Below are 72,089 nucleotides of genomic sequence, written 5' to 3' on the forward strand. Positions count from 1 at the left end.
TGAGTCTGTCTGTATTATTTTCTCCAGTTTGTGCTAACATGATTTCATGTGATGTTTTTTTAATCAACATATTCATCCATTTTCCAATACCTGAGGACCAGTCTTAATTAACACTGACACAATATTAAAGCATAATATTTTAAATTCTGTTTTGTTACGTCACATTCACATGCTATTCAGAACTAGGAAACTGACATTTTCGACTTGTTAACTGCTTATAAACGTGCTGCATACAACCAGTTAACAAGTCAGACATTTTCAAGTTTCCTAGTTCCGACTAGCATGTGAACACGGCATAAATCCCTCTCTTTTCCAACCTGTCACTTACCACAGGGTTTCCCAAACTCAGTACCCCCCCTTCTAGGGTCGCCACCCGGCGTCTCACCTGGGCGAGGCTGACGGGCCGGCCGAGGCATAGGAGCCTGACAATCCAGCTGAGGCATGAAGGCCTGTCGATCCTGCTGAGGCGTGGGAGCCCGGTGATCTGGTGGAGGCGTAGCAGGAGTGCGTAATGCTAAGAGCGGGAGCAGGCGTGACAATTTGTACATATCCACTGTATACGTCTGAATCGTGGAAAAGTTGCTTCCCAGATAGAACCAGTGGTGACCCGTTATTCAGGGCAGGTGGGGCAGAGCCTGTTTTGAGCCCCACCTGTTTTGCATGTTATTTAGGCATTAATACGTGTCACATATCAGTTTGCAAACAATGTAATAAAATGTATATCATTGAGTTAATAAAGCCGCATACAAACATGGTCTCTTTTTTTCTTTCTTGAGTAAGGCAGCTCCAACATGCAGGTGTTTCAGCCTAGGTCAGTGCTTTCTGTGGTGGTGGGGCAGCCAGCGGAAAATACAGAGCGTAGGAGTTGGTAATGTTCTCAAGTTGTGCCGTGATTGGCTCAGTGTTCTGTCACTCATGGGGACACTACGTCACCGCAAAATCTAAGGAGAGAGCTCGAAAATTCAAGCCCCTTGGGTGCTGCCATAGAGCTACATTAGAAGTGCCCATCCAAAAAGGCTCAAGGTCATTGGCCACAGAAAAAATGACGTCAAATCATGTTATATCTACCATAGCTTGATTGGACTGATCATGTCAACATCATACTTTCACAATCTTAGTTAGCAAGCAAGACAAGCAGTCATCACCATGACTCATGTTGACAATCTACTGGCAAATCCTTTTCAATCCTTGTCATATGAAGATAAATTATAGATAAAACGTATCGGTGCTCATCGGCCACTGGACATAAACATTACACAACAAGTTAGGAAACACAAATTCAACAATGAGTGGTTTGGAAGGAATCAGTAGCTAACTGCAAGCGTTGCAATGCAATCACTGGCCTGCAATTCCGTGGAGGGTGTATGGTCCAAGTCTGGGTTTAACGGTCTCTTTTCCAAGCTTAAAAGTATAAACATTCAAAGCCATATGCCAGAAAAGTTTGAATACATTGGCCATGCTGTCAATCCATCATGACTTCTGCTGAGTTCAAAACAACTGGAAACTCGGAACTGCTCCGACTGGGAAAATACGTTTTGAACGGTCATCCAACTCAGAATTCCAACTTTAGCCTCTTTCTAGAGCTCCGACCTGAAGATCACTGATGTCGTGATTCAACCTTTTTTTCCCGAGTTCCCAGTTGTCTCGAAAGCACTATAAATCCAGAGAATGCCAGACTTTGATGACAAAGTTTGATGACAAGATTTTCCCAAAAGGACTGCCCCGCCACCTTCCTGTTCAAGTGAGCACAGCACAACAAGGTGAGTCCAAAAATGTCTTGTATGCTGCTGCATAAATTATGTAATATTCCAGGGAGATGTGTATACTGTAGCTTAAAAATGTATACTAAGTGTATGTTGTGTAGTAAGCTGTTAGTAGTCCATGTGCCTCACCTTAATAATGTGGTCCCTTTCCCCCTCATAATTTAGCCTACTGATCTGACTTGGTCATGCACATGTAGCCTATAGCCTGTTTTAGAGAAATGTAATCATTGAATATTGTAAGAGCTTTCATTGTCTGCTTATATGCCCCCTTTATTAATCCTACGGTTCTGACTTGGTGTACAGGGAGAATACTGTAAGAACGGCCCATTTTCTGAATTCTGTCGCTGTACATTTCAAAAGCGCTGAACCAATTGACTACGTCCGTCCCAGCTCGCTCATTAATGTCTTAACCTGTTGGGGGTAGGGGGCAGTATTGACACAGCCGGATAAAAAACGTACCCGATTTAAACTGGTTACTACTCCTGCCCAGTAACTAGAATATGCATATAATTATTGGCTTTGGATAGAAAACACCCTAAAGTTTCTAAAACTGTTTGAATGGTGTCTGTGAGTATAACAGAACTCATATGGCAGGCAAAAACCTGAGAGGATTCTGAACAGGAAGTGGCCTGCCTGACAAGTTGTTGTTCATCTTGGCTCTTTTTATTGAAGACTGAGGATCTTTGCTGTAACGTGACACTTCCTACGGCTCCCATAGGCTCTCAGAGCCCGGGAAAAAGCTGAACGATGTCGAGGCAGCCCCAGGCTGAAACACATTTGGGCGTTTGGCAAGTGGCCGATCAGAGGACAATGGGCTTAGGCGCGTGCCTGAGTCGACTCCATGCTTTATTTTCTTTTGTCTATTTACCTAAATGCAGATTCCCGGTCGGAATATTATCGCTTTTTTACGAGAAAAATGGCATAAAAATGGATTTTAAACAGCGGTTGACATGCTTCGAAGTACGGTAATGGAATATTTAGAATTTTTTTGTCACGAAATGCGCCATGCTCGTCACCCTTATTTACCCTTTCGGATAGTGTCTTGAACGCACGAACAAAACGCCGCTATTTGGATATAACAATGGATTATTTGGGACCAAACCAACATTTGTTATTGAAGTAGAAGTCCTGGGAGTGCATTCTGACGAAGAACACCAAAGGTAATAACATTTTTCTTATAGTAAATCTGACTTTGGTGAGTGCTAAACTTGCTGGGTGTCTAAATAGCTAGCCCTGTGATGCCGGGCTATCTACTTAGAATATTGCAAAATGTGCTTTCACCGAAAAGCTATTTTAAAATCGGACATAGCGAGTGCATGGAGGAGTTCTGTATCTATAATTCTTAAAATAATTGTTATGTTTTTTGTGAACGTTTATCGTGAGTAATTTAGTAAATTCACCGGAAGTTTGCGGGGGATATGCTAGTTCTGAACGTCACATGCTAATGTAAAAAGCTGGTTTTTGATATAAATATGAACTTGATTGAACAAAACATGCATGTATTGTATAACATAATGTCTTAAGATTGTCATCTGATGAAGATCATCAAAGGTTAGTGCTGCATTTAGCTGTGGTTTGGGTTTATCAAATCAAATCAAATCATAATCAAATCAAATCAAATGTATTTATATAGCCCTTCGTACATCAGCTGATATCTCAAAGTGCTGTACAGAAACCCAGCCTAAAACCCCAAACAGCAAGCAATGCATGTGAAAGAAGCACGGTGGCTAGGAAAAACTCCCTAGGAAAAACTCCCTAGAAAGGCCAAAAACCTAGGAAGAAACCTAGAGAGGAACCAGGCTATGAGGGGTGGCCAGTCCTCTTCTAGCTGTGCCGGGTGGATATTATAACAGAACATGGTCAAGATGTTAAAATGTTCATAAATGACCAGCATGGTCAAATAATAATAATCATAGTAGTTGTCGAGGGTGCAACAAGCATGTCCGGTGAACAGGTCAGGGTTCCATAGCCGCAGGCAGAACAGTTGAAACTGGAGCAGCAGCACGGCCAGGTGGACTGGGGAAAGCAAGGAGTCATCATGCCAGGTAGTCCTGAGGCATGGTCCTAGGGCTCAGGTCCTCCGAGAGAAAGAAAGAAAGAGAGAAAGAGAGAATTAGAGAGAGCATATTTAAATTCACACAGGACACCGGATAAGACAAGAGAAATACTCCAGATGTAACAGACTGACCCTAGCCCCCCGACACATAAACTACTGCAGCATAAATACTGGAGGCTGAGACAGGAGGGATCAGGAGACACTGTGGCCCCATCCGATGAAACCCCCGGACAGGGCCAAACAGGCAGGATATAACCCCACCCACTTTGCCAAAGCACAGCCCCCACACCACTAGAGGGATGTCTCCAACCACCAACTTACCGTCCTAAGACAAGGCCGAGTATAGCCCACAAAGATCTCCGCCACGGCACAACCCAAGAGGGGGGCGCCAACCCAGACAGGAAGACCACGTCAGTGACTCAGCCCACTCAAGTGACGCACCCCTCCCATGGACGGCATGGAAGAACACCAGTACGCCAGTGACTCAGCCCCTGTAATAGGGAACCGGCAAGGCAGAGACAGCAAGGGCGGTTCGTTGCTCCAGCCTTTCCGTTCACCTTCACACTCCTGGGCCAGACTATACTTAATCATAGGACCTACTGAAGAGATAAGTCTTCAGTAAAGACTTAAAGGTTGAGACTGAGTCTGCGTCTCTCACATGGGTAGGCAGACTATTCCATAAAAATGGAGCTCTATAGGAGAAAGCCCTACCTCCAGCCGTTTGCTTAGAAATTCTAGGGACAATTAGGAGGCCTGCGTCTTGTGACCGTAGTGTACGTGTATGTGACATTATATGCTAGCTTGAAAAATGGGTGTCTGATTATTTCTGGCTGGGTACTCTGCTGACATAATCTAATGTTTTGCTTTCGTTGTAAAGCCTTTTTGAAATCGGACAGTGTGGTTAGATTAACGAGAGTCTTGTCTTTAAAATGGTGTAAAATAGTCATATGTTTGAGAAATTGAAGTAATAGCATTTCTAAGGTATTTGAATAACGCGCCACGGGATTCCACTGGCTGTTACGTAGGTGGGACGAAATCGTCCCACTGGCCCTAGAGAAGTTAATGGAAGCCTATCCAACATAATCCAGGTAGAATCAGGAATTCCCCAGGGAAGCTGTCTAGGCCCGTTACTTTTTTCAATCTTTACTAACGACGTGCCACTGGCTTTGAGTAAAGCTGCAATATTTTAACAAAGAGCTGCAATATTAAAAAAATTAAAAGCATTGTTTTTGGGACAAATCATTCACTAATCCCTAAACCTCTACTAAATATTGTAATCAATAATGTGGCAATTGAGCAAGTTGAGGAGACTAAACTTCTTGGAGTAACACTGGATTGTGAACTGTCAAGGTCAAAACATCTTGATACAACAGTAGCTAAGATAGGGAGAAGTCTGTCCATAATAAAGTGCTGTTTTGCCTTCTTAACAGCACTATAAACAAAGCAGGTCCTACAGGCCCTAGTTTTGTCGCACCTGGACTAATGTTCAGTTGTGTGGTCAGGTGCAACAAAGAGGAACTTAGGAAAATTGCAATTGGCCGAGAACAGGGCAGCACAGCTGGTCCTTAGATGTACACAGAGAGCTAACATTAATAATATGCATGTCAATCTCTCCTGTCTCAAGGAGGAGAGATTGACTTCATCACAACTTGGTTTTGTGAGAGGTATTGACATGGTGAATGTACTGAGCTGTCTGTTTGAACTACTGGCACACAGCTCAGACACCCATGCATATCCCACAAGACATGCCACCAGAGGTCTCTTCACAATTGTACAACTGCCTTAATTTTTCTGGACCCCAGGAAGAGTAGCTGCTGCCTTGGAGGTCAGAGGCGAGGGTTTTTTCTTTTTCAAGCACTCACTACCTCTATCCATCTCTCTCCAGGTGCTACAGAGACAGAATGGTCCACGGACCTCCAGAGCCTTCTGACCAACTACCTGCCATCTCTCCAGAGCACAGAGAAGTTTACTACTCTCACAATAGTATACTTGATGCATTATGCAAACCTCCTTCACTGTGGCAGTCTGCGTGTGTGATGAACATAGCATATTATCCAGAGCAACTGGTTGGATTGGATTTACTGTACTCACGCCATAAATCATGCTCTCTCCTCCCTGTAAATGTCTCCCAGGCTTTTTAAAACTAACATATGTCCATTCCCAGGTGAGTCTGCTGGGCTATGGAACTCTAGAGCAGCACATAAAAAACCTGCCACCCTGTTGTCAGCTATATGCAGACAGTTCCCCGAGGAAGGAAGCACAGTTCCCGCTCAGCCCAGTCAAAACTGTTCACTGCTCTGGCACCCAATGGTGGAACAAGCTCCCTCCCGACGCCAGGACAGCGGAGTCAATCACCACCTTCCGGAGACACCTGGAACCCCACCTCTTTAAGGAATACCTGGGATGGGATTAAGTAATCCTTCTACCCCCCCCCCCAAAAAAATATATATAGATGTACTATTGTAAAGTGGTTGTTCCACTGGATATCATAAGGTGAATGCACCAATTTGTAAGTCGCTCTGGATAAGACGTAAATGTAAATGTAAATGTGAAGGATGGAACTATTAAGGCGTTCAAATGCCAAATTTTGGGTATGACCAAATGCAATAAAGTTTTGTATAAACTCATTTTAATGTTATTGTTAGATTACAAAACATCTTTTTCATAGCATGTTTGTTACACTAACTCTGACTAACTTCTGTGTTAACTTAAACAAATACAATACTTGGAGCTTATGATTCAAAAGGTCTAAAATTAATGCAAGTCTCATGTCCAGGGTGAATACATTTTTATTCATCTATATCAGACATCACACATGCATATCAGACAAGATTGAAAAATGGGACAAGTAGACAAAGTGAATGTAAGTCGGTGCTCGCGTCCGTAGCTGTTGGTATGGATTTGAGTGGTTACATACAATACATGTTGACAGAATGGCTGTGAGACAGAGAGCGAGACTGTTGCTGTACTCCCAGGTAAGGCCCATGCTTCCGGTGCCACTGAAGGCCACAGTCTTCAGTCAGGCAGCTTGAAGATGTGCCAACATCCAGACCCATGGAGACCCAGGGAGATGACAATAAATGCATTGTGTACCTTTTATCATCAAAGCCATGTTAGCATTTACTGCACATGTTTCTGAACAATTCAACCCTTTTGTTAGTGTCATTGATACAAAGAAATTCACATACAATATTCAGTTCATAAGCATTGACTAATGCCTCTAGGGCAGGGGTAAGCAACCCTGGTCCTGGAGTGCCACAGGCACTTCATATTTTTGATTTAACCAACCTGGAAGATCAGGTGTGTTGGATTTAGGCAATCGCTGGACTGATCAATTAGCTCAGTAGGTCAGAGCTGCGTTGAGTACATAAACATTTAATAGAATGTTCAATTGAAGGAAAACAGTGCTCTACTGAATGACTAGTTGAAAAACTGGGAGGGGTTGTGGGTTAAAAATGCACCACTGCTCTTTAAATACTTCACTCACTGCATCAAGTCACACCCCGTCACACCCTACGAATGGAACAAACGTATCTCAAAGTCAAGAACGTACAAGAATGTTTTGGGAAAACGGTAGCATTCAGTACAAACCGTTCCGCAATGTAGCGAACGTTAAAGCAAACTGAATGCACCCTTGGTGTGGTGCCTAGTTGAAACAAAACAGGGTTGCCTACCCATGCTCTAGGGTCCTGTGGTGAAAGGACAGCTGTGCAAGGTCAATACCTTGCACAATACCTTGGGCAGTAGCTTTCTTCCAGGGCTCATATTCACAAAGCGTCTCAAAGTAGGGATAGTGATCTAGGATAACCTCCCCCTTGTCAATGTAATTGTTCTCTGTGTGAAGGCAAAATTGATTATCCTAAAATCAGTAATACTCTGAAATTCTTTGTAAATATGGGCCCTGGCCTGTCAGCAATGTCACTCCACCTGAAATGCAACAACAACAAAAGCATGAATAGGAATGAGCTTAGTCAGTCAGTAACTTAGCTAACTAGCTAATGAAACACTAATGTCAATGTCCACAAGCCCCCTTATCAGCCAAATTATATGGAAACAAAGCTTATTTGCAGTAAAATAAGGAGGGGCATTTTTCTTGCCAACTTGCAGGCCCAAAAGCATCAATAAACAGGCAGGGGAACAAAGTAGTTTGACAAAAACTGTTAAAATAGTCAGTAACAAGCTACTCTTTAAAATATATCTACCAATTATATAGCTGAGAGAATGCCAAGATTGTGCAAAGCTGTCATCAAGGCAAAGGGTGGCTACCTTGAAGAATCTAAAATGATATATACTACTCAAAAAAATAAAGGGAACACTTAAACAACACAATGTAACTCCAAGTCAATCACACTTCTGTGAAATCAAACTGCCCACTTAGGAAGCAACACTGATTGACAATAAATTTCACATGCTGTTGTGTAAATGGAATAGACAACAGGTGGAAATTATAGGCAATTAGCAAGACACCCCCAATAAAGGAGTGGTTCTGCAGGTGGTAACCACAGACCACTTCTCAGTTCCTATGCTTCCTGGCTGATGTTTTGGTCACTTTTGAATGCTGGCGGTGCTTTCACTCTAGTGGTAGCATGAGACGGAGTCTACAATCCACACAAGTGGCTCAGGTAGTGCATCTCATCCAGGATGGCACATCAATGCGAGCTGTCGCAAGAAGGTTTGCTGTGTTTGTCAGTTTAGTGTCCAGAGCATGGAGGCACTCCCAGGAGACAGGTCAGTACATCAGGAGATGTGGAGGAGGCCGTAGGAGGGCAACAACCCAGCAGCAGGACCGCTACCTCCGCCTTTGTGCAAGGAGGAGCAGGAGGAGCACTGCCAGAGCCCTGCAAAATGACCTCCAGCAGGCCACAAATGTGCATGTGTCTGCTCAAACAGTCAGAAACAGACTCCATGAGGGTGGTATGAGGGCCCGACGTACACAGGTGGGGATTGTGCCTACAGCCCAACACCGTGCAGGACATTTGGCATTTGCCAGAGAACACCAAGATTGGCAAATTCGCCACTGGCGCCCTGTGCTCTTCACAGATAAGCAGGTTCACACTGAGCACATGTGACAGACGTGACAGAGTCTGGAGATGCCGTGGAGAACGTTCTGCTGCCTGCAACATCCTCCAGCATGACCGGTTTGGCGATAGGTCAGTCATGGTGTGGGGTGGCATTTCTTTGGGGGGCCGCACAGCCCTCCATGTGCTCGCCAGAGGTAGCCTGAATGCCATTGGGTACCGAGATGAGATCCTCAGACCCCTTGTGAGACCATATGCTGGTGCGGTTGGCCCTGGGTTCCTCCTAATGCAAGACAATGCTAGAATTCATGTGGCTGGAGTGTGTCAGCAGTTCATGCAAGAGGAAGGCATTGATGCTATGGACTGGCCCGCCCGTTCCCCAGACCTGAATCCAATTGAGCACATCTGGGACATCATGTCTCGCTCCATCCACCAACGCCACGTTGCACCACAGACTGTCCAGGAGTTGGCGGATGCTTTAGTCCAGGTCTGGGAGGAGATCCCTCAGGAGACCATCCGCCACCTCATCAGGAGCCTGCCCAGGCGTTGTAGGGAGATCATACAGGCACGTGGAGGCCACACACACTACTGAGCCTCATTTTGACTTGTTTTAAGGACATTACATCAAAGTTGGATCAGCCTGTAGTATGGTTTTCCACTTTAATTTTGAGTGTGACTCCAAATCCAGACCTCCATGGGTTGATAAATTGGATTTCCATTGATTATTTTTGTGTGATTTTGTTGTCAGCACATTCAACTATGTAAAGAAAAAAGTATTTAGTAAGATTATTTCATTCATTCAGATCTAGGATGTGTTATTTTAGTGTTCCCTTTATTTTTTTGAGCAGTGTATATATTTTGATTTGTTTAACACTTTTTTTGTTACTACATGATCCCATATGTGTTATTTCATAGTTTTGATGTCTTCACTATTATTCTACAATGTAAAAAATAAAGAAAAACCCTTGAATGAGTAGGTGTGGCCAAACCTTTGACTGGTACTATATATATTTGTTTAATATATTTTCCTTTATTATGCTCCCCTATCCCTACTACCCATCCCCTAATTGGAGTAAACTAATGGACAGCAACACTTAGGCTTCTACTTCCAGCTTACACATACTATATACACTACTGTTCAAAAGTTTGGGGTCACTTAGAAATGTCCTTGTTTTTGAAAGAAAAGCACATTTTTTGTCTAATAAAATAACATAAAATTGACCAGGAATACAGTGTAGACATTGTTAATATTGTAAATGACTACTGTAGTTGGAAACGGCAGATTTTTTATGGAATATCTACATAGGCGTACAGAGGCCCATTATCCATAACCATCACTTCTGTGTTCCAATGGCACGTTGTGTTAGCTAATCCAAGTTTATCATTTTAAAAGACCATTTTGCAATTATGTTAGCACAGCTTTCAGATTAAAGAAGCAATAAAACTGTCCTTTAGACTAGTTGAGTATCTGGAGCATCAGCATTTGTGGGTTCGATTAAAGACTCAAAATGGCCAGAAACAAACAACTTTCTTCTGAAACTCGTCAGTCTATTCTTATTCTGAGAAATGAAGGCTATTCCAATGCGAGAAATTGCCAAGAAACTGAAGATCTGGTACAACGCCATGTACTTGCGCAAACTGTCTCTAACCAGAATAGAAAGAGGAGTGGGGGGCCCTGGTGCACAACTGAGCAATAGGACAAGTACATTAGAGTGTCTAGTTTGAGAAACAGACGCCTCACAAGTCCTCAACTGGCAGCTTCATTAAATAGTACCCGCAAAACACCAGTCTCAACGTCAACAGTGAAGAGGTGACTCCAGGATGCTGGCCTTCTAGGCAGAGTTGCAAAGAAAAAAAATAATCTCAGACTGGCCAATAAAAATAAAAGATTAAGATGGGCAAAAGAACACAGACACTGGACAGAGGAACTCTGCTTAGGCCAGCATCCCAGAGTTGCCTCTTCACTGTTGACGTTGAGACTGGTGTTTTGCGGGAAGTCTTGTGGAAGAGGATCTTCAGATCCACAGCCTCCAGTGGTTAAAAGGGGTCCTCACAAGGAGCATCCAAAACCAAAGCTAATACCCAAGTGGGCGCAATAGGTTAAGAAACAGGTCTGAGACAGTGCACACCTTTTAGGGACCGCCCTACCAGGGCATGAGCTTGAAAAGTTCCTGCTTGAAAGCTCCTGTATAGGAACATTAAAATGTCCCCCAGAGAACTCTGAAAAGGCACAATTTATTTTGGCACCATAGCCAGGGTCAAAGCTCTGGCCGAGGGTGCCAAACCCACCCATGCGCCTGGGACAACAGATCCCTGCGCAGTGGGAGTTGCCATGGGTCGCCGCCCAACAGGCAAATGATCCTCGCAAACCAAGGTTGCTTGGGCCAAAGGGGAGCCACAAGAATCGACAACAAGCCCTCCAGGCGCCCCCTTTCCAATGTGGGCTGAATCAGCTCCACAGGGAAAAATCTGTAGAGGAGGCTTCGAGGCCACTGGGGTGCCAGAGCATCCGTCGGGTCCCTTATAGAGAAAAAAAAAGACATTGAGAGTTTTTTCTTGAAAAGCATCAAATGCTTACGTCTGCCCTGCCGAGCATTTCCCATATCTGGTAGACCACCCAGGGGTGTAGCTTCCACTCCTGAGAAAGAGGGTCCCACCTTGATAAAAGAGTTGAGGCAAGCAGGGACATGCGTCGCCCGTAGCGATACCATGTGCACACTGCTGCTCAGCAATAGGGAGCAAGGCAAGGTTAGGAGGGACAGAGACAGAGGGCTTGTTTGTCATTGCAGCCGACAGTGCAGGCAACAGCCGACTGACTGATCGACAAAGAACATTGCATCATAAATAATTACTCATTATTATTTGTCGCCAGTCAGTCACAATTTACCCATAATATATTATGGTTTTGATCCTCTTGAACACAACCAGTCTCTCCCCGTCTGTTGATGCACGCCACTGACATATTGTCGCTCCAGGGGAATGCTTCTGTCGCTTGCGGGATACAACTGACAATAGCGGAGGGTCCCACCACTGGGCCAGGGCATGACGGGGACACCCGAAGCGACTGGCTTAGCTGCAAGATGCGTCCAGGTGAGGGGCTAGTACAGGGGAATGACTTCCATCACAGAAGCCATCAACCACAGTAGGTGTAGGCACTGGCGAAAACACACTGTGTGACCCAGCCAAAATATAGGCTAAGCGGAGCCGGAACCCGGACACCCTCCGCGGGTATACAAAAGCGCGATATGCGTGTGAGTCTAGCTCAAGACCCAGAAACGGAATGTGCTGAGATGGAGTCAGACAGCTCTTTTTCTGGTTTCTTATGAAGCCTAGGGACTAAACATGGGACAGTACCATGGATGTGTGTAACACTGTTTCCTCCCTCAACTCTGCTGCCACCAGCCAATAGGCTGTCATTCTGAATTAGCAGACTCTGAGGCGCTTGTTGTTGTTGTTCTTCTTCTATGATATAATGGCGGTCTGCAAACCAACGTTAAAGGTGCATGCCGCCACCTACTGTGCTAGAGTGTGTGGTCAATCACGGTTAACAACATTTCTATATCCTCCTACCTAACTCAGTACTTTTGAGAAAATAAAAAAGAGCCCTTCTAACTTCTAATAGAACCTCCCCCATCCCCAAATACCCTAACAACCCCCCCCCCCCCCAACCTTTTCATCAACCATACACTCCATGAGATGCTTGTTGAGGGCATGTAGGTCTAAAATGGGACGCAAAGCCCCATTCCTTTTTGAAACCAGGAAATACTGGCTGTACCAGCCATCCTGGATCTTCTACAAAGGAACCACTCGGATTGCCTGCTTTTGGAGACCGGAGGATATTTCCTTCCTCAAAACAGGCGCTGAGGGGACTTACAACAAATTGTAGCCTGTAACCTGACAACGGTGTGTCTGACCGTGGAGAAGGGACACTTTTCATTGAACTTAAATGCAGGAAGCACAACACTTTGGACACCCGTGAACACGGTGGAACTTGCAATTGAAAAAAACAGTGCCCGTCCCACTCTGGGTTCCCAACCCACTCTGGGTACAAGGGCTCCGGCATTCAGCGACATCCCCTGATTGGCAATGCCACCTGGGGGTACTGTTGTCACAACAAGCCTCACTCGGTTTAGGCGGTAAGATGCGTTCCGGTAACGATCTGGAACCCAGCAGTGGACCGCACACATAAAAAATAAACCCAGGGAAAATACTTTATCATGGAGGTTATCCTACTGACCAGTCACAGGTGCTGGCGACAAAGTGCCTTGTGACCTAACTGAGAATGGGACAGAATTTAATTCCTAGGAATGAAAAGCTTTGAGCTGTCGAAAAGACAGCTCATTTCGGGGTTCATATGAACCACAAGGACTGTGTGGGATAATAGCATGGTCGTGTTCAACCCTTCTTGTTCCCTCGACTCCGCTACCAACAAACAATTGCCACAGAGCCCATAACCTGTATCGCTAGACAGTTCATAGGGACTAGTGAGCTACAGGCAAGAATAAGCAATCAATCCCAGTAATGCTCCACCTATGGGGAGGGGGGCCTCCTTGTGGACAGAGAGTGATTCGTCCAATTTATTAATCTCACCCTAGGGAGATCGATATACCCCTTGAACCCCGTGAACACCATGGTACATAATGTTGCTGCTACCGTCTCTTATGACCGAAAATAACTTCTGGACATCAGAACAGCGATTACTCACCTCGAACTGGACAAAGATTTATTCTTTAAAGAGTCTGACGCGAAGGATATACTGCTTTCTCAGGAACGGGCCCAAATCCACGTCATTTGTAGGCGAGTGAGTAAACTTCCACTACAGTTCGTTCTATTGGCCAATGTGCAATCATTGGAAAACAAAAGGGATGATACACAATCAAGACTATCCTACCAATGGGACATTAAACACTGTAATATCCTATGTTTCACAGAGTTGTGGCTGAACGACGACACGGATAATATAGAGCTGGTGGGATTTTCTATGCATCGGCAGGACAGAGAAGCTACGTTTGGTAAGACAAGATTTGTGCGCGATGTCTAATAGTCTTGGGTGTATCATAAGGTAGAGTACCTTTTGATAAGCTGTAGACCACACTATCTACCAAGAGAGTTCTCATCTATATTATTCATAGCCATCTATTTTCGGGATCAGTGTCTCATCCATGGGACGGTTGAGCTAACGTAGGCTAATACGATTAGCATGGGGTTGTAAGTAACAAGAAAATTTCCCAGGACATAGACATATCTGATATTGGCAGAAAGCTTAAATTCTTGTTAATCTAACTGCACTGTCCAATTTACAGTAGCTATTACAGTGAAAGACTACCATGCTATTGTTTGAGGAGAGTGCACAGTTTTGAACTTGAAAAGTTATTAACCTGTTGGGGCTAGGGGGCAGTATTTGCACGGCCGGATAAAAAACGTACCCGATTACGTTTTACGTTTACAGGTATTTGAATATTGCGCCACGGGATTACACTGGCTGTTGAGTAGGTGGGACGCAAGCGTCCCACCTAGCCCATAGAGGTTAACCCCTTACATCTAGACGTTCCGCTAGCGGAACACCTGCTCCAATATCCAATGATAGGCGTGGCGCGAATTACAAATTCCTCAAAAATACAAAAACTTCAATTTTTCAAACATATGACTATTTCACAGCATTTTAAAGACAAGACTCTCCTTTATCTAACCACACTGTCCGATTTCAAAAAGGCTTTACAGCGAAAGCAAAACATTCGATTATGTCAGCAGAGTACCCAGCCAGAAATAATCAGACACCCATTTTTCAAGCTAGCATATAATGTCACAAAAAACAAATCCACAGCTAAATGCAGCACTAACCTTTGATGATCTTCATCAGATGACACACCTAGGACATTATGTTATACAATACATGCATGTTTTGTTCAATCAAGTTCATATTTATATCAAAAAACAGCTTTTTACATTAGCATGTGACGTTCAGAACTAGCATACCCCCCGCAAACCTCCGGTAAACGTTCACAAAAAACATAACAATTATTTTAAGAATTATAGATACAGAACTCCTTTGTGCAATCGAGGTGTCCGATTTTAAAATAGCTTTTCGGTGAAAGCACATTTTGCAATATTCTGAGTAGATAGCCCAGCCATCACGGCTAGCTATTTAGACACCCACCAAGTTTAGCCCTGACCAAACTCCGATTTACTATTACAAAAGTTTGATTTCCTTTGGTGTTCTTCGTCAGAATGCACTCCCAGGACTGCTACTTCAATAACAAATGTTGGTTTGGTTCAAAATAATCCATTGTTATATCCAAATAGCGGCGTTTTGTTCGTGCGTTCAAGACACTATCCGAAGTGTAAATAAGGGTCACGAGCATGGCGCATTTCGTGACAAAAGATTTCTAAATATTCCATTACCGTACTTCGAAGCATGTCAACCGCTGTTTAAAATCAGTTTTTATGCCATTTTTCTCATAAAAAAGTGATAATATTCCGACCGGGAATCTGCGTTTAGGTAAACAGATGAAAGAAAACAAAGCATGGGGTCGACTCGGGCACGAGTCTGAGTCTCACAATACTGTTACCGGCCACTACCCAAACGCGCTACTTTTTTTCAGCCAGAGCCTGCAAAGCCACAATTCAGCTTTTTGCCGCCTTCTGAGAGCCCATGGGAGCCGTAGGAAGTGTCACGTAACAGCAGAGATCCCCTGTAATGGATAGAGATAATCAAGAAGGGCAAGAAATTGTCAGACAGGGCACTTCCTGCATGGAATCTTCTCAGGTTTTGGCCTGCCAAATGAGTTCTGTTATACTCACAGACACCATTCAAACAGTTTTAGAAACTTTGGAGTGTTTTCTATCCAAAGCTAATAATTATATGCATATTCTAGTTTCTGGGCAGGAGTAATAATCAGATTAAATCGGGTACGTTTTTTATCCGGCCGTGAAAATACTGCCCCCTAGCCATAACAGGTTAATAAACAAATTAGGCAAATTTGGGCAGTCTTGATACAACAATTTGAACAGAAATGTAATGGTTCATTGGATCAGGCTAAAACTTTGCACATACACTGCTGCCATCTAGTGGCCAAAATCTGAATTGCACCTGGGCTGGAATAGTACATTATGGCCTTTCTCTTGCATTTCAAAGATGATGGTACAAAAACAAATACAAATAAATGTTTTTTCTTTGTATTATCTTTTACCAGATCTAATGTGTTATATTCTCCTACATTCCTTTCACATTTCCACAAACTTCAAAGTGTTTCCTTTCAAATGGTATCAAGAAAATGCATATCCTTGCTTCAGGGCCTGAGCTACAGGCAGTTAGATTTGGGTATGTCATTTCAGGCAAAAATTGAAAAAAAGGGCAGATCCTTAAGAGGATCTTAAATCTGTTTTACCTCATTTCTACCAGCATGTCACATGTGCAACCACAGAGAAAAAAAAACTCTACACCACCTTTACTCCACACACAGAGATGCATACAAAGCTCTTCCTCAACCTCCATTTGGAAAATCTGACCATAATTCTATCCTCCTGATTCCTGCTTACAAGTAAATACTAAAGCAGGAAGTACCAGTGACTCGCTCAATACGGAAGTGGCAAGTGTCTTCACTGACATTTTCAACCTCTCCCTGACAGAGTCTGTAATACCTACATGTTTCAAGCAGACCACCATTGTCCCTGTGCCCAAGAAAGCGATGGTAACCTGCCTAAGTGATTACCGCCCCATAGCACTCACGTTGATAGCCATGAAGTGCTTTGAAAGGCTGGTCATGGTTCACATCAACAGCATCATCCTGGATACCCTAGACCCACTCCAATTCGCATAGCGCCCCAACAGATCCACAGATGATGCAATCGCACTCCACATTGCCCTTTCCCACCTGGACAAAAGGAACACCTATGTGAGAATACTATTCATTGACTAGAGCTCAGCCGTCAACACCATAGTGCCCACAAAGCTCATCACTAAGCTAAGGACCCTAGGACTAAACACCACCCTCTGCAACTGGATCCTGGACTTCCTGACGGGCCACCCCCAGGTGGTAAGGGTAGGCAACAACACATCTGCCACGCTGATCCTCAACACTGGGGTCCCTCAGGGGTACGTGGTTAGTCCCCTCCTGTACTCCCTGTTCACCCACGACTGAGTGGCCAAACACGAATCTAACACATCATTAAGTTTGCTGACGACACAACAGTGGTAGGCCTGAATACCAACAACGATGAGACAGCCTATAGGTAGGAGGTCAGAGACCTGGCAGTGTGGAGCCAGGACAACAAGCTCTGCCTCATTGTGAGCAAGACAAAGGAGCTGATCGTGGACTATAGGAAAAGGCTGGCCGAACAGGCCTCCATTAACATCGACGGGGCTGTAGTGGAGCGGGTCGAGAGTTTCAAGTTCCTTGGTGTGTACATCACCAACAAACTACCATGGTCCAAACACACCAAGACAGTCCAGAAGAGGGCACGACAACAAAAGTTCTACAGCTGCACCATCGAGAATATCCTGACCGGTTGCATCACTGCCTGGTATGGCAACTGCTTGGCATCTGACCATAAGGCGCTAATAGAGGGTAATGCATACGGCCCAGTACATCACTGGGACCAAGCTTCCTGCCATCCAGGACCTGTAAACTAGGCAGTTTCAGAGGAAAGCCCCAAAAATGGTCAAATACTCCAGCCACTCAAGTCATAGACTATTCTCTCTGCTACTGCTCGGCAAGCAGTACGCCAAGTCAAGGGGGGAAAAAGGCTACTTAACAGCTTCTACCCCCAAGCCACAAGACTGTTGAACAATGAATTAAATGGCCAATCGGACTATTTACATTGACACCCCCCCCCCCCCCCCCCATTTATTTTTACACTGCTGCTACTCGCTGTTTATTATCTGTGCATAGTCACGTTACCCATATCTACTTGAACAAATTACCTCGACTAACCTGTAACCCCGCACATTGACTCGATACCGGTACCGCCTGTATGTAGCCTCGTTATGGTTATTTCATTGTGTTACTTTTTATGATTTTTTACTTTAGTTTATTTGGTAAACTCTTTCTGGTAAACTTTGATTTGATTTGGTAAACACAGGCTAGGGTGATCTCATAAGTTTTGTTCTATGAGATAATCTTCATCAGCTAACGCTACATTTTGTGAATTTTGAAGGATAAATGTAATCACAAAAAGCACATAAAGCACATAAAGGCTTAATCATTCATTAAGGTCATGTTAACTGACTGATATTATCTCATAGAACAAAACGGATGAGATCTCCTATGCATGTGTTAACCTCAGACCTTATTTTCGGCGTTTATCCCGAAACTGTTTTCTTTCCCCATTAATTTTCCCCATAGGAATGGCTGAACAAACCAGAGGTAAATCATTTCCAGTTTTAGGACTACAAGCTGGTGAGATCTTTAGAAATGACTAGAATCGACTAATCTCTCATGGGCAGATTCTGATAAGGAAGCTGACCAAATTTAGCAAGAAGGTACTTCTGGGTAAACAAATCTAGTCTAGAAGAGAATAAAATAGAAGTATTATCAATTTTGTGTGGTCTGCCTTTCTGCCTATTTCACATAGAATATATTAATTTTCCGCTATGGAATAACTTGTCTCAAAGGTTTTCAAATTAGCCTATAGCGTAACTGTAATCTGCCGTTGTCAACATACACCTTTTGAATTTGCAGACAAGACAATTTTCTAAGTTAATCGTTTACGCTTAAGATAGTGTCATTGAGTTCAGTTCAAGTTCAAGTTTTTTTGTCACATGCACAATTATAGTGAAATGCCAGTACCAATACCAGTACCAGTCAAAAACTTTTACACACCAACTCATTCCACGGTTTTTCTTAATTTTTACTATTTTCTACATTGTAGAATAATAGTGAAGACATCAGAACTATGAAATAACACATATGGAATCATGTAGTAACCAAAAAAGTTTTAAACAAATCTAAATATATTTTAGATTTTATGTTCTTCAAAGTAGCCACCCTTTGCCTTGATGACAGCTTTGCACACTCACAATCTCAAATATAAAATATATTTTGATTTGTTTAACACTTTTTTTGGTTTACTACATGATTCCATATGTGTTATTTCATAGTTTGATGTCTTCACTTCCTACTCATTCAAGGGTTTTTATTTATTTGTACTATTTTCTACAATGTATAATAATAGTGAAGACATCCAAACTATTTTATTGGTCGCATGCACATATTTAGCAGATGTTGTTGCGGGTGTAGCAAAATGCAACTTGAAGAGGTTGAGAATGCAATTATCCACAAACCATGAGTTTTTAGCCATGTGCAGCATAACAATATCAAGGTGCATCAGAGGGGTATACTACAAAACAAGATCAATAACTTAGCCAATTAACTTGCCTAAATATTTAGAAATAACTTACATTTGTTTTGAAAAGATAAGCTTGAAATAGGCATTGACCCAATAACCAAAAACACATATCTTAGTTAAGCTTTCTTTGTGAACCAGAAAATCTGTAGTTATTTCTGTTTGTTTATCAAAGTTTGCTGACTAACCCATTGATCCTACTTTGTAGTAGGCCTATTTCCTATTTGTTTTTGTTTTGGATCTCCAAAATACTCAAGATACTCTTCCTGGGATCCAGCAAAAATAAGGCAGTAATATACACTGCTCAAAAAATAAAGGGAACACATAAACAACACAATGAATCTCCAAGTCAATCACACTTCTGTGAAATCAAACTGTCCACTTAGGAAGCAACACTGATTGACAATAAATTTCACATGCTGTTCTGCAAATCGAATAGACAACAGGTAGAAATGATAGGCAATTAGCAAGACACCCCCAATAAAGGAGTGGTTCTGCAGGTGGTGACCACAGACCACTTCTCAGTTTCTATGCTTCCTGGCTGATGTTTTGGTCACTTTTGAATGCTGGCGGTGCTTTCACTCTAGTGGTAGCATGAGACGGAGTCTACAACCCACACAAGTGGCTGTGGTAGTGCAGCTCATCCAGGATGGCACATCAATGCGAGCTGTGGCAAGAAGGTTTGCTGTGTCTGTCAGCGTAGTGTCCAGAGCATGGAGGTGCTACCAGGAGACAGGCCAGTACATCAGGAGACGTGGAGGAGGCCATAGGAGGGCAACAACCCAGCAGCAGGACCGCTACCTCCGCCTTTGTGCAAGGAGGAGCAGGAGGAGCACTGCCAGAGCCCTGCAAAATGACCTCCAGCAGGCCACAAATGTGCATGTGTCTGCTCAAACGGTCAGAAACAGACTCCATGAGGGTGGTATGAGGGCCCGACGTCCACAGGTGGGGGTTGTGCTTACAGCCCAACACCGTGCAGGACGTTTGGCATTTGCCAGAGAACACCAAGATTGGCAAATTCGCCACTGGCGCCCTGTGCTCTTCACAGATGAAAGCAGGTTCACACTGAGCACGTGACAGACGTGACAGAGTCTGGAGATGCCGTGGAGAACGTTCTGCTGCCTGCAACATCCTCCAGCATGACCGGTTTGGCGGTGGATCAGTCATGGTGTGGGGTGGCATTTCTTTGGGGGGCCGCACAGCCCTCCATGTGCTCGCCAGAGGTAGCCTGACTGCCATTGGGTACCGAGATGAGATCCTCAGACCCCTTGTGAGACCATATGCTGGTGCGGTTGGCCCTGGGTTCCTCCTAATGCAAGACAAAGCTAGACCTCATGTGGCTGGAGTGTGTCAGCAGTTCCTGCAAGAGGAAGGCATTGATGCTATGGACTGGCCCGCCCGTTCCCCAGACCTGAATCCAATTGAGCACATCTGGGACATCATGTCTCACTCCATCCACCAACGCCACGTTGCACCACATACTGTCCAGGAGTTGGCGGATGCTTTCGTCCAGGTCTGGGAGGAGATCCCTCAGGAGACCATCCGCCAGCTCATCAGGAGCATGCCCAGGCGTTGTACGGAGGTCATACAGGCACGTGGAGACCACACACACTACTGAGCCTCATTTTGACTTGTTTTAAGGACATTACATCAAAGTTGGATCAGCCTGTAGTGTGGTTTTCCACTTTAATTTTGAGTGTGACTCCAAATCCAGACCTCCATGGGTTGATAAATTGGATTTCCATTGATTATTTTTGTGTGATTTTGTTGTCAGCACATTCAACTATGTAAAGAAAAAAGTATTTAATAAGATTATTTCTTTCATTCAGATCTAGGATTTGTTATTTTAGTGTTCCCTTTATTTTTTTGAGCCGTGTATATTATAATAACACTTTTAAACATTAAAATACATTTTACAACATATTTCACAATACATTAAGTGTACCCCTCCGTTTTAAATGAAATCTTGACAAATACCATTCAAATCACATTTTAATTGTCACATGCTTCGTAAGAGAACAAGTGTAAACTAATAGTGAAAATTACTGACTGAGCTTTTGTTGGGTTAAGGTTAAAAGACAAAATGCTCTTACGTTGATGAGGTTTTGCAAATCCAATTGGTTTCCCGCATTGATTTAACTTCATCACATAGATTTTTGGGGTCGAAATGACGTGGAAAAATATTGATTCAACAATTTTTTGCCCAGTGGGCTGTTCTACAGATCTGTGTGTGGACCAATTAAAATAAATACCATCATTGTGTCATCTAAATGGGCCAAAGATTGTTTTTTTTATACAATCTTGATTGTCTTTCAACTTATACCCAATTACACCTGTACTGTAATCTTACCTGTGGATAAACCTTGTGCTATGGTATCTACTGCCATAGTAGGTAGAAGAGTTCAACCAAGTCTTATGTCATTGACTAACTGCTAATGGCTTATCTCTGGTGTTCCATTTCAAGGGCACAGAGACATAAAAGTCAATGTTCCAAAGACATGTTTTGCTGTGGTACAATCTTCTAGCTAGCTGACTTCTGCCCCCTTAGTGATCACTGTTTCATAAGCTGGCCTAGATCCATACTGAATGAGAACAACTTTGCTGCTTAAGGACTTAAGCTCTGTGTTTCCCAAGAGTTCATTGCATCCTTGTATTTTTTTATGATGTCTTTGGAACATTGACTTTTATGTCTCTGTGCCCTTGAAATGGAACACCAGAGATAAGCCATTAGCAGTTAAAACCTCTTTGTAGAAGATTGGAATTTTCATATCATGTTGCAAGACAGTACATGGAACAACTTTGGGATTTGTTTGTGCATTTTTCTGTGCAACTCTACAACGCACTATAGCCTTCATGGGTTGCAAGTCCATACATGCAAGCGCTCTCTCCTTTTTGTTAGATTTATCTGTTTTGTGTCCAATTGTTCAGTTAGGCGATCAGGTGATATACTGTATTTGTGCTGACTTGCATAACATGCTGGACATTGGCCAACCCCCACTTCCTCTCCCTCCCCTCACCCCGTTTCTTCACTACTCCTTTTTCACTTCTCCCCTTCAGAGAAAAACAGGCTGTCAAAATGTTCTGTTCTTTAAACATTCTGTGGCAGGCTTCACTTTTTCAGGCAAAGGAATGAGACAGAGGTAGTCATATGATCTGCATGCAAATCAAGTGAGATATAGGGACATTTTGATTTACAAGCCTAGTGCACACAGACATGACAAACAATTGCAAAGCAATAATGATGGTTAAAAGTTCACTGTTACTTTCCATGTTATTCTTAAGATCTGTGTACTCCCCTTCTCTCTCTCTCTCTCGCTCTCTCTCTCTATCTCTCTCTCTATCACGCACACATGCAAGATGTGCAGAAGTGCATCTGCACAGACCCCTATCATGAACTTTGTCTTCCTTTCGGGTATACAGGAAAATAACAGTTTGAGTATAAAAGGGGGGAGCAGAGGGAGTTGTTGTTGTTCCAAAAGCTACTGCTAGACAGAGCTGAGCTGACTAAGGAGGGAGATTTTAACAGAGGGTAAGTGACTGCAGAATTATTTTGTAACTTGTTGTGCATTCTGATAATACAGAGAACAGCCTACATCTCTCTCTTTTTTCAGTATATAATCTGTGATGCATGATATGAACAAATTGAGATAGTGTTTTGCTATTTAAAAAAAAAAACTTTGTTTTTTGATGCTCCGTGCGGCATATATTTAATAATTTCCAGTTGGTTCATAATTAAGTGTTTCTATAGCATTAATATGCAGAGAAAGAGAGAGAACTTTCTGCATTTACCCACCCGTCTCCGAATCTTTATTTTTCTGTTGTTCATCAGTTTTCCTTTGGTTGTGCAATAGAATAAAAATTAAATAAATAATACAACAAAATTATATCCCTATAATAAAAGGCTAGAAGTGTAAAACATCAGAAAGAATTACCTTAAATTCTAATCACTAATTTATTTCATATCAGCAGATAAATACATATTTTTTCAAAGTCTTCCGTTCTTTGTCTCCGTTAAAGGGGCAATCCACTGTTGAAATAATAACAGAGCGCCTCTGCGCCACTTTGTCTGTAATAAGCTGAGGGATGGGACTGGAGAAATGTAACCACTCTCAAATTCATAGACAGAGCAATGGATGCAAGAACTGACCATCCATAATATGAAAATAATTGTTTTAACCATGTTTTGTGGCTATACAGTGTTTGTTAACATTTACTTTATTTACAAACATTGGTGTAAAACAAGATTATATTTTGGGTTCTGATGGGCTACGACAGTTGAACTAAGCTCACAAGGCATTTGTAAGGACCAGTACCAAAATATTGTGCACTCACTAATGTAAGTTGCTCTGGGTAAGAGCATCTGCTAAATTACATAAAAATATATATCTTATATTCTTCAAGAATCAATGGGTACATATATAGTTAATTTATGAGTCCCAAAATGGATGCAGCAACTGCAGATTGCTCCTTTACCTGCCATTGAAAAGACAAAATAAATCAGTTCCTTTCAGAGAAAGAGAAGTAATTTAGGAAGATTTGGACACACCCAACATTTGTACGTAGGGAACATCCCCCTCATTCTCTGAGATTGTCAGCTTGAGCTTTCTCTCTAGTGTTCACACAGGAAAGAAACACTGTTCAAATCTTCATTACCTGAGTTGACTCTAACCCGAGTCTTGCTTCTCTCTGTCTCTCGCTCGCTCTCTTTCTCTCTCTCTCTCTCTCTCTCTCTCTCTCTCTCTCTCTCTCTCTCTCTCTCTCTCTCTCTCTCTCTCTCTCACTGTCTCTCTCTTCTACTCACACACCCTCAGCAGATCGAGCCTGCTGCACGGCACCGTGATGAAGGCGGGGCTCAGCCTGCTCCTGGCTCTCTGCCTGCTCCCTGGGGGCGGAGCAGAGAGTGAGGGGGAGGGGACCCGCTGTAAGCCACCAGCTGGTTGGAGCATTGGGGAGGTGGAGCCAATGAAGGGGGTTATGGGCCAGGTCACGGTGGTGGCCCTCCTCCAGGCCAGCTGATTGTTCTGCTTGGTGCAGGCATCCTTGTAAGTGGACCAGATAGGGCTCTGTTCCATTCCCTTAGCCACTTTCCTACCCCTAGTGGAGTGTGTGTTTTTTTTTAAGAATCTTTAAAATTGACACTTTTCCGGTTGTCAGCAGCACATCTCTTTATAGAATGCCCGTTCTTTATTTTGTTATAGCATGATTTATTTCGGCCATCTCTCCATATCCTCACTTTTCACTTCCTTGTTGTGTTCCTTTGAGCAGATTGGATGAGCTGCGCCTGAAGCTGGAGGGCCAGGGTCTGGACAATGTGACCTATATGGTGGTGAACCACCAGGGGGACCAGGCCCAGCACCTTCACACCTTGCTGAGCCAGAAACTGTCTGAGAACATCATATTGTACAAACAGGAGCCCAAACAGGCTGACGTGTGGCAGGCCCTGGCTGGAAAGAAGGATGACTTCCTCATCTATGACAGGTCAGCTCCTTACTGTGGTCTGTCTGTCTGTCTGTCTGTCTGTCTGTCTGTCTGTCTGTCTGTCTGTCTGTCTGTCTGTCTGTCTGTCTGTCTGTCTGTCTGTCTGTCTGTCTGTCTGTCTGTCTGTCTGTCTGTCTGTCTGTCTGTCTGTCTGTCTGTCTGTCTCTTGTCTGTCTGTCTCTTTCTCTGTTTGTCTGTCTGTCCGTCTGTCTGTCTCTTGTCTGTTTGTCTTTCTGTCTGTCTCTTGTCTGTCTGTCTTCCTGCCTGCCTACGCTTGGTCAGCTCAGAAATACAAAACAGTGCTCAGCATTCTGTCTGTTCCTCTCTCTCTTTCACACACAGTATCTTGTCTTATACAGTATCATATATCTCATTTACATACCTCTTTTTCCTACAGCATGCTGCTGTGTAATCATTAAAGTATATCTCTTTCAATTAAATTCAAAGGTCTTTATATGCATGGGAAACTGTATGTTTACATTGCCAAAGCAAGTGAAATACAGTGCCTTCAGAAAATATTCATACCCCTTGACTTATTCCACATGTTGTTGTGCTACAGCCTGAATTCTAAATGTATTAAATTAATTGTTATCTCTCACCCATCTACACACAATACCCCATCACGACAAAGTGAAAACATGTTTTTAGAAATGTTTGCAAATTTATAGAAAATGATATATAAAATTCTCACCCTTGAGTCAATACTTTGTAGAAGCACCTTTGGCAGCAATTATAGCTGTGTCTTTCTGGGAAAGTCTCCAAGAGCTTTCCACACCTGGATTGTGCAACATTTGCCCATTATTCTTTTCAAATTGCTTCAAGCTTTGTCAAATTGCTTGTTGATCATTGCTAGACAAGCATTTTTAAGTCTTGCCATAGATTTTCAAGAAGACTTAAGTCAAAATTGTAACTCGGACACTCAGGAACATTCACTGTCTTCTTGGTAAACAACTCCAGTCTAGATTTGGCCTTCTGTTTTAGGCTATTGTCCTGCTGAAAGGTAAATGTATCTCCTAGTGTTCTTTGGAAAGCAGACTAAACCAGGTTTTCCTCTAGGATTTTGCCTGTGCTTAGCTCCATTTCATTTATTTATCCTGAAAAACTCCCCAGTCCTTAACAATTACAATAATACCCATAACATGATGCAGCCACCACTATGCTTGAAAATATGGAGAGTGATACTCAGTTATGTATTAGATTAGTATTGTGGAGTAACTACAATGTTGTTGATCCATCCTCAGTTTTCTCCTATCACAGCCACTAAACTCTGTAACTATTTTAAAGTCACCATTGGCTTCATGGTGAAATTCCTGAGCGGTTTCCTTCCTCTCCGGCAACTGCGTTTTTGTAGTGACTGGGCGTATTGATACATCATCCAAAGTGTAATTAATAACTTCACCATGCTCAAAGGGATATTCAATGTCTTATTTTGTTTTGCATTTACCAATAGGCGCCCTTCTTTGCGAGGCATTGGAAAATCTCACTGCTCTTTGTGGTTGAATCTGTGTTTGAAATTCACTGCTCGACTGAGGGACCTTACACTTGTATGTGTGGGGTACAGAGATGAGGTAGTCATAAAAAAATCCTGTTATACACTATTATTGCACACAGAGCCAGTCAATGCAACTTATTATGTGACTTGTTAACCACATTTATACTTATTTAGGCTTGCCATAACAAATGGGTTGAATACTTTAACAATTTCTAAAAACATAATTCCACTTTGACATTATAGGGTATTGTGTGTAGGCCAGTGACACAACATTTAAATTTAATCTATTTTAAATTCTGGCTGAAACACAACAAACTGTGGAAAAAGTCAAGGGGTTTTACAAAAGTGAAATAAACAATCAGAAATGAACAGTAGACATTACACTCACAAAAGATTCAAAAGTATAGAGACATTTCAGATGTTATATCATGGCCATATACAGTGTTGTAACACTGGCAATAGTTGACGTAAAAAGGGGAAAATAAATCAACTTAAATATGGGTTGTATTAACAGTAGTTTGCCCTTTTCTTGTGGCAACAGGTCCCACAACTTTCTGATGTGATAGCACACTATGGTATTTCACTTCATTTGTTTTCCAATTCTTTGTGGGTCTGTGTAATCTGAGGGAAATATGTGTCTCTAATATGGTCATACATTTGGCAGGAGGTTAGGAAGTGCAGCTCAGTTTCCATCTCGTTTTGTGGGCAGTGCCTGTCTTCTCTCGAGAGCCAGGTCTTCCTACGGTGGCATCTCTCAATAGCAAGGCTATGCTCACTGAGTCTGTACATAGTCAAAGCTTTCCTTAATTTTAGGTCAGTCACTCAGTTATTATCCAACTGTGTACTCTCTGATTAGGGCCAAATAGCATTCCAGTTCGCTCAGTTTTTTTGTAAATTCTTTCCAATGTGTCAAATAATGATCTTTTAGTTTTCAAATGACTTGGTTGGGTCTAATTGTGTGGCTGTCCTGAGGCTCTGTGGGGTCTGTTTGTGTTTGTGAACAGAGCCCCAGGATCAGCTTGCTTAGGGGACTCTTCTCTAGGTTAATCTCTCTGTAGGTGATGGCTTTATTATGGAAGGTTTGGGAATCGCTTCCGTTAAGGTGGTTGTAGTATTAACAGCTAATTTCTGGATTTTGATAATTAGCGGGTATCCTCCTAATTCTGCTCTCCATGTGTTATTGGTGTTTTACATTATACACATAGGAGGAGGTTTTTGTTGAATTATGCATGAAGACTCAATTTGGTGTTTGTCCAATTTTGTGAATTCTTGGTTGGTGAGCGAACACCAGACCTCACAACCATAAAGGACAATGGGTTCTATAACTGATTCAAGTATTTTTAGCCAGATCCTAACTGGAGTTTTATGATCCTTTTGATGTCATAGAATTCCCTTCTTGCCTTGTCTATCAAATCGTTCACAGCTTTGTGGAAGTTACCTGTGGTGCTGATGTTTAGGCCAAGGAATGTATCATTTTTTTGTGTGCTCTAGGGCAATGGTGTCTAGATGGAATTTGTATTTGTGGTCCTAGCATCTGGACCTTTTTTGGAACACCAATATTTTTGTCCTACTGAGATTCCCTGTCAGGGCGCAGGTCTGTTAATGATAATCCAGAGGATTTTCCCAAGGTTGCTGTTGACGCATATACCACGCTAGTTATTGGGGTCAAATTTGTCTCCACTTTTGTGGATTGGGGTGATCATTACTTGTTTCCAAATATTGGGGAAGATGCCAGAGCTGAGGATCGTGTTAAAGAGTTTAAGTATAGCCACTTAGAATTTGTGGTCTGCATATTTTATCATTTTATTTAGGATACCATAAACACCACAGAATTTTTTGAATTGGAGGTTTTGTATTTTGTCCTGTAGTTCATTCAATGTAATTGAAGAATCCAGTGTGTTCTGCTAGTCTTTAATAGCTGATTCTAAGATATGTAATTGATCATGTATATGTTTTTATCTCTCTCTTTCTGTCTCTCTCTCTCTCTCTCTCTCTCTGTTTCTCTCTCAGGTGTGGTCGTCTGACCCATCATATCTTCCTCCCTTTTTCCATCCTGGGTACTCCCTACGTAGAGAACGCCATTAAGGAGACCTACTGCCAAAGCATCTGTGGGGACTGCACGTATGAGGTACACACTCACTCACACACACACTCGCTATGTCTGTGTTTGTATGTGGAAATTAGTTCTATGACAAACCATCCAACACCCATCCTCCTCTCTCACACACAGAGCACAGAGATCCCAGCAGAGTGCAACAGGATGGTAGAGGTAAAGCCTGAGGGAGAAGAAAAGCCAGTTACTGGAGGGGATACACCTCACGGTGGGCGCGGCCATCATCACCATGGCAATGGGCACGGTCACCATAGCAAAAGCCATGGTCACGGTCACCATGGCGAGAGTGAGGTGGGGCGCGATCACGGTCGTGGCCATGGGGTGGAGCAGCAGCAGCACCAACATGGCGCTGAGGGGCTCCACCATGGCCAGGCCCATGGCCAATTGCACGTTGGTCAGGAGCATATGGGTCAGCAGCCCAAGGAGGCGCAGGAAGGGCATATTATGCAGAGGCCCTGAGTGAAGGGGAGGGCCAGGTGAAAGGCGGAGCTCAGCTGACATTTGAAGGAGGGGTCTGATATAAGTCCCTCCTCCAAGGTCAGCTGATGCTGACACTGACGGGGGCTGTTTGGCAATGGGGTGAGCAACGAGCCAATCGGGCTCTGACACTGTGATGAGGCGCTGCCTGCCTCCTGACAGTGACAGGGACTGATGGGCGACTCCACCACTCACATCAGGGAGACCTGACAGTGACGCTCGCCCCCCGCTGACTGACAGCAGCCTCCGCCAGTGATGTCAGCCTGATCCCCGGGTGTTGAAACCTGAGGCTGAGAGCAGCTGTAAGCAGGGCCATGGCTCTGTGAAAGTTACCTTGCTTATAGGCCTCATATTAACCTCTGTGTGACCAACACCGGGGAAAAGCGCTCATACCATCTTACCAACTAGTATTGCTCCGGTACTGTAAAGCCACACTTGATAGAGAGGGATGGAGGAATACATTGGGTCTGGTAGAAGAATGCTAAGCCTAAACCTATTGCGATATGGGGAATAGGATGGTATTTGAGATGTACCCAAAGGGATAGTATGACATCAAGGAAGGTAGCCTCCACCCTCTCGCTCTCTGTCGGTGCGTTGGTGTCACCCTCCATGGAGTGTATGGGGTGACTATGTTGATGTTTCTCCTCCTCCGTTTTGCTCCCTCCATCCAAAATGAAGGCAGGCACAGAAACTACCCTCTAGTGGTGTCTGTCTGATGTCCGGCTGGGGAGAGGGGAGGGGAGGGCCATACAATATGACCACCCCCTAAAGTTCAAAGTTCAGAATATCGAGAGCTTTGGAAGGAGTATGAAGGAGTAGCGGCCAATGTTGAAATAAACTGACATCATGGTCAGAAATGCAAGATTTGAACCAAAGTTAGACATTGTTATATTCAGCGTTAGTTAGACATTGTTATATTCAGCGTTAGTTAGACATTGTTATATTCAGCGTTAGTTAGACATTGTTATATTCAGCGTTAGTTAGACATTGTTATATTCAGCCTTAGTTAGACATTGTTATACTCAGCGTTAGTTAGACATTGTTATATCAGCGTTAGTTAGACATTGTTATATTCAGCGTTAGTTAGACATTGTTATATTCAGTGTTAGCAAAACAAATTTGGTTAAAATACATTATTGATAGAGTAAGATTTTTCTATTATGACCCCATCAACATTTTCAACTTTTTCTTCAACTAAAAATCTAATGTCACTCCTTTCAAGCAACAACATTTATTTTTACCTTTGAATTAACGCTGTGTTTATTAAAGCAGTAGTGTGTTTTGTAGACAAAATTCTATATTCATAGCGTACAGCTGTAATAATGTGTGTTTAGTTTTCCATTTTTCTGTCACTGTTATTGCTGTTGGCAATATTACACACATATCCATAATGCACTGTTTGTGAACTAACAAAACAAAGTGACCACTTTTCAACTAACAAAAAAACCAGCTGGAATGAAGGTGGGAAGAGAGAAATATTGAATATACTGTACTTAATGAAGGTCTCTGGGGAAGACTACAGTCACCTAGAACACTCTATGCTTTGTACAGAACAAATTCTTTCTGACTTTGGAGTGTAGGTGGTGGAACATGTAAGAAAATATCAATAAAGTTGGTTGATGCACTCATATTGCACTATGTGGTCTCTCTCTCTCTCTCTCTCTCCTCTCTCTCTCTCTCTCTCTCTCTCTCTATATATATATATATATATATATATATATATATATATATATATATATATATATCATGGGTGCACAGTGTTTCAGGGAAGTTAGGAACAAATATACACAGGCAGTTAGAAAGCTAAGGCTAGCTTTTTCAAACAGAAATTTGCATCCTGTAGTACTAACTCAAAAAAGTTCTGGGAAACTGTAAAGTCCATGGAGAATAAGAGCACCTCCTCCCAGCTGCCCACTGCTCTGAGGCTAGGAAACACTGTTACCACCGATAAATCCACTATAATTGAGAATTTCAATAAGCATTTCTCTACGGCTGGCCATGCTTTCCACCTGGCTACTCCTACCCCGGTCAACTGCCCGGTACCCTCCACAGCAACCCGCCAAAGCCCCCACCATTTCTCCTTCACCCAAATCCAGATAGCTGATGTTCTGAAAGAGCTGCAAAATCTGGACCCATACAAATCAGCCGGGCTAGACAATCTGGACCCTCTCTCTCTGCCGAAATTGTTGCAACCCCTATTACTAGCCTGTTCAACCTCTCTTTCGTATCGTCTGAGATTCCCAAAGATTGGAGAGCTGCTGCGGTCATCCCCCTCTTCAAAGGGGGTGACACTCTAGACCCAAACTGCTACAGACCTATATCTATCCTACCGTGTCTTTCTAAGGTCTTCGAAAGCCAAGTTAACAAACAGATAACCGACCATTTCGAATCCCACCGTACCTTCTCCGCTATGCAATCTGGTTTCAGAGCTGGTCATGGGGGCACCTCAGCCATGCTCAAGGTCGTAAACGACATCATAACCGCCATCGATAAGAGACATTACTGTGCAGCCGTATTCATCGACCTGGCCAAGGCTTTCGACTCTGTCAATCACCACATTCTTATTGGCAGACTCGACAGCCTTGGTTTCTCAAATGATTGACTCGCCAGGTTTACCAACTACTTCTCTGATAGAGTTCAGTGTGTCAAATCGGAGGGCCTGTTGTCCGGACCTCTGGCAGTCTCTATGGGTGTACCACAGGGTTCAATTCTCGGGCCGACTCTCTTCTCTGTATACATCAATGATGTTGCTCTTGCTGCTGGTGATTGTCTGATCCACCTCTACACAGACGACACCATTCTGTATACTTCTGGCCCCTCTTTGGACACTGTGTTAACTAACCTCCAGACGAGCTTCAATGCCATACAACTCTCATTCCGTGGCCTCCAACTGCTCTTAAACGCAAGTAAAACTAAATGCATGCTATTCAATCGATCACTGCCTGCACCTGCTCGGCCGTCCAGCATCACTACTCTGGACGGCTCTGACTTAGAATACGTGGACAACTACAAATACCTGGGTGTCTGTCTAGACTGTAAACTCTCCTTCCAGACTCACATTAAGCATCTCCAATCCAAAATTAAATCTGGAATCGGCTTCCTATATCGCAACAAAGCATCCTTCACTCATGCTGCCAAACATACCCTCATAAGACTGACCATCCTTCCGATCCTCTACTTCGGTGATGTCATCTAAAAAAATAGCCTACAACACTCTACTCAACAAACTGGATGCAGTCTATCACAGTGTATATATATATAAACGGGCGGGCCAGTCCATAGCATCAATGCCTTCCTCTTGTAGGAACTGCTGACACACTCCAGCCACACGAGGTCTAGCATTGTCTTGCATTAGGAGGAACCCAGGGCCAACCGCATCAGCATATGGTCTCACAAGGGGTCTGAGGATCTCATCTCGGTACCTAATGGCAGTCAGGCTACCTCTGGCGAGCACATGGAGCGCTGTGCGGCCCCCCAAAGAAATGCCACCCCACACCATGACTGACCCACCGCCAAACCGGTCATGCTGGAGGATGTTGCAGGCAGCAGAAAGTTCTCCACGGCGTCTCCAGACTCTGTCACGTCTGTCACGTGCTCAGTGTGAACCTGCTTTCATCTGTGAAGAGCACAGGGCGCCAGTGGCGAATTTGCCAATCTTGGTGTTCTCTGGCAAATGCCAAACATCCTGCACGGTGTTGGGCTGTAAGCACAACCCCCACCTGTGGACGTCGGGCCCTCATACCACCCTCATGGAGTCTGTTTCTGACCGTTTGAGCAGACACATGCACATTTGTGGCCTGCTGGAGGTTATTTTGCAGGGCTCTGGCAGTGCTCCTCCTTGCACAAAGGCGGAGGTAGCGGTCCTGCTGTTGGGTTGTTGCCCTCCTACGGCCTCCTCCACGTCTCCTGATGTACTGGCCTGTCTCCTGGTAGCGCCTCCATGCTCTGGACACTACGCTGACAGACACAGCAAACCTTCATGCCACAGCTCGCATTAATGTGCCATCCTGGATGAGCTGCACTACCTGAGCCACTTGTGTGGGTTGTAGACTCCGTCTCATGCTACCACTAGGGTGAAAGCACCGCCAGCATTCAAAAGTGACCAAAACATCAGCCAGGAAGCATAGGAACTGAGAAGTGGTCTGTGGTCCCCACCTGCAGAACCACTCCTTTATTGGGGGTGTCTTGCTAATTGCCTATAATTTCTACCTGTTGTCTATTCCATTTGCACAACAGCATGTGAAATGTATTGTCAATCAGTGTTGCTTCCTAAGTGGACAGTTTGATTTCACAGAAGTGTGATTGACTTGGAGTTACATTGTGTTGATTAAGTGTTCCCTTTATTTTTTTGAGCAGTGTATATATATATATATATATATATCTTCCCTCTTTCTACTCTCTCTCTCTCTCTCTCTCTCTCTCTCTCTCTCTCTCTCTCTCTCTCTCTCTCTCTCTCTCTCTCTCTCTCTCTCTCTCTCTCTCTCTCTCTCTATATATATATATATATATATATATATATATATATATATATATATACAGTTGAAGTCGGAAGTTTACATACACCTTAGCCAAATACATTTAAACTCAGTTTTTCACAATTCCTGACATTTAATCCTAGTAAAACAATGCAGATAGCCCGGTTAGCGAATGTGCGGGAGCACTGGTTGGTCGGCCCAATTGATGTAATATGTACATGAACGTATAGTTAAAGTGACTACGCATATATGATAAACAGAGAGTAGCAGCAGCGTAGAAAGAGGGGTTGGGGAGGAACACAATGCAAATAGTTCAGGTAGCCATTTGATTACCTGTTCAGGAGTCTTATGGCTTGGGGGTAAAAACTGTTGAAAAGCTTTTTTGTCCTAGACTTAGCACTCCGGTACCGCTTGCCATGCGGTAGTAGAGAGAACAGTCTATGACTGGGGTGGCTGGGGTCTTTGACAATTTTTAGGGCCTTCCTCTGACACCGCCTGGTGTAAAGGTCCTGGATGACAGGCAGCTTAGCCCCAGTGATGTACTGGGCCGTACGCACTACCCTCTGTAGTGCCTTGCGGTCAGAGGCTGAGCAATTGCTGTGCCAGGCAGTGATGCAACCAGTCAGGATGATCTCGATGTTGCAGCTGTAGAACCTTTTGAGGATCTGAGGACCCATGCCAAATCTGTTTAGTTTCCTGAGGGGGAATAGGCTTTGTCGTGCCCTCTTCACGACTGTCTTGTTGTGTTTGGACCATTCTAGTTTGTTGTTGATGTGGACAACAAGGAACTTGAAACTCTCAAAATGCTCCACAACAGTCCCATCGATGAGAATGGGGGCGTGCTCGGTCCTCCTTTTCCTGTAGTCCACAATCATCTCCTTAGTCTTGGTTACGTTGAGGAATAGGTTGTTATTCTGGCACCACCCGGCCAGATCTCTGACCTCCTCCCTATATGCTGTCTCGTCATTGTCGGTGATCAGGCCTACCACTGTTATGTCGTCAGCAAACTTAATGATGGTGTTGGAGTCATGCCTGGCCATACAGTCGTGGGTGAACAGGGAGTACAGGAGGGGACTGAGCACGCACCCCTGGGGAGGTCCAGTGTTGAGGATCAGCGTGGCAGATGTGTTGCTACCTACCCTCACCACCCCTGGCGTGGCGGCCCGTCAGGAAGTCCAGGATCCAGTTGCAGAGGGAGGTGTTTAGTCCCAGGATCCTTAGATTAGTAATGAGCTTTGAGGGTACTATGGTGTTGAACGCTGAGCTGTAGTCAATGAATAGCATTCTCACATAAGTGTTCCTTTTGTCCAGGTGGGAAAGGGCAGTGTGGAGTGCAATAGAGATTGCATCATCTGTGGATCTAAAAAAAACACATAATAACACAATTGGTAAGGCGCCCGTAAAACTGCTGCCATTTCTTCCGGCGCCATTTTAGACCTGTGATGGCCACTCCAATACCTTGACTTTGTTGTCCTTAAGCCATTTTCGCACAACTTTGGAAGTATGCTTGGGGTCATTGTCCATTTGGAAGACCCATTTGCGACCAAGCTCTAACTTCCTGACTGATGTCTTGAGATGTTGCTTCAATATAGCCAGATAATTTTCCGCCCTCATGATGCCATCTATTTTGTGAAGTGCACCAGTCCCTCCTGCAGCAAAGCACCCCCACAACATGATGCTGCCACCCCCGTGCTTCACGGTTGGGATGGTGTTCTTCGGCTTGCAAGCCTCCCCCTTTTTCCTCCAAACATAACGATGGTCATTATGGCCAAACAGTTATATTTTTTGTTTCATCATACCAGAGGACATTTCTTCAAAAAGTACGATCTTGGTCCCCATGTGCAGTTGCAAACCGTGGTCTGGCTTTTTTTTATGGTGGTTTTGGAACATTGGCTTCTTCCTTGCTGAGCGGCCTTTCAGGTTATGTCGATATAGGACTCGTTTTACTGTGGATATTGATACTTTTGTGCCTGTTTCCTCCAGTATATTCACAAGGTCCTTTGCTGATTTTATAGGATTGATTAGCACTTTTCGCACCAAAGTACGCTCATCTCTAGGAGGCAGAACGCGTCTCCTTCCTGAGCGCTATGATGGCTGCATGGTCCCATGGTGTTTATACTTGCGTACAATTGTTTGTACAGATGAACGTGGTACCTTCAGACGTTTGGAAATTGCTCCCAAGGATGAACCAAACTTGTGGAGGTCTACAATTTTTCTCTGAGGTCTTGGCTGATTTCTTTTGATTTTCCCATGATGTCAAGCAAAGAGGCACTGAGTTTGAAGGTAGGCCTTGAAACATCCACCTACAATTGACTAAAGTGATATCAAATAGCCTATCAGAAGCTTCTAAAGCCATGACATCATTTTCTGGAATTTTCCAAGCTGTTTAAAGGTACAGTCAATTTAGTGTATGTAATCTTCTGACCCACTGGAATTGTGATACAGTGAATTATAAGTTAAATAATCTGTCTGTGAACAATTGTTGGAAAAATGACTTGTGTCATGCACAAAGTAGATGTCCTAACCGACTAACCAAAAGTATAGTTTGTTAACAAGAAATTTGTGGAGTGGTTGAAAAATAAGTTTTAATGACTCCAACCTAAGTGTATATAAACGTCCGACTTCAACTGTATATCTCTTCCCACTCTCTCTATATATATATCTATCTTCCCTCTCTCTTCTCTCTCTCTTTTATTTCTCTCTCTCTCTCTATATATATATATATCTTCCTTCTCTCTCTCTCTTCCCACTCTTTCTCTCTCTCTCCTCCCACTATTTCTCTCTCTCTTCCCTCTCTCTGTCTTTTCCCACTCTTTCTCTTGCCGTAGAGAAATGCTTATTGAAATTCTCAATTATAGTGGATTTATCGGTGGTAACAGTGTTTCCTAGCCTCAGAGCAGTTGGCAGCTTGGGAGGAGGTGCTCTTATTCTTCCCTATCTCTATATATCTCTCTCCTCTCTCTTCCCTCTCTCTCCCCCCCTCTCTATATCTCTCTTCCCTCTCTCTCTCTCTCTCCTCTCTCCCCTCTCTCTCTTCCTTTTCTCTCTCGCTCTCTCTCTTCCCTCTCTCTCTCTTCCCTCTTGCTCTCTCTATTTCTCTCAACCTCATGCTTCCATCTCTCTCTCTCTTTCTCTCTCTCTCTTCCCTCTCTTCCATCTCTCTCCCTCTCTATATCTCTCTTTCCCCTCTCTGTGTGTGTGTGTGTGTCCAGAGGGAAACACTGGAATAAATAAGTAATGTTTATCTCTGGAATGTCACCTGACAGACTGAGCTTTATATTGCATTTTAATAAAACAAACAAAACAAGCAATGAATTTTGATTTTTTTAAAGTAATTTTTTATTTATTTCACCTTTATTTAACCAGGTAGGCAAGTTGAGAACAAGTTCTCATTTACAACTGCGACCTGGCCAAGATAAAGCAAAGCATATCGACACATATAACAACACAGAGTTACACATGGAGTAAAACAAATATACAGTCAATAATACAGTAGAAAAATAAGTCTATATACAATGTGAGCAAAGGAGGTGACATAAGGGAGGTAAAGGCAATAAATAGGCCATGGTGGCGAAGTAAATACAATATAGCAATTAAAACACTGGAATGGTATATTTGACAATATAGATGAGTGTGCAAAGTAGAAATACTGGGGTGCAAAGCAGCAAAATAAATAAATAAATAAATACAGTAGGGGAAGAGGTAGTTGTTTGGGCTATTTATAGATGGGCTATGTACAGGTGCAGTGATCTGTGAGCTGCTCTGACAGCTGGTTTTTAAAGCTAGTGAGGGAGATAACTGTTTCCAGTTTCAGAGATTTTTGTAGTTTGTTCCAGTCATTGGCAGCAGAGAACTTGGAAGGAGAGGCGGCCAAAGGAGGAATTGGCTTTGGGGGTGACAAGTGAGACATACCTGCTGGAACGCGTGCTACGGGTGGGTGCAGCTATGCTGACCAGCGAGCAGAGATAAGGCGGAACATTACCTAGCAGGGTCTTGTAGAGGACCTGGAGCCAGTGGGTTTGGCGAGCGCCAGCCAACGAGAGCGTACAGGTCGCAGTGGTGGGTAGTATATGGGGCTTTGGTGACAAAACGGATGGCACTGTGATAGACTGCATCCAATTTGTTGAGTAGGGTGTTGGAGGCTATTTTGTAAATGACATTGCCAAAGTCGAGGATCGGTAAGATGGTCAGTTTTACGAGGGTATGTTTGGCAGCATGAGTGAAGGATGCTTTGTTGCGAAATAGGAAGCCAATTCTTGATTTAACTTTGGATTGGAGATTTACATTTACATTTTAGTCATTTAGCAGACGCTCTTATCCAGAGCGACTTACAGTAGTGAATGCATACATTTCATACATTCTTTTTAATTTTTTCCCGTACTGGTCCCCCGTGGGAATCGAACCCACAACCCTGGCGTTGCAAACACCATGCTCTATCAACTGAGCCACACGGGACCCAGATGTTTTATGTGAGTCTGGAAGGAGAGTTTAGAGTCTAACCCGACACCTAGGTATTTGTAGTTGTCCACATACGTTTCTTAGAGCTTGGTGAGAGTGTTGTTGTCCTGTTATTTTGCATAAATTCACAGAACTTTCTGGAAATGGTGCAGGATAGTTTCTTGGCTTTGGAACATTCTCAGCACATTTAAAGAACTTGACAATTAAACTTTACTTCCTTGGTATTTCATTACTTTAACAGAACGTTTCCTAAGAGTTCAAACATGGTTACATTTAATTTAAAAGTTGGTAATGTTCTAGGAACATTCTCCAACTGGTTTGAGATTGGGAATGTTTTCAAATAGTTCAGAGAACATTAAGAAACAATGTTCTTCTGTGGGAATTTCAGTTGTTCAGCATAATGTTTCCTACAGGTTTCCTCATGGTTCTACTTAAAGTCAGGCTATCAAATTGGTCTGAAGAAAACTTTCCATAAAGACCACAAGAAAACTAACGTCCTATATATTGCTAAAGGAAAACAAGATAGGTTGTACACTCTAAAACTTAGTGGTTCATAAATGGTTCTTCTTAGATCCTCAAAGTTCTTCGAAGAACCTTAAGGTTCTTGGCACTGAAAATTGCCACAAAAAAAGGTTATTCCAAGAACCCAATAGGAGGTGGGGTTCATTGAGGAACCTCTTTAGTTGGTGGGGGTTGTTGCAGGAACCTAACGGCCCAACTGAAACATTTAGATTTGAATTTGAAAGGACAGCAGGTGCAGGCACTTAACTGAAAAATGTAAAAGTCTCAATTTAAGGTCCCTTGTATGCTCTAAATTAATATTGTTTTATGATGATACCATCTTTTTATATTTGTGCAAATCTTTCTAAAACAGAAAATTGACAATTCAATGGATATCAATCAATAAAGAGGTAAGAATATGTAAGCTAAAAGAATATGTTGAAGGCTAGCTGTATTGAGTGCAGATGACTGAACTGCTCACTATTGTGACTGTGTCTGCAGGCATACAGACGAGGCGGCATACAAAGTTATGTCTATTGGTATGTTATACAGATCACATTTACCATTCTCCTACCTTACCTCTAATGAAAATCCCAAAGGCCTCCACATTATGGTCAAGGTATGTGTATGAAAACCATTATCAAAATAGTTTTTTTCATTCACATTTACCACAAAGACCAAGGTATAAATACGGTCATGTGCATGTTTTGTTAATCATCTGTATAATTACTATTTTATAACAGGAAACCTGTTCGATAACCATGCACTGCAAAATCATTCTGGCTATGGATACAGAGAACATCAACACACTATCATCAACAGGCCAGAGGATATACCCATTGGACTTGCGACTTTACTGCGAGTTTACCTCATATTTAGATTTTTATATTCTGCTTTGCCACTAAAATCATAATAAACACTGACAACTAAAATATGGTGTTATTGTTATGCATATTATTAATAATAGGGGAGGAGGGGGGTGGTAGTTCAAAAATGAACCCCAAAAGGTTCTTAAAAGGGTTCTTCAAAGAACTTATCGGGGTTCCCCCACAGTTCCAATTTGAAGAACCCCTAAAGGATACTCCAGGAACCTTTTCTTTTTAAAGTGTATAGAAATACAGCCGGTTTGATGGATTTTGCATCATGATGCTGCGTTTTGCATCATATGATGCAAAATGCATTATACCGGCTGTATTTCTGTAGTTTGACAGCTATACAGTGCACTTTTTCAAGTTATGTTATAGTCTTATTCTAAATTGGCAAATATTTTTCCCCCTCACAAATCTAGAAACACAATAGCCCATAACTACAAAGTTAAGACATTTTTGAAAATGTATAAAAAAAATGAAATACCGTTTTTACATAAGTATTCAGACCCTTTGCTATGAAACTCGAAATTGAGCTCAGGTGCATCCGGTTTCCGTTGATCATCCTTGAGATGTTTCTACAACTTGGAGTCCTCCTGTGGTAAATTCAACTGATTGGCCATGATTTGGAACGGCACACACCTGTCTATATAAAGATCCTACAGTTGACCTGTCACGTCCTGACCAGTTAAGGGGTTATGGCCTGTTGAGGAGTGACGGACTCCATCCTAGCTGGAGGGGTGCTCTCATCTTATCTACGAACATAGACAGGGCTCTAACTCCTCTAGCTCCACAATGAAATAGGGTGCAGGCCAGGCAGCAGGCTGTTAGCCAGCCTGCCAGCTTAGTGGAGTCTGCCACTAGCACAGTCAGCGTAGTCAGCTCAGCTTTCCCCATTGAGACCGTGTCTGTGCCTCGATCTAGGTTGGGCAAAATTAAAAATGGCGGTGTTCGCTTTAGCAATCTCACTAGTATAAAGACCTCCTCCATTCCTGCCATTATTGAAAGAGATTGTGATACCTCACATCTCAAAATTGGGTTACTTAATGTTAGATCCCTCACTTCCAAGGCAGTTATAGTCAATGAACTAATCACTGATAATAATCTTGATGTGATTGGCCTGACTGAAACATGGCTTAAGCCTGATGAATTTACTGTGTTAAATGAGGCCTCACCCCCTGGTTACACTAGTGACCATACCCCCCGTGCATCCGGCAAAGGCGGAGGTGTTGCTAACATTTACGATAGCAAATTTCAATTTACAAAAAAAAAAACAATGACGTTTTCGTCTTTTGAGCTTCTAGTCATGAAATCTATGCAGCCTACTCACTCACTTTTTATAGCTACTGTTTACAGGCCTCCTGGGCCATATGCAGTGTTCCTCACTGAGTTCCCTGAATTCCTATCGGATCTTGTAGTCATAGCAGATAATATTCTAATTTTTGGTGACTTTAACATTCACATGGAAAAGTCCACAGACCCACTCCAAAAGGCTTTCGGAGCCATCATCGACTCAGTGGGTTTTGTCCAACATGTCTCTGGACCTACTCACTGCCACAGTCATACTCTGGACCTAGTTTTGTCCCATGGAATAAATGTTGTGGATCTAAATGTTTTTCCTCATAATCCTGGACTATCGGACCACCATTTTATTACGTTTGCAATTGCAACAAATAATCTGCTCAGACCCCAACCAAGGAGCATTAAAAGTCGTGCTATAAATTCTCAGACAACCCAAAGATTCCTTGATGCCCTTCCAGACTGCCTCTGCCTACCCAAGGACGTCAGAGGACAAAAATCAGTTAACCACCTAACCGAGGAACTCAATTTAACTTTGCGCAATACCCTAGATGCAGTTGCACCCCTCAAAACTAAAAACATCTGTCATAAGAAACTAGCTCCCTGGTATACAGAAAATACACGAGCTCTGAAGCAAGCTTCCAGAAAATTGGAACGGAAATGGCGCCACACCAAACTGGAAGTCTTCCGACTAGCTTGGAAAGACAGTACCGTGCAGTATCGAAGAGCCCTCACTGCTGCTCGATCATCCTATTTTTCCAACTTAATTGAGAAAAATAAGAACAATCCGAAATTTCTTTTTGATACTGTCGCAAAGCTAACTAAAAAGCAACCTTCGCAAATGGAGGATGGCTTTCACTTCAGCAGTAATACATTTATGAACTTCTTTGAGGAAAAGATCATGATCATTAGAAAGCAAATTACAGACTCCTCTTTAAATCTGGGTATTCCTCCAAAGCGCCATTGTCCTGAGTCTACACAACTCTGCCAGGACCTAGGATCAAGGGAGATACTAAAGTGTTTTAGTACTATATCTCTTGACACAATGATGAAAATAATCATGGCCTCCAAACCCTCAAGCTACATACTGGACCCTATTCCAACTAAACTACTGAAAGAGCTGCTTCCTGTGCTTGGCCCTCCTATGTTGAACATAATAAACGGCTCTCTATCCACCGGATGTGTACCAAGCTCACTAAAAGTGGCAGTAATAAAGCCTCTCTTGAAAAAGCCGAATCTTGATCCAGAAATTATAAAAAACTATCGGCCTATATCGAATCTTCCATTCCTCTCAAAAATTTTAGAAAAAGCTGTTGCACAGCAACTCACTGCCTTCCTGAAGACAAACAATGTATACGAAACGCTTCAGTCTGGTTTTAGACCCCATCATAGCACTGAGACTGCACTTGTGAAGGTGGTAAATGACCTTTTAATGACGTCAGACCGAGGCTCTGCATCTGTCCTCGTGCTCCTAGATCTTAGTGCCGCTTTTGATACCATCGATCACCACATTCTTTTGGAGAGATTGCAAACCCAAATTGGTCTACATGGACAAGTTCTGGCCTGGTTTAGATCTTATCTGTCGGAAAGATATCAGTTTGTCTCTGTGAATGGTTTGTCCTCTGACAAATCAATTGTAAATGTCGGTGTTCCTCAAGGTTCCGTTTTAGGACCACTATTGTTTTCACTATATATTTTACCTCTTGGGGATGTCATTCGAAAACATAATGTTAAATTTCACTGCTATGCGGACGACACACAGCTGTACGTTTCAATGAAACATGGTGAAGCCCCAAAATTGCCCTCGCTAGAAGCCTGTGTTTCAGACATAAAGAAGTGGATGGCTGCAAACTTTCTACTTTTAAACTCGGACAAAACAGAGATGCTTGTTCTAGGTCCCAAGAAACAAAGAGATCTTCTGTTGAATCTGACAATTAATCTGGATGGTTGTACAGTCGTCTCAAATAAAACTGTGAAGGACCTCGGCGTTACTCTGGACCCTGATCTCTCTTTTGAAGAACATATCAAGACTGTTTCAAGGACAGCTTTTTTCCATCTACGTAACATTGCAAAAATCAGAAATTTTCTGTCCAAAAATGACGCAGAAAAATTAATCCATGCTTTTGTTACTTCTAGGCTGGACTACTGCAAATGCTCTACTTTCCGGCTACCCGGATAAAGCACTAAATAAACTTCAGTTAGTGCTAAATACGGCTGCTAGAATCCTGACTAGAACCAAAAAATTTGATCATATTACTCCAGTGCTAGCCTCCCTACACTGGCTTCCTGTTAAGGCAAGGGCTGATTTCAAGGTTTTACTGCTAACCTACAAAGCATTACATGGGCTTGCTCCTACCTATCTTTCCGATTTGGTCCTGCCGTACATACCTACACGTACGCTACGGTCACAAGACGCAGGCCTCCTAATTGTCCCTAGAATTTCTAAGCAAACGGCTGGAGGTAGGGCTTTCTCCTCTAGAGCTCCATTTTTATGGAATGGTCTGCCTACCAATGTGAGAGACGCAGACTCAGTCTCAACCTTTAAGTCTTTACTGAAGACTTATCTCTTCAGTAGGTCCTATGATTAAGTATAGTCTGGCCCAGGAGTGTGAAGGTGAACGGAAAGGCTGGAGCAACGAACCGCCCTTGCTGTCTCTGCCTTGCCGGTTCCCCTCTTTCCACTGGGATTCTCTGCCTCTAACCCTTTTACAGGGGCTGAGTCACTGGCCTACTGGTGTTCTTCCATGCCGTCCATGGGAGGGGTGTGTCACTTGAGTGGGTTGAGTCACTGACGTGGTCTTCCTGTCTGGGTTGGCGCCCCCCCCTTGGGTTGTGCCATGGCGGAGATCGTTGTGGGCTATACTCGGCCTTGTCTTAGAACGGTAAGTTGGTGGTTGGAGACATCCCTCTAGTGGTGTGGGGGCTGTGCTTTGGCAAAGTGGGTGGGGTTATATCCTGCCTGTTTGGCCCTGTCCGGGGGTATCATCGGATGGTGCCACAGTGTCTTCTGATCCCTCCTGTCTCAGCCTCCAGTATTTATGCTGCAGTAGTTTATGTGTCGGGGGGCTAGGGTCAGTCTGTTACATCTGGAGTATTTCTCTTGTCTTATCCGGTGTCCTGTGTGTATTTAAATATGCTCTCTCTAATTCTCTCTTTCTCTCTTTCTGTCTTTCTCTCGGAGGACCTGAGCCCTAGGACCATGCCTCAGGACTACCTGGTATGATGACTCCTTGCTGTCCCCAGTCCACCTGGCCGTGCTGCTGCTCCAGTTTCAACTGTTCTGCCTGCGGCTATGGAACCCTGACCTGTTCACCGGACGTGCTTGTTGCACCCTCGACAACTACATTTACATTTACATTTAAGTCATTTAGCAGACGCTCTTATCCAGAGCGACTTACAAATTGGTGCATTCACCTTATAATATCCAGTGGAACAACCACTTTACAATAGTGCATCTAAATCTTTTAAGGGGGGGGTTAGAAGGATTACTTTATCCTATCCCAGGTATTCCTTGAAGAGGTGGGGTTTCAGGTGTCTCCGGAAGGTGGTGATTGACTCCGCTGTCCTGGCGTCGTGAGGGAGCTTGTTCCACCATTGGGGTGCCAGAGCAGCGAACAGTTTTGACTGGGCTGAGCGGGAACTGTGCTTCCTCAGAGGTAGGGAGGCGAGCAGGCCAGAGGTGGATGAACGGAGTGCCCTTGTTTGGGTGTAGGGCCTGATCAGAGCCTGAAGGTACGGAGGTGCCGTTCCCCTCACAGCTCCGTAGGCAAGCACCATGGTCTTGTAGCGGATGCGAGCTTCGACTGGAAGCCAGTGGAGAGAGCGGAGGAGCGGGGTGACGTGAGAGAACTTGGGAAGGTTGAACACCAGACGGGCTGCGGCGTTCTGGATGAGTTGTAGGGGTTTAATGGCACAGGCAGGGAGCCCAGCCAACAGCGAGTTGCAATAATCCAGACGGGAGATGACAAGTGCCTGGATTAGGACCTGCGCCGCTTCCTGTGTGAGGCAGGGTCGTACTCTGCGAATGTTGTAGAGCATGAACCTACAGGATCGGGTCACCGCCTTGATGTTGGTGGAGAACGACAGGGTGTTGTCCAGGGTCACGCCAAGGCTCTTAGCACTCTGGGAGGAGGACACAAGGGAGTTGTCAACCGTGATGGCGAGATCATGGAACGGGCAGTCCTTCCCCGGGAGGAAGAGCAGCTCCGTCTTGCCGAGGTTCAGCTTGAGGTGGTGATCCGTCATCCACACTGATATGTCTGCCAGACATGCAGAGATGCGATTCGCCACCTGGTTGTCAGAAGGGGGAAAGGAGAAGATTAATTGTGTGTCATCTGCATAGCAATGATATGAGAGACCATGTGAGGATACGACAGAGCCAAGTGACTTGGTGTATAGCGAGAATAGGAGTGGGCCAAGAACAGAGCCCTGGGGGACACCAGTGGTGAGAGCACGTGGTGCGGAGACAGATTCTCGCCACGCCACCTGGTAGGAGCGACCTGTCAGGTAGGACGCAATCCAAGCGTGGGCGGCGCCGGAGATGCCCAGCTCGGAGAGGGTGGAGAGGAGGATCTGATGGTTCACGGTATCAAAGGCAGCAGATAGGTCTAGAAGGATGAGAGCAGAGGAGAGAGAGTTAGCTTTAGCAGTGCGGAGAGCCTCCGTGACACAGAGAAGAGCAGTCTCAGTTGAATGCCCAGTCTTGAAACCTGACTGATTAGGATCAAGAAGGTCATTCTGAGAGAGATAGCAAGAGAGCTGGCCAAGGACGGCGCGTTCAAGGGATACTGGTCTGTAGTTGTTGACATCGGAGGGATCGAGTGTAGGTTTTTTCAGAAGGGGTGCAACTCTCGCTCTCTTGAAGACGGAAGGGACGTAGCCAGCGGTCAAGGATGCGTTGATGAGCGAGGTGAGGTAGGGGAGAAGGTCTCCGGAAATGGTCTGGAGAAGAGAGGAGGGGATAGGGTCAAGTGGGCAGGTTGTTGGGCGGCCGGCCGTCACAAGACGCGAGATTTCATCTGGAGAGAGAGGGGAGAAAGAGGTCAAAGCACAGGGTAGGGCAGTGTGAGCAGGACCAGCAGTGTCGTTTGACTTAGCAAACGAGGATCGGATGTCGTCAACCTTCTTTTCAAAATGGTTGACGAAGTCATCCGCAGAGAGGGAGGAGGGGGGGGGAGGGGGAGGAGGATTCAGGAGGGAGGAGAAGGTAGCAAAGAGCTTCCTAGGGTTAGAGGCAGATGCTTGGAGTTTAGAGTGGTAGAAAGTGGCTTTAGCAGCAGAGACAGAAGAGGAAAATGTAGAGAGGAGGGAGTGAAAGGATGCCAGGTCCGCAGGGAGGCGAGTTTTCCTCCATTTCCGCTCGGCTGCCCGGAGCCCTGTTATTTGACCATGCTGGTCATTTATGAACATTTTAACATCTTGACCATGTTCTGTTATAATATCCACCCTGCACAGCCAGAAGAGGACTGGCCACCCCTCATAGCCTGGTTCCTCTCTAGGTTTCTTCCTAGGTTTTTGGCCTTTCTAGGGAGTTTTTCCTAGGGAGTTTTTCCTAGCCACCGTGCTTCTTTCACATGCTTTGCTTGCTGTTTGGGGTTTTAGGCTGGGTTTCTGCACTTTGAGAATATCAGCTGATGTACGAAGGGCTATATAAAAATAAATTTGATTTGATTTGATTTGATTGTAGTTTGGTCAGGACGTGGCAGGAAGCCGGAGAGACAGCCCCAAGAAATGTTTTGGGGTCTGCACATTGGGTAGTTTGGCTAGGGCAAGCAGTAAACCTAAGCCAATTCCCCGTGCTTATTATGGGGAGCAGAGGATCAGAAAAGCACCGTGCTATGCGGATGTGCGCACGATCTCGCCCATGCGCACGAACAGCCCGGTGAGAGTGATTCGTAATAGCCCTGTGGTGCATGTCCTTAGTCTGGCACGTTCTAAGCCAGCCCCACGCATCAGGCCTTCCGGCAACAGTGCCCCGTCCAGAGTGTCCGGCGACAGTGCCCCGTCCAGAGTGTCCGGCGACAGTGCCCCGTCCAGAGTGTCCGGCGACAGTGCCCCGTCCAGAGTGTCCGGCGACAGTCCGGAACCGAGAGAGACGGCCCACAGTCCGGAACCGAGTGAGACGGCCTACAGTCCGGTACCGAGTGAGACGGCCTACAGTCCGGTACCGAGTGAGACGGCCTACAGTCCGGTACCGAGTGAGACGGCCTACAGTCCGGTACCGAGTGAGACGGCCTACAGTCCGGTACCGAGTGAGACGGCCTACAGTCCGGTACCGAGTGAGACGGCCTACAGTCCGGTACCGAGTGAGACGGCCTACAGTCCAAAACCGAGTGAGACGGCCTACAGTCCGGTACCGAGTGAGACGGCCTACAGTCCGGTACCGAGTGAGACGGCCTACAGTCCGGTACCGAGTGAGACGGCCTACAGTCCAAAACCGAGTGAGACGGCCTACAGTCTGGAACCGAGTGAGACGGCCTACAACCGGCGCAGCCAGAGTTGCCCTACAGTCCAGAACCGGCGCAGCCAGAGTCGCCCTACAGTCCGGAGCTCCCAGAGTCGCCCTACAGTCCGAGGTCTACAGCGAAGCGCTTCAGCCCGAGGTCTACAGCGACGTGCTTCAGCCCGAGGTCTACAGCGACGTGCTTCAGCCCGAGGTCTACAGCGACGTGCTTCAGCCCGAGGTATTCAGCAGGGGTGGACTGGTTAGGTGGGGGACTAAGGCCAGAGCCTGAGCCACCTCCACAGTAGGAGGTTTGGGGAAGGGGGGTGTAGCACGGGAACCGTCGGTGACGGTAGCCACCCTCCCTTCCCTCCCTTTAGTATGAGGGGTTTATTTTTGTAGATATTTTTTTTTTGGGGGGGGGGGGGGGGGGTACGGTCACGTCCTGACCAGTTAAGGGGTTATTTGTTATTGTAGTTTGGTCAGGACGTGGCAGGGGGTGTTTGTTTTATGTGGTTCAGGGTTTGTTGGGTTATGTGTTATGTAGAGGGGTGTTTGTTTAGAGTGTTCCGGGGTTTATGAGTTATGTTCTAGGTTAGTGTATTTCTATGTTAGATCTAGGGTGTTTAGTTCTATGTTTAGTTAATTGGGATTGGCCTTCAATTGGAGGCAGCTGTTCCTCGTTGCCTCTGATTAAAGGTCCTATGTATAGGGGTGTGTTTGTAATGGGAAGTGTGGGAAGTTGTTTTTGCATTGCTGTGTGTTGCCTGCAAGACTGTTAGTCGTCCGTTCGTTTTCTTGTTTTGTTTCGTAAGTGTTCTCAAATAAAGTAAAAATGAGCACTCAACTCGCTGCGCCTTGGTCCACTTCATACGATGGCCGTTACATAACAGTGCATATCTGAGCAAAAAACAAGCCATGAGGTCGAAGAAATTGTCCTTAGAGCTCAGCGAAAGGATTGTGTCGAGCCACAGAATTTGGGAAGTGTACCAAAACATTTCTGCAGCATTGGGCTGCCGAGTGGCGCAGTGGTCTAAGGCACTGCAGCTCAGTGCTTGAGGCGTCACCATAGACACCCTGGTTGAAATCCAGGCTGTATTACAACCGGCTGTGATTAGGAGTCCCATAGGGCGGCGCACAATTGTCCCAGCGTCATCTGGGTTTGGCCGGTGTAGGCCATCATAGTAAATAACAATTTGTTCTTAACTGACTTTCCCAGTTAAATGAAGGTTAAATAAATAAAAAAGAAGGTTCCCAAGAACACAGTGGCCTCCATCATTCTAAAATGGAAGAAGTTTGGAACCACCAAGAGCTGATCACCTGGCCAAAATGAGCAATCTGGGGAGAAGGGCCTTGGTCAGGGAGGTGACCAAGAACCCAATGTTCACTCTGACAGAGCTCCAGAGTTCCTCTGTGCAGATGGGAGAAACTCCCAGAAGGACAACCCTCTCTGCAGCACTCCACCAATCAGGTCTTTATGGTAGAGTGACCAGACGGAAGCCATTCCTTAGTAAAAGGCACATGACAGCACACTTGGAGTTTGCCAAATGGCACCTAAAGGACTCTCAGACCATGGAAACCAAGATTGAACTCTTTGGCCTGAATGCCAAGGATCATGCCTGGAGGAAACCAGGCACCGCTCATCACCTGGCCAATACCATCCCTACGGTTAAACATGGTGGTGGCAGCATCATCATGCTGTGGGGATGTTTTCAGTGGCAGGGACTGGGAGACTAGTCAGGATCATGAGAAAGATGAATGGAGCAAAGTACAGAGCGATCCTTGATGAAAACCTGCTCCAGAGTGCTCAAGACCTCAGACTGGGGTGAAGGTTAACCTTCCAACAGGACAACAACCCTAAGCACACAGCCAAGACAAGGCAGGAGTGGCTTTGGGACAAGTCTCTGAATGTCCTTGAGTGGCCCAGCCAGAGCCTGGACTTGAACCCGATCAGAATCTCTGGAGAGACTTGATATTAGCTCTGCAGTGACGCTCCCCATCCAACCTGACAGAGCTTGAGAGGATCTGCAGAGAAGAATGGGAGTAACTCCTCAAATACAGGTGTGTCAAGTATGTATCGTCATACCCAAGAAGACTCGAGGCTGTAAACACTGCCAAAGATGCTTCAACAAAGTACTGAGTAAAGGGTCTGAATACTTATGTTACAAAATTGTATTCGTATAATTTTGCAAACAATTCTAAAAACCTGTTTTTGCTTGTCATTATGGGGTATTGTGTGTAGCTTGATGAGGAGAAAAAACTATTCAATCCATTTTAGAATAAGGCTGAAACGTAACGAAATGTGGAAAATGTGAAGGGGTCTGAATACTTAACGAATCTTTAAAACTTGATTGCTGATATACAAAACATTTTGGGACTATATCAACTATGGACTACTGAAATAAAATACAAAATAACATTTTCCTTTAAGTGTGTTTAGGGGTGTTGGCCGTGCCCAATAATTGGCAACACCTCCTAATTGGCCACACTGATCTTAATGAGTGCCTGTTTCCTTTGAAATGGAGTCTGTTTAAATAGACTAAAATGAAAAGCTTTGTATGAGTAAGAACATGGCATGCTAGCTCTATCCTGGTGACAGATAATGGACTAATTACATGGATAAAGATCAGAAGATGATAGGTCATGATCTCACTGATGCTGTGTCACAATAAAAAAGAAATGTGTTTGTATGATTAATGCCTAAGGAAATTCATTTCCATGTGTCCTAACTGTGCTTGGACATTCAAAAAGTGAACCCAAAATAAGCTAGCAGTGTTATTAAAAGTTTCATTAAAACATTCAGTGAAAGTTAAAGTTTTAAGTAAGTTATTGAAAAAACTCCAAATAACCTGTAACTTCCATTCTTTGTAACTCACGTCGTCAAGAATGGACCAAGGCGCAGCAGGTATGTGGATACTCATGTTTTTTAATTAAAAAAAAAGGAGTAAAGTATCCACTGGACAAAAACAATAAAGACGACAGCAACAGTCTTGCAGGCACATACAACGCAGTGCAAGGACAACTACCCACAACCCCAAAGAAAAACATACACTCCTATATAGGACTCCCAATCAAAGGCAACTCAACACACCTGCCTTCAATTGGGAGTCCAATCACCCACACAATATTTAACAAACACAAACCCCCTGCCACATCCTGACCAAGACTAACACAATTACGCCCTCTGCTGGTCAGGACGTGACAATTCTTAAAGCGTTAATAAAACCTCCCATGAAAACGTTCAAGAGTAAAACATTCTCAGAACCTCCTTACAACCTAAAAATCAACATGCCCAGAAAAGGTGAAATTTTCACTTCTGTTCTCAGAACGTTTAAAAAACATTTTTGTTTTACCGGTCAGGAAACGTATGGCTTCGTTCCCACAACCAATGTGAAACCAAAAACATACAGTACCAGTCAAAGGTTTGGACACACCTACTCATTCAAGGGTTTTTCTTTATTTCTACTATTTTCTACATTGTGAAGCTGGTTGAGAGAATGCCAAGAGTGTGCAAAGCTGTCGTCAAGGTAAAGGGTGGCTACTTTGAAGAATCTCAAATATAAAATAGATTTTGATTTGTTTAAGACTTTTTTGGTTGCTACATGATTCCATGTCTGTTATTTCATAGTTTTGATGTCTTCAATATTATTCTACTTCTAATAAACCAAATGTGCTTGCTGAGAAGCCCTTCAGAGTGGTTTGACTGTCAAAGGAATTTGGCATGTCGCCTACTGTACAAGTGTCTAGTTCTTTAACACCTGACTCACATGTTAGTCAAGTAGTGGAAGTCATAATACTACAAACATGTATCACGGTAATAATTATGTACAACTTTTTAACAACTATTCAAACAAAACAGTAAACAGTAAAGCACTCCCAAAAGCACACCCTGCAATTCGAGACCAATAACACCAGATGGCAAAGGAGATACGTTAAAGGTCCCAGAGCTCTCCCTTGCACAGGCCATCCTGCTCATTGCCAGAGCATGTCTCTTTGTGTAAGCAGCCTGTAGACTAGTTATACCAGAAAACTGGGCAGTGTTCCTTTTCCTTTGCACAGACGACTGGGTTCACAAATTACATTCCTGGGAGGAACATTGCTTTCAAAGTGAGTCAACTCCCTCTCTGTCTCTACATAGTACAGGCCTAGGCATAATACTGCTGCAGTAGGCTAATAATTGTTTAATTAATAAAAGTGATGTTCCTACTCTAATTCTTTTTATAAAGAAACCCACATTTCAAATATTTTTGCTGAGCTGAGCTTTCTTCGTGTAAGACATTGGCCCTTCAATGTCATCCTCACTGAATTCTCATAGTTAACAAACCACACATCAATCAAAACAGACTTTTCAACTGTGACCAGGAGGTTCCCTTCGTGTGACCAGTGTGACCAACTGCAAACAGTGTTCTTTCTCTTTCTTTCCTCTAGTTAACACGGCAGCATGTACTACAATGCCTTACCTCTGAGGCCTAAACTGGGATTCTACACAGCACATATACACAGTGTATAAAACATCAGGAACACCTTACTAATATTGACTTGCACCCCCTTTTGCCCTCAGAACAGCCTCAATTCATCTGAGCATTGACTCTACAAGGTGTTGACTCCAAAGCTTCTGACAGTTCTGTCAAATTGGCTGGTAGTGGATCTCTACTCTGAATAGCTTGTTCCATCTCATCCCACAGATGCTCAACTGGATTGAGATCTGGTGACTGGGCAGGCCACCGCAGTAAGCTAAATTCACTATCATGTTTGTGGAACCATTCCTGGACAATCCTGGCCTTGTGGCATGGGGCATTATTCTGCTGAAAAAATGTGGAGATGGATACACTGCTGCCAGGATTGGCAATGATGTTCAGATATCATGTGGCATTCAAACGTTGCTCCACTTTTATCAAGGGGCCCAATGTGTGCCATGAAAACACACCCCACACCATCACCAGCCTGTAATATTGACACCCGGCATGATGGATGCATGTCCTCATATGGTTCTCCATACCCTAGTCCTCCCATCAGTGTGAAACAAGCAAGAACCGGGATTCATCAGACCAGGCAATGTTTTTCCAATTGTCCAGTGTTTTTGTTCCTTAGCCCATTGCAACCCCAGTGTCTTGTTTTTTGTTAGAAAGAAGTGGAACTCCGTAAAGTCGTCGGCTGTCATACCCCATTCGTATCAAGGTATGACGAGTTGTTTATTCTTGTTTGCGTCTTTGGGCACCAATGTTGTCCTGGACTGTCAGTTGACTAACTGTAGCCCGTCTGTTGCTCTGCACAATTCGTGTCAGCCTCCTTTGTCCTCTTTCATCAATTACACATTTTCGACCACTGGCATGCTGTTGGCAGGATGACCTTTGGGTGGTGGACCATTCTTGATACACTTGGGTAAATGTTGAGCATGAAAAAACGAGCAATGTTGCAGTTCCTGACACACTCAAAACACCGACTCCATACCCCGTTCGAAGGCACTTAAATCTTGTCTTGCCCATTCACCATCTGAATGGCACACACATGCAATCAATGTTTCAATTGTCTCAAGGCTTAAAAATCCTTCTTTAACCTGTCTCCTCCCCTTCATCTAGACTGATTGAAGTGAATTTAACAGGTGACATCAATAAGGGATCATAGATTTCACCTGGTCAGTCTGTCATTGAAAGTGTTTGTACACTCAGTGTACTTAGGAGTTTATGTAATGGGGTCAAGGCATCCTCTTCCACCTTTAAAAAGCATATTCCAGAAGCGTCTCTACACAGCAACTCCTCACTCTAATGGAGCTGAATAAGCATTGAGACTGCTCCTCTAAGGTCAACAAGCAAGCAGAGGCAATAAACGAGTGCTGTGTGGGCAGATAGCATGGGCGTAATTGGCCTGAAGAACCAATACAGGGGGAGCAGTGACTTATGGGTAATTACCTGCAATGTCCTGGGACGCAGAGCTGTGAGTGGCTGGCTCTCTGATCCAATCAGCCCCACACTGAGCAGCTGAGTACACAGGCTCTGTCTAATTGGCCAATCTGTTGTCCTCTCGACAGAGGGCTGCTTCCAGGATGCTTCCTGATCCACTTAGCGCTGGAGAGACCCACACAGATGCATGGACAAACGTGCGAGCACGCACACACTCTTTATTCCTTGCTGTGTAGAGCATTTACTGAATCAACACCCTCCACTGTCACGGCACATTGCGAACTCATCCTGAGTGACCTAAAATGTGGAATATCACGCTCCTATTTCATTCTGCATCAGAAGGTTTAATGGCCCATGCATTCTGCCCTTTAATTTCAGAGTATCTACACTCAGGCATGACCTTTTTAAGTAGTGTAAGAAATCAACAACAATGTACAAATACTTAACCGACAAAGATATATATTTATTGTGCATCTTTTTGAAAGATATTGAACAGAAAACAACAGGAAAGAAAAAAATGCAGCAGAACTTCAGAAACCCGTTGAACGTCGAGGCCCTCGAACCAGACCCTGTCAAATTTTGTCAAGCAGGGTGTATAGCCAATCAACTCCAAAATAAATCCCAGAACTCAACACTTTCAGCCTAAAAATAACAAACAAAACATAACATAACATAACCTGAGCCTGTAGGGTCAATGCTCTGGTCTGCTGATGCAAACGTTTCATGTCGATTTAAAAACAACTATGACTCACATCTGTAGTACCCTCCTGCTCATCTCGCTCTTTAATTGTCAACGTATGAAACACTTACGATAACACTTTGACACGGATGACATGGGATTGTACAAAAACAAAAAACAATATACAGTTTAGTTACAGCACGATCAGACTAAGATATTGGCTTATATCTTGAAATAATACTTGTACTACCATATCTATACTGTATCACCATATACAAAATACTCTGTAGGAAAGCTTCTTATTGGCTCATGGATCAAAACACACATTATCTTATCTTTGTAGTGAATATGAAGGCAATATTTTAAACAATGTCATTGAAGCTTATTGATGTGTCTCCATCTTCAATTCTTATACCATTTTAAAACAGACTTTGCTATGCATTCATGATAGATAATTCACAGACTTGACTTAGTTTGAAATACAAAATACGTGTATATATAACAGCCTAATTCATACAGAGTATCTAATATTCCAAAGCACAAATAATTGAGCTAATATTGACACATTAGTTTTCAATTTAACATAAGGTACATTGGCAAAATTACTGACACAAATGGTAAACAAATGTCTGGTAACCTTGAATGGTAACACTTTACTTGACACCCAGCATCATAACATGTTATGACAGTCATAACCATGTTATAATGTCATAACCTGTTATATGGTCATAACGCTGTCATGACACATATTTAGACCCATTGTGACATATATTGCGTTATTTTATGGCTGGTTATGACACCTACATAAGAATGTCAAAACCCACAAAACCTCCTGTACCACACAAGGCAAAACATTCCATTACATCATAGCCTACGAGTCCACAGTATTACCTACCCCCAATGCAGGAGGCGAACAAGACACTCTTTTTGACTGGTAACTGACATTAGGGCATGCACGAGGCTTATATGACTATGATGGTGATAATGCTTCTTGACAGTGTCATAAAGTGTACTTTCTTAGTCCAAGTAAAGTGACACAGGATGGTCATAATGCTTCATGAGTGTCAAAAAGTGTATTTTCTACAAGTTAATTAAAATATGAAAAAAACAAAACATTACTGTAAAGAATTCATTGCAACAACAAAAAAGGATTTAAGAAACTATTTGGCATGGAAAAAACAAATTTGAATAAACGTGGGTTTTGACACTTATGTAGGTGTCATAACCAGCAACAAAATAATGCATAATAGGTCACAACAGGTGTAAATATATGGGTCATGACAGTGATATGACCATATTATGACAGGTTATGATCGTGTCATAATGTGTTATGACTCTGGGTGTAAGGTAAAGTATGACACCTTGGGTATAGCAACCTTGGATGCTACAAACCACGTGCATGTCGCATTGTACATTCCACTATACAAACATTTACCAATGTCCAACAGACTAAACCTTAGCAGTACTTATCTAAATAATCTGATAGAGCTTTCCTTATAGTGTACATACACATAGGTACCTCTGGCTTATTCAGTTAATTGCACAGTTTTAGAATGTTGCATATAGAAATGCAATGAATAGAGCTGACTCCAATGCTTTCATATTCTACTACACAACATAGAACAATGTCTGTTCCAAGATAATGCATTTCTATTTCAACCTTCTATGAAGTTACACCCGCCTGAATAAGCCTGTGGCAAGGCTGAATGCAGATAGGAAACGTACTGAGCAGCAATATTTCTGACTAGTAACAAGACAAAATACAATAGTTGTTACAGCACTAGTAGAGAAATATTAAGACATTTATTTTTCAATGTTTACATGCTGGTAGCAGAGAGAGAGAGAGAGAGAGAGAGAGAGAGAGCGAGCGAGAGCGCGAGAGAGAGAAAGAGCGAGAAAGCGCGAGAAAGAGCGAGAGAAAGAGAGAATAAGCATGACATAGAATGGCACATTTGCACAGGTTGTGAACGATACCGTGTGTCTAAAAACAGTTATCATTCATTAATTGTTAAATAGATTTATCCACAAGTGAACATTCTTGCTGTGCCGGCATAATATAAGTTTCATATTTACCTCAGAAACCTGGTCTTAAGGTTTGATTGGCAAGGACTGTGTATCACAGCCTCGATCTAAAATAGCTTATTCTATGCTGTTGTATTTGTGAAAAAGCCATGCGTATCGTCAAGTTCAAGAGTTCCTGTAGTGAACAACACAAAATAATCACAGATTACCTGCACTTATAGAGAGGCTTTTAGTCCTTATGATGCAGTTTGTACAGGCTGAATGGATCCCAGTTATACACAGAAACTTTGCAAATCCAATCAGTTTTGCACATTGACTCAACGTAATCACATTGAATTTGTTTGTTGAAATGACGTGGAAACAATGTTGGTTCAACCAGTTTTGGTTCCGTGGTTCCAGTTTTGGTTCCACATATCCTCTGGAGCTGGTGGTTCTCTTGTGGCTGAAGATAATCTTTCTGATGATGATAATAATATTTCATTTGTAGTGTGCATTTTCCACGCTCAATGTGCATAAGGTAGAAAACTAAAACAAAACAACAAAAAACAGCATGAAGTATAAACAACGATCACAATACATGGAAACATTACATACTAATGCAAAATACAGACTTTAAGCAAATTAAGCGATGATACATGTACACTGAGTTTACCAAACATTAGGAACACCTTCATAATATTGAGTTGCACCCCCCCTCTCCTTTAACTCTCAGAACAGCCTCAATTTGTCAGGGCATGGGCTCTAAAGGGTGTCAAAAGCATTCCACAGGGATGCTGGCCCATGTTGACTCCAATGCTTCCCACAGTTGTGTCAAGTTGGCTGGATATCCTTTGGGTGGTGGACCATTGTTGATACACACGGGAAACTGTTGAGCGTGAAAAACCCAGCAGCGTTGCAGCTCTTGACACAAACCGGTGCGCCTGGCACCTACTAACATACCCCATTCAAAGGCACCTAAATCTTTTGTCTTGCCTATTCACCCTCTGAATGGCACACATACACAATCCATGTCTCAATTGTCTCAAGGCTTACAAATCCTTCTTTAACCTGTTAACTCCCTTTCATCTACACTGATTGAAGTGGATGTAACAAGTGACATCATTAAGGGATCATAGCGTTCACCTGGAATTACTAATGCAGATTAATCAAATATGATGTGTTCTTTGATTTAATGTTACATTTCCCGTTCACCGCCAGTTGTTGCCCTTTACGACAGTGTGTGTGTATGTCAGCTCAAAAGAAGAGTGGATACTATCCTATCCCCTTCTGTGTGTGTGTGTGCGCCTGGGTATGTTTGTAAGGTTGTGGGGGTATAGAAAGCCCTGAGCTTCTAAGTACGTATTTCACTACATCAAAAGGAGCTAACTTTACTATCATTACAAAGTGCAAGCCAGAGCACATTAACAATGGCATTACATGTAGAAACAATAGAAAGAGAGAGAAACAGAAAAATATTATAACTACCCCTTTTCACATTTCCAGTCAGAGTAGTACCACAGTATGAGTCATAATACCCATAACACCTAGTGGTAAAACAGGGAAATGGTTCCAATCGTTTTCCCACCATAAATCTTTCCCTTAGTTTACCTATTTCTAAAATCCCCTAAGGGCTGTGTTTCGTGTAGGCTTACCCTGGCATGACGTTTTGATAACCGTGTAAATCTCTCACGGACAAGGTGTCTTATCAATATATTTGCCTGTATTTACCCACACAAAAATGAAGTGCTAATTCATGCTAATGTCGCTATCATAAAGAACTACAAATGCCATGATGATCTGGACAAGACTGCCAAATCTAGGCAAAGGTGAGAATCTCTGGATGAACTATTGTTAGCTAAATGTAGTAATGAATATATTGCCACCATTTCTTTAAACAGAGAATTCTATGAACTGTCTTGTGCAAATTTTAAATTGACACAATACCTGTTAGCAAAGGTGTCAGCTAGAGATGACGTGCAGGAGCTTGCAGGGATTTGTAGTTTTGCATGTCTACTTTGACACTAATTAGCATTTTTGATTCTGAGTGTAAATAGATCTGAATATATTGATAAAGTCACCTTGTCCGTGAGAGATTTACATGGTTATCAAAACGTCACGCCAGGGAAAGCCTACATGAAACAACCCTTATTTTAAGTGTTTCTAAAATCCCCTATGGTGGAAAATGAATGATTGGAACCATTTCCCTGTTTGACCACTAGGTTTTATGGTTATTATGACACCTCCACTGTGGAGCTCTATTGTTCCTGCAATTACAATTAATGCAAAATAAGAAAGTAGAACATATAAAAGTAGTCTTTCCTATATTGTGAGAATCGAGTCCATGCTGTAAGTGAAATCATCTTGGTGGTACGGGTTTTCTTGTTCTCTGTTTATTATAGTGACCGGTGTCTGAGCTGTCACAGTGAGTGCAGACAGGTCGTCTAATGGCCGTGTTAAAAACTGACCTCAGTCTGGTAATAATTAGACGACTCTGCCGCAAAAAGGATGAAAGAGAAATATAAGCATGAAAATATGCCATTAAGCTAAATAATGAGAGCGCGAAATGAACGACCGTAGTTACTAATAGTCACTGCTCGTTGTAGCACTACGTTTGACAAACAGCACACTCAAGTGTTCTGTCAATTAATGAGGCTATAACTATGATGTTAAAGGTGGTGTGTTTGTATAAATGGCAAGTAGATGTGCTTGTTATTCTCCCAGACATTTTGTTATTGGATCAATCTACAGTAAAATTAAGACTTAAACCAACAAGCTAGAGTATTAAATATGTATATGTTAAACGTACATATATATACATTAAGGTGGGACTAGGTGTGTCTGCAAGGCAAATGTTTACATTGCACCTCATCAGTCAAACAGATAGATTGAAGTATCAGGTAACATAGAACTAGAACCATGTCTGAGCTTGTCTGTGCGTATGTATGGTGCATAAGTGTATCTGTGTGTATATTAGAGAACCGTGCATTTCAAGGTTTCAGACTGAGGGTTTTTCGGTGTCTTAGTCTCAGTCAGAAAGAACACAGTAAGATTTGTTCACGTATTACTTTAAGCTCTGTCAAACCAGAAAGGCCAATTTTATAGAAGGTCTTTCCTCCAGTTCCAGTCACTCATAAAAGCCAAACACAACAACTAAACATTTCTCTTTCTCAGCTTCCCTTCAAGCAAACACTCAAATGAAGGACCATGCTTGTTGTCGAGTCTGTCCTGTGACATATTTGGCTTCCAGCATTGATCAAGTAGAACAAGGCTGTCTGTGATGATTATTGACTTCATGACAAGTGGCGTCCAACCTCCACGCCCCAAGGCCTCCTGGGCGGTGTAGTTTTTCTTAAGGCGAGAGGTTGCCCAACAGGTCCGGGGTGAGGTACCCTATGGGCATGACGGGCAGGGGCTTGGAGGGGGGTTGTGGGGAACAGGTAGGGGACCTCTGGGGGGAAGGGGGGTTGAGGAGAAGGCTGTGCTGGAAATCAACATCCTGAACCACAGTGTAGTCCGAAACAGGGGGGAGGAACTGAGCAGGGGGGGAGTCAGTAAGGATGTAGGGGGACTGGTAGTCCCCTAGGGGGGTGGTAGGAGGAAGATAGACCTGGTGGGGCTTGCTCTCGGCGGAAGGTGAGGGGAAGGTGTGGTAGACCTCCCCAGGTGAGGAGGGGTCAGGGGTGCTCATCTGCCGGCCACTGCTCTCTGTCGTGTAGCCCCCTGCCTCAGGAGCAACCACCAGCAGCTGAAACTTCAGCTTGTTCATTCTCCTCTCCTCCACTTCCTCACTCTCCTCCTCTCCTCCCTCCATTTTTCCCTTCTTATCCTTCTCTGTTGTTGGAGTGTTCTCCGGGGCTCTGACCTGCTGGCCTGGCGAGAGCACCACCCCTCCGGTGGGCGTCACATCGCTGACCTGTGCATAGAAGTCCATGTTAACCCAGCTCTGAGGGCCTCCCAGCTGAGTCTGGACCAGGTGCCTCTCCCTTCCCTCTGGAGGTAAGCCTGGAGCCTGGAGCCCGGGGCATGGGACCTCCAGCACATCTATGGACGGGGTGCTTGAGTGGCTCCAGTTCCCCAAGCATGGCTCAACTTTGTCGGGTTGGCTGGACAGGAGGGCAGCCATTAACATCAGGGTCTCCTGGTCAGGCAGCTCTGGATCATAGGACCTGGCCCGGCCAGAGTCATCATCAGGGATACTGAGAGAGGGAGGGAGAGAGAAAGAGAGAGGGGGACAGAGGGAGGGGGAGAGAGAAAGAGAGATAGAGGGAGGGAGGGAGGAGGAAAGAGAGAGAGAGGAGGAAAGATTGAGAGAGGAAGGGGTGGAAGGGGAGAGAGAGTTACCTGGAGGTACCATTCTAGATCTCGTAGCTAGCTACTTTAACGCTGCTTCATGCATCCAAAAGAGGCTCCTGTAGACTGACACTTTCTTAGTATAATTTCAGAAATGTTTCACTGAACAAAGCCTGCTCCATCCTATACCCGAGGCCATGAGAGCAGCCATGGTTTGTGTGGTGGTTGTTGTGACCCAGCAGTCTCTGTGAGTCTGAGCTCTGGTTGTCCTTCTCCCCAGGCTCAGGCTCGTCTGCGTCCAGCTCGATGAACTCCACCCAGGGCATGTCCTGGTACAGGTCCGGGGGGTAGGAGTGGAGAGCCCCCATACCAGCTCCACTCAGGATGAAGTTCAGCTCGTCCAGCTTTCCCTTCTGGATGGGGTGTGACAGAGAGAGAGAGATGACATTTGAAATGTCGTTATTTTTTTGGAACTTCTGTGAGTGTAATGTTTACTGTACATTTTTATTATCTACTTGTCTTGCTATGGCAATGTTAACATATGTTTCCCATGCCAATAAAGCCCTTGAATGGGGGGGAGAGAGAGTGAGTGGGTTTGAGACAGAAGAAAGGGAGAGAGAGAAGAGAGAGAGAAAGAGAGAGAAAGAAAGAGAGAGAAGAGAGAGAAGAGAGAGAAAGAAAAAGAGAGAGAGAAAAAAAAGAGAGAAAGAGAGAGAGAAAGAGAGAGAGAAAGATGAAGTCGGAAGTTTAAATACACGAAAGCCAAGGAGCATGTAAACAATTCACAATTCCTGACATTTAATCCTAGTAAAAATTCCCTGTCTTAGGTTAGTTAGGATCAGCACTTTATTTGAAGAATGTGAAATGTCAGAATAATAGTAGAGAGAATGATTATTTCAGCTTTTATTTCTTTCATCACATTCCCAGTGGGTCAGAAGTTTACATACACTCAATTAGTATTTGGTAGCATTGCCTTCAAATTGTTTAACTTGGGTCAAACGTTCCGGGTAGCCTTCCACAAGCTTCCCACAATAAGTTGGGTGCATTTTGGCCCATTCCTCCTGACAGAGCTGGTGTAACTGAGTCAGGTTTGTAGGCCTCCTTGCTCGCACACACTTTTTCAGCTCTGCCCACAAATTTTCTATGGGATTGAGGTCAGGGCTTTGTGATGGCCACTCCAATACCTTGACTGTGTTGTCCTTAAGCCATTTTGCCACAACTTTGGAAGTTGTCCATTTGGAAAACCCATTTGCAACCAAGCTTTAACATTCTGACTGATGTCTTGAGATGTTGCTTCAATATATCCACATCATTTTCCTTCCTCTTGATGCCAACTATTTTGTGACGTGCACCAGTCCCTCCTGCAGCAAAGCACCCCCACAACATGATGCTGCCACCCCCGTGCTTCACGGTTGGGATGGTGTTCTTCAGCTTGCAAGCTTCCCCCTTTTAACCTCCAAACATAACAATGGTCATTATGGCCAAACAGTTATATTTTTCTTTCATCAGACCAGAGGACATTTCTCCAAAAAGTACGATCTTTGTCCCCATGTGCAGTTGCAGACCGTAGTCTGGCTTTTTTTTAATGGCGGTTTTGGAGCAGTGGCTTCTTCCTTGCTGAGCAGCCTTTCAGGTTATGTCGATATAAGACTCGTTTTACTGTGGATATAGATACTTTTGTGACTGTTTCCTCCAGAATCTTCAAAAGGTCCTTTGATGTTGTTCTGGGATTGATTTTCACTTTTTGCACCAAAGTACGTTCATCTCTAGGAGTCAGAACGCGTCTCCTTCCTGAGCGGTATGACGGCTGCGTGGTCCCATGGTGTTTACACTTGCGTACTATTGTTTGTACAGATGAACGTGGTACCTTCAGGCGTTTGGAAATTGCTCCCAAGGATGAACCAGACTTGTGGAGGTGTACCATTTTTTCTCTGAGGTCTTGGCTGATTTCTTTTGATTTTCCTATGATGTCAAGCAAAGAGGCACTGAGTTTGAAGGTAGGCCTTGAAATACATCCACAGATAAACCTCCAATTAACTCAAATGATGTCAATTAGCCTATCAGAAGCTTCTAAAGCCATGACATCATTTTCTGGAATTTTCCAAGCTGTTTAAAGGCACAGTCAACTTAGTGTATGTGAACTTCTGACCCACTGGAATTGTGGTACAGTGAATTATAAGTGAAATAATCTGTCTGTAAACAATTGTTGGAAAAATGACTTGTGTCATGCACAAAGTAGATGTCCTAACCAACTTGCCAAAACTATAGTTTCTTAACAAGAAATTTGTGGAGTGGTTGAAAAACGAATATTAATGACTAACCTAAGTGTATGTAAACTTCGACTTCAACTGTATATTTGTGTTTTAAGCAGGTATAAAAAAAGAAGAAGAGAATACGTATTTTAAGTAATGCTTCAATTGCAATTCTGGCTCTAGGTAAAACAAGTAAAATAAATACATAATGACGTATGTGAATGTATGTGGCTATGAGAAGTGTGAAATGTGTATGACAGGGATAATGTGCAACATGTTGAGTGTGTAAGGACCCGTTTCTATTTTGTATACAGTAGTACTGTGTATTGAAGACAATTTTCCCCTCGGAAACATTCAACTTCCTCCTATGCTGTCATTATCACTCTCCATTAGGGTTGCAAAGGGTCAGAAACTTTCCAGAAAATTTCAGGAACTTTTCCATGGGAAAATAAGCATGTGAATTTTGGGAATTTGCTTAAATTCATCAAAAAAGTTAGCTTATAACAGTGAACCTTTTTTAGTGGGATACACATAAGTCAAATTTAGGTCTTGTGGCATATTTTGGTTAAACTATCCCCAATTCAATGGAATTGCAACCCTCTGCATGCACAGTGCACTCTTCCATCACATGTGCAGTGCACTCTTCCATCACATGTACAGCTGATTCTCAAGATCTTGCACACTAATGAGATGCTATTGAGCCCACACTGCTACACTGTCTGAGCCAAGCCAAGTTTTCTGGTAAGTGTTGATTACAATACTGGGTGGGGTGAACATATTTTATATGACATACATGATTATTTGTTAACTAGTAAATAGTAGCCTACAGCAAAGTGTGTTTAAAGTTGTTAACAATTTCTACTAGTTAGTTTTTGCTACCATGTGGGTTTTAGCTTGCTTGAGCCTGCTAACCGAGGAGTGTAATTCTCCTGTTTCCATACATGTTTCATTTTAAAACACGCATCTTACAAAGCAGTTGTTAAATCTAACTGCTTAACTATTTATCTGTACATGGAATTGTATTGGGTAAAACATTTTTTTTTTTTATTAAAATCTTTATAGGAAAATGCCACTGGCACTATCTGATGTGTGGAGACATTAAACTGCAGCAAATGTAGAAGGAAAAGCTGTGTACATTTGCAAATACTGTGCCAAATCATATGTGAAGAATCATCTGGCCAAGTGCATAAAGTTCCCTCAAGCAACCTCTGACAAAAGTCCCTCTACTTCTATTCGAGGTAAAAATTATTAAGCAGACACCTTATTGATAGCAACAGCTCATGGTCCTCCTGGAATCAATAGTTCTTTTGACTCATTGGAGGAATGTAGTCAGATAAATGCTGATGAATGTATTGCTCGAGCTGTGTATGCAACTGGTTCACCTCTGATGCTCACAGTCAATGTGTATTGGGAGAGATTTTTGAATGTTCTTCGCTCAGCACGCACCCCTCCAACCAGGCATGCTTTATCTACTCATTTGCTGGATGCAGAGTTCAACAGAGTTCAAGTGAAGGTCAAGCAAATCACAGAGAAAGCAGACTGTATTGCAATCATCTCTGATGTGTGGTCGAATGTTCGTGGGCAAGGAATAATTAACTACATCATCTCCACCCCTCAACCAGTATTCTACAAGAGCACAGACAAGGGACCACAGACAGACACAACGGTCTCTACATTGCAGATGAGCTGAAGGCAGTCATCAATGACCTTGGACCACAGGAGGTATTTGCACTGGTGACAGGCAATGCTGCAAACATGAAGGCTGCTTGGTCTACCCTCACATCACACCCATTGGCTGTGCTGCTCATGCATTGAATCTGCTCCTCAAGGACATCATGGCACTGAAAACAATGGATACACTCTCCATTGAACAAAGGCAATGGTTAGGTATGTGAAGGGTCATCAAGTTATAGCAGCAACCTACCTCACCAAGCAAAGTGAGAAGAATAAGAGCACCACATATAAGCTGCCCAGCAACACCCGTTGGTGGGGAAGGAGTCTCTCCAAGAAATAGGTTATAGGTTTCAGGAGTTTCAGGCTGCTTACCACTCTCTCCCAAAATACACCATCCAGGAGGATCCTCTTGATGGGGCTGCCGATATGGACAGCCCCATCAAGAGGATCCTCCTGGATGGTGTATTTTGGGAGAGAGTGGTAAGCAGCCTGAAACTCCTGAAACCTATAGCAATAGACATTGCACAGATTGAGGGAGACAATGCCATCCTGTCTGATGTTCAGACTCTGCATGCAGATGTAAGAGAATAAATATGTACTGCCCTGCCAATTTCACTGTTGCTCCAAGCAGAGGAAACTGCAGTTCTGAAATACATCAAAAAGCGTGAAGACTTCTGCCTGAAGCCCATACACGCCGCAGCGTACATGTTGGACCCCAAGTATGCTGGCAAGAGCATCCTGTCTGGTGCAGAGATCAACACAAGGCCTATGGCGTCATCACTACCGTGTCTCTCCACCTTGTCCTGGATGAGGGCAAGGTTCTTGGCAGTCTCGCAAAGTACACTTCCAAGCAAGGGCTTTGGGATGGAGATGCAATATGGCAGTCGTGCCAACATATCTCATCGGCCACCTGGTAGAAGGGTGTTTGTGGATCTCAGGCTCTTTCCCCTGTTGTCAATATCATCCTCCAAATCCCACCAACATCAGCCATCTCAGAGCGCAACTGGTCCTTATTTGGGAACACACACACCAAAGCACGCAACAGGCTGACCAATACAAGGGTTGAAAATGTGGTGGCCATCCGGGCAAATTTTTGGCTTTTTGAGCCTGACAACGAGCCATCCTCAACAAGGTTGGAAAGTGACAGTGAAGATGAGGCCTCAGAGTCTGACGTTCAAGAGGTGGACATTGATGAGGTCCAGGGAGAAGTCATGGAAGCCTGAGAGGAAGACAACCAAAGCTTTTGTTCCGAGACTATCATTTTAAAGATGTATGTTGAAAACGTTTTTGGGAGATGCGATGGATCATTGGGGATCATTCAATATTCCCTTTCTTTTGTTGTTCAGTGAAATCATCCCATGTGAAGAGTCAACTCATTTAATTAAAGTTCAATTCGTAACTAAATATATATATTTTTCTATTGGAAGGATTTCATAATTTGCAATTATGTCTACTTATGATAAGGTAAAATGTTTATGTTTCTGTCTCCATATGATATGGTAAATATACTGCTCAAAAAAATAAAGGGAACACTTAAACAACACATCCTAGATCTGAATGAAAGAAATAATCTTATTAAATACTTTTTTCTTTACATAGTTGAATGTGCTGACAACAAAATCACACAAAAATAATCAATGGAAATCCAATTTATCAACCCATGGAGGTCTGGATTTGGAGTCACACTCAAAATTAAAGTGGAAAACCACACTACAGGCTGATCTAACTTTGATGTAATGTCCTTAAAACAAGTCAAAATGAAGCTCAGTAGTGTGTGTGGCCTCCATGTGCCTGTATGACCTCCCTACAACGCCTGGGCATGCTCCTGATGAGGTGGCGGATGGTCTCCTGAGGGATCTCCTCCCAGACCTGGACTAAAGCATCTGCCAACTCCTGGACAGTCTGTGGTGCAACGTGGCGTTGGTGGATGGAGCGAGACTTGATGTCCCAGATGTGCTCAATTGGATTCAGGTCTGGGGAACGGGCGGGCCAGTCCATAGCATCAATGCCTTCCTCTTGCAGGAACTGCTGACACACTCCAGCCACATGAGGTCTAGCATTGTCTTGCATTAGGATGAACCCAGGGCCAACTGCACCAGCATATGGTCTCACAAGGGGTCTGAGGATCTCATCTCGGTACCTAATGGCAGTCAGGCTACCTCTGGCGAGCACATGGAGGGCTCTGCGGCCCCCCAAAGAAATGCCACCCCACACCATGACTGACCCACCGCCAAACCGGTCATGCTGGAGGATGTTGCAGGCAGCAGAACGTTCTCCACGGCGTCTCCAGACTCTGTCACGTCTGTCACGTGCTCAGTGTGAACCTGCTTTCATCTGTGAAGAGCACAGGGCGCCAGTGGAGAATTTGCCAATCTTGGTGTTCTCTGGCAAATGCCAAACGTCCTGCACGGTGTTGGGCTGTAAGCACAACCCCCACCTGTGGACGTCAGGCCCTCATACCACCCACATGGAGTCTGTTTCTGACCACTTGAGCAGACACATGCACATTTGTGGCCTGCTGGAGGTAATTTTGCAGGGCTCTGGCAGTGCTTCTCCTGCTCCTCCTTGCACAAAGGCGGAGGTAGCGGTCCTGCTGCTGGGTTGTTGCCCTCCTACGGCCTCCTCCACATCTCCTGATGTACTGGCCTGTCTCCTGGTAGCGCCTCCATGCTCTGGACACTACGCTGACAGACACAGCAAACCTTCTTGCCACAGCTCGCATTGATGTGCCATCCTGGATGAGCTGCACTACCTGAGCCACTTGTGTGGGTTGTAGACTCCGTCTCATGCTACCACTAGAGTGAAAGCACCGCCAGCATTCAAAAAGTGACCAAAACATCAGCCAAGAAGCATAGGAACTGAGAAGTGGTCTGTATTGGGGGTGTCTTGCTAATTGCCTATAATTTCCACCTGTTGTCTATTCCATTTGTACAACAGCATGTGAAATGTATTATCAATCAGTGTTGCTTCCTAAGTGTACAGTTTGATTTCACAGAAGTGTGATTGACTTTGAGTTACATTGTGTTGTTTAAGTGTTCCCTTTATTTTTTTGAGCAGTGTATATCCAATGCAAAAACCATCTACATTTAAATGGTATTACTATTAATTTGCATATATTTCCGTTAATTCCCACGGAAAGTTTCCACCTGAATATTCCCCATAATGTGCAACCCTACCCTGCATCTTATCAATTGTCTCTAAATTTTAAAGTCTACAATATGTTGTACCGTATATACTGTTGTCCTAAGATCCAGTCCTTAAAATAGTATGAGAGCATCTTGAACTCTGACCACTGAAAAGTATAGTGGAGCAGAGAGAGTTTATAAATTGGCTATAAAAAAAACTCCAGGCATTTCCAATGACAAAATTGATGGTCTTTGCGTTTCATTGCCAAGCCCTCATGTGTACCCACAAAGCCTATTATTATAATAATATCAATAATTTAGATTCTATTTCTATGTGCGTGCCCTGGTAATTTCCAGTTCTATCATATTACTGTGTTTTATTTCCTGTTCATAGGGACACTGCGCGGTTTCCTCTTCATAGGGACACTGTGCGGTTTCCTCTTCATAGGGACACTGCGCGGTTTCCTCTTCATAGGGACACTGCGCGGTTTCCTCTTCATAGGGACACTACGCGGTTTCCTCTTCACAGGGACACTGCGCGGTTTCCTCTTCATAGGGATACTGCGCGGTTTCCTCTTCATAGGGACACTGCGCGGTTTCCTCTTCATAGGGACACAGCGGTTTCCTCTTCATTTTCATATTTTTTTATTTTTTCACCTTTATTTAACCAATTAGGCCAGTTGAGAACAAGTTCTCATTTACAACTGCGACCTGGCCAAGATAAAGCAAAGCAGCGTGACACAAACACAGAGTTACACATGGGATAAACAAACGTACAGTCAATAACGCAATAGAAAAATGTATATACAGTGTGTGCAAATTTAGTAAGATTAAGAAGGTAAGGAAATAAATAGGCCAAAGTGGCGAAATAATTACATTTGAACAATTAAACACTGGAGTGAGATGTGCAAGTCGAGATACTGGGGTGCAAAGGAGCTTTGGGCCAGCCAACGAGAGCATACAGGTCACAGTGGTGGGTAGTAAACGGGGCTTTGGTGATAAAATGGATTGCACTGTGTTGAACTACATCCAATTTGCTGAGTAGAGTGTTGGACGCTATTTTGTAAATGACATCGCCGAAGTCAAGGATCGGTAGGAGAGTCAGTTTTACGAGGGTATGTTTGGCAGCATGAGTGAAGGATGCTTTGTTGCGAAATAGGAAGCCGAGTCTAGATTTAATTTTGGATTGGGGATGCTTAATGTGAGTCTGGAAGGAGAGTTTACAGTCTAACCAGACACCTAGGTATTTGTAGTTGTCCACATATTCTAAGTCAGAACTGTCCAGAGTAGTGATGCTAGACAGGCGGGAGGGTACGGGCAGCGAATGGTTGAAGAGTATGCATTTAGTTTTACTTGCATTTAAGAGCAGTTGGAGGTCATGGAAGGAGTGTTGTATGGCATAGAAGCTCGTCTGGATGTTTTTTTACACAGTGTCCAAAGAAGGGCCAGAAGAATACAGAATGGTGTCATCTGCGTGGAGGTGAATCAGAGAATCACCAGCAGCAAGAGCGACATCATTGATGTACACAGAGAAAAGAGTCGGCCCAAGAATTGAACCCTGTGGCACTCCCATAGAGACTGCCAGAGGTTTGGACATCAGGCCCTCCGATTTGACACACTGAACTCTATCTGAGAAGTAGTTGGTGAACCAGGCGAGGCAGTCATTTCAGAAACCAAGGCTGTTGAGTCTGCCGATAAGAATGCGGTGATTGACAGAGTCGAAAGCCTTGGCCAGGTCAATGAATACGGCTGCACAGTATTGTCTATTATCGATGGCGGTTATGATATCGTTTAGGACCTTGAGCGTGGCTGAGGTGCACCCGTGACCAGCTCGGAAACCAGATTGCATACCGGAGAAGGTACGGTGAGATTCGAAATGGTCAGTGATCTGTTTGTTAACTAGACTTTCAAAGACTTTAGAAAGGCAGGGTAGGATAGATATAGGTGTATAACAGCTTGGGTCTAGAGTGTCTCCCCCTTTGAAGACGGGGATGACCGCGGCAGCTTTCCAATCTTTAGGGATCTCAGACGATACGAAAGAGAGGTTGAACAGGCTAGCAATAGGGGTTACAACAATTGCGACAGATAATTTTAGAAAGAGAGGGTCCAGATTGTCTAGTCCAGCTGATTTGTAGGGGTCCAGGTTTTTCAAGCTCTTTCAGAACATCAGCTATCTGGATCTGGGTGAAGGAGAAATGGGGGAGGCTTGGGCAAGTTGCTGTGGGGGGTGCAGAGTTGTTGACCGGGGTAGGGGTTCATAGGGGCACTGAGTGGTTTACTTGAGCTACTGTACAAGTGGTGGGGTTGTTTGAAAAGCACATGTTCCTCGTCAACAGCAGCCCACATCCCATTTCAACAGCACACCAACACAATGACACCTGGTCACACCTGGTCACAACCACACATCCTCCTCCCCTTAGCTAGTATCTCTAGAGCATATAAAATCAAATCTTCTTGGTCACATGCTTCGTAAAGAACAGGTGTAGACTAACAGTGAAATTCCCAACAATTGAGAGAGAGAGAGAAAATAGAGAACTAATATAAAAGTAATAATAAAAAAAACAACAAGTAATCTCTTATAGTATGTCATTGTTCAACTTCCTACTCAAACCATGTTTTTAATTAACGTCAATGTGGATTATGTGTTTTCATCATATGTACTTGAACATGATACACTACATACACTACATGACCAAAATTATGTGGACACCTGCTCTTCGAAAATCTCATTCCAAAATCATGGGCAATAATATGGAGTTGGTCCCCCCTTTGCTGCTATAGCCTCCACTCTTCTGGGAAGGCTTTCCACTAAATGTTGAAACATTGTTGCGGGGACTTGCTTGCTTTCAGCCACAAGAGCATTAGTGAGGTCGGGCACTGATGTTGGGCAATTAGGCCTGGCTCATAGTCGGCATTCCAATTCATTCCAAAGGTTTTTGATGGGGTTGGGGTCAGGGCTCTGTGCAAGCCAGTCAAGTTCTTCCACACCGATCGACAAACCATTTCTGTATGGATCTTGCTTTGCATGGGGGCATTGTCATGCTGAAACAGGAAATGGCCTTCTCCAATCTGTTGCCACAAAGTTGGAAGCACAGAATCGTCTAGAATATCATTGTATGCTGTAGAGTAAATTTTTCCCTTCACTGGAACTAAAGGACCTAGCCTGAATCATTAAAAACAGCCTCCTCCACCACAGTTGGCACTATGCATTCAGGCAGGTCGTATTCTCCCGGCATCCGCCAAACCAAGATTTGTCCGTCGGACTGCCAGATGGTGAAGCGTGATTCATCACTCCAGAGAATGCGTTTCCACTGTTCCAGCCTCCAATGGCGGCAAGCTTTACACCACTTCAGCCGACGCTTGGCATTGTGCATGGTGATCTTAGGCTTGTGTGCAGCTGCTCGGCCATGGACACCCATTTCATGATGCTCCCGAAGAAACAATTATTGTGCTGACTTAGCTTCCATAGGTTGTTTGGAACTCAGTAGTGAGTGTTGCAACCGAAGACAGACAATCTTTACGCGCTACGCGTTTCAGAACTCGGCGGTCCTGTTCTGTGAGCCTGTGTGGTCTATCACTTCGCAGCTGAGACGTTGCTCCTAGATGTTTCCACTTCACAATAACAGCACTTACAGTTGACCCGGCAGCTCTAGCAGGGCAGAAATTTGACAGACTGACTTGTTGGAAAGGTGGCATCCTATGAAAGTGCCACGTTAAAAGTCACTGAGCTCTTCAGTAAGGCCATTCTACTGCCAATGTTTGTCTATGGAGATTTTTGCAGTACGTCCAATTGGCCTTACAACCGCAGTCCATGTGTAATCACGCCAGACCAGGACCACCACATCCGGCTTTTTAACCTGCGGGATAGTGGTGGGGTTATGGTATGGGCAGGCATAAACTACAGACAACAAACACAATTGCACTTAATTGATGGCAATTTGAATCCAGAGAGATACCGTGACAAGATCCTGAGGCCCATTGTCGTGCCATTCATCCGCCGCCATCATCTCATGTTTCAGCATGAGCATGAAGCCACGGCCCTATGTCACAAGGATCTGAACACAATTCTTGGAAGCTGAAAATGTCCCAGTTCTTCCATGGCCTGCATACTCACCAGACATGTCATCCATTGAGAACGTTTGGGATGCTCTGGATTGACGTGTACGACAGCGTGTTCCAGTTCCCGCCAATATCAAGCAACTTCACACAGCCATTGAAGAGGAGTGGGATAACATTCCACAGGCCACAATCAACAGCCTGATCAACCCTATGCGAAGGCGATGTGTCGCGCTGCATGAGGCAAATGGTGGTCACACCAGATACTGACTGGTTTTCTAATCCACACCCCAACCTTTTTTTTATAGGTATCTGTGACCAACAAATGCATATCTGTATTCCCAGTCATTTGAAATCCATAGATTAGGTCCGAATGAATTTATTTAAATTGGCTGATTTCCTTATATGAACTCTAACTTGGTAAAATCTTTGAAATTGTTGCATGCATTTATATTTTTTGTTGAGTATAATAATCTGTAATGAACTCTGAGCCATAACAATTCACACTTGTTTTTAGATCCTAAATACTTGATCACACCTACTCAAAAGACAAACGCACGCACGCAGTGTTAATCGTCTTACCTTAAGCAGTGCTGGATCTATCCCTTTGATTTTGGGTGCAGGGACAGGAGGCAGCAGAATCACCATCAGTCTGAGAGGAAGAGTAAGAGGGAGAGATGAGATGAAGATGACGTGTGTGTGTGTGTGTGTGTGTGTGTGTGTGTGTGTGTGTGTGTGTGTGTGTGTGTGTGTGCATGCCTGTGTGTGTGTGTGTGTGTGTGTGTGTGTGTGTGTGTGTGTGTGTGTGTGTGTGTGTGTGTGTGTGTGTGTGTGTGTGTGTGTGTGTGCGCATGCCGTGTGTGTGTGTGTGTGTGTGTGTGTGTGTGTGCGCATGCCTGTGTGTGTGTGTGTGTGTGTGTGTGTGTGTGTGTGTGTGTGTGTGTGTGTGTGTGCCTGTGTGTGTGTGTCCTCACCTCTGCTGCTGAGAGAAGATGATGAGCATGAGGAGAATGGCCACGCCCACAGCCCCGAAGATCAGGACCAGAGTCACAGGGAACGTTGACTCTAGAACAGGATCATCATCATCAACTTAATCATCGTCTTCATCACGGCCATCATCATCATCATGGACCATCATCTTCATCACGGACCATCATTATCATCATCACCACCAACATATACGTATCTTATAATGAAGAACACTTATTTAACCATAGTATTACTGCATAATGACAATCTTATCCTTGAACAAGATGGCTGCCATGTTTGTTCCCAGGGACGGCAGTTGAAAAATTTGCCATCTGGCTAAAATGGGCACTTTTACAGTAAT

General features: G+C 43.8%; 1 protein-coding gene and 1 pseudogene across 5 annotated transcripts in view; one reads left to right on the forward strand and one right to left on the reverse strand.

The window, feature by feature from the left end:
• The first annotated feature begins 22,256 nt into the window (after positions 1-22,256).
• Positions 22,257-30,369, forward strand: LOC106580619 (selenoprotein Pa; annotated as a pseudogene). 4 transcript variants are annotated; one of them, XR_001322919.3, is made up of 6 exons: positions 22,257-22,321; positions 22,602-22,710; positions 23,996-24,223; positions 24,447-24,659; positions 28,162-28,279; positions 28,382-29,782. The product of XR_001322919.3 is annotated as a selenoprotein Pa, transcript variant X3 (transcript). The 4 variants fall into 4 exon arrangements; XR_001322918.3 differs by lacking the exon at positions 22,257-22,321 and adding an exon at positions 22,322-22,349 and having other exon boundaries at positions 23,993-24,223; positions 28,382-30,369; XR_001322916.3 differs by lacking the exon at positions 22,257-22,321 and having other exon boundaries at positions 22,562-22,710; positions 23,993-24,223; positions 28,382-30,369.
• A 28,049-nt stretch (positions 30,370-58,418) lies between these two features.
• The window catches only part of slr (somatolactin receptor), a 67,669-nt gene continuing 53,998 nt past the window's right edge, over positions 58,419-72,089 (reverse strand). Inside the window, exons 7-10 of the mRNA NM_001141617.1 lie at positions 71,734-71,824; positions 71,342-71,411; positions 59,842-60,065; positions 58,419-59,558 (exon numbers count right to left, since the gene is read on the reverse strand). Of these exons, the coding sequence (NP_001135089.1) occupies positions 58,712-59,558; positions 59,842-60,065; positions 71,342-71,411; positions 71,734-71,824 (1,232 nt within the window). The 3' untranslated portion in view covers positions 58,419-58,711. The remainder of the gene's footprint in view (positions 59,559-59,841; positions 60,066-71,341; positions 71,412-71,733; positions 71,825-72,089) is intronic.

Source organism: Salmo salar, chromosome 20 (genome assembly GCF_965601325.2).
Source record: "Salmo salar chromosome 20, fSalSal1, whole genome shotgun sequence".
Lineage (NCBI taxonomy): Eukaryota > Metazoa > Chordata > Actinopteri > Salmoniformes > Salmonidae > Salmo > Salmo salar.